The sequence below is a fragment of the Pelecanus crispus genome, chromosome 1 (genome assembly GCF_030463565.1).
Source record: "Pelecanus crispus isolate bPelCri1 chromosome 1, bPelCri1.pri, whole genome shotgun sequence".
Lineage (NCBI taxonomy): Eukaryota > Metazoa > Chordata > Aves > Pelecaniformes > Pelecanidae > Pelecanus > Pelecanus crispus.
This window is the reverse complement of record NC_134643.1, coordinates 25,520,543-25,581,490: the sequence shown is the minus strand read 5'-3', so window position 1 is coordinate 25,581,490 and position 60,948 is coordinate 25,520,543. Positions and strand designations below refer to the sequence as shown.

At 41.8% G+C, this 60,948-nt stretch overlaps 2 protein-coding genes across 2 annotated transcripts; both read left to right on the top strand.

Moving 5' to 3' along the window:
• Positions 1 to 507: 507 nt before the first annotated feature.
• On the top strand, positions 508 to 17,396 carry LOC104025264 (hyaluronidase-1). Its single transcript, XM_075727809.1, has 5 exons — positions 508 to 1,425; positions 8,195 to 8,284; positions 9,414 to 9,833; positions 13,727 to 13,772; positions 17,182 to 17,396. The coding sequence occupies exons 1-5, from the start codon at positions 508 to 510 to the stop codon at positions 17,394 to 17,396; spliced, it is 1,689 nt and encodes a 562-aa protein (XP_075583924.1).
• A 4,139-nt stretch (positions 17,397 to 21,535) lies between these two features.
• Positions 21,536 to 29,994, top strand: LOC104030020 (hyaluronidase-4). The gene is given in 6 exon segments (XM_075727808.1): positions 21,536 to 21,685; positions 25,466 to 25,565; positions 25,568 to 25,841; positions 25,843 to 26,363; positions 28,401 to 28,480; positions 29,605 to 29,994. Coding segments are annotated over 6 exon segments (1,515 nt in total).
• The last annotated feature ends 30,954 nt before the right edge of the window (positions 29,995 to 60,948 follow it).

The following is a 60,948-nucleotide window of genomic DNA, read 5'->3' as shown; positions in this document are numbered from 1 at the left end:
AGATAGTAAAGAAGGCCTTAGCCCCACTGTGATGATGTTCCAGGCAAGTCAGACTGGCCATAGTAGAACATGCTTGGAAGCTGAAATTTCAAATAAGCAGCACATTCTTTTTATACTGTTATTTTAAGTTATTCTTTTATTAACTCATTGTTTGTAGACAACAGGGAGCAAATAAGTGTTAAGGAAAGGTCTGAATCAACTGTGGGAGGTGTCTGGGTGAGAGGGAAAGAAAAAAAAAAGCTGAGCATCAGAACACACTTCCGGACAGCAAAGTCTATCAAAAGGTCTTTCAAAGCATTTGAAATTAGACTTAATTTTTCCAAGATCCCAGTTTTGCACTTTTCTTTGCTTGCCCTGGGTATAATGTTAACAAAAGCAAATCAAACCAAAAGGCATCCCTTTGTCATCCTGTCTGCCTCCAGGGTAGCTACTGCCCTTCTAACATGTCTTTTCTCTTTTTTGTTTTCAAGGACTCATAGTAAAAATTTCCCAGAAAAAAAACATACCATGGATATTTGGGTCAGACGGTTAGCAGTGGCAGTGCTGCTTACTGTGGTTGATGCTCAGCTGCCAAAGCCAGCACGGGCCCCTCTGGTTCTGCACAAGCCCTTCATGGTTGTTTGGAACGCGCCAACCGAGCAGTGCAGGCTGCGGTACAAGGTGGACCTGGATCTCAGTGTTTTTGACATTGCATCCAACACCAATGAGACTTTGAGTGGATCCAATGTGACAATCTTCTATCACACTCATTTGGGATACTATCCCTACTACTCAGATAATGGAGATCCTGTCAACGGAGGGGTGCCCCAGAATGAAAGTCTTATCAAACACCTTAATAAAGCAAAGTCTGACATTGACTATTGCATACCCATGAAGAAATTTCAGGGACTTGCAGTCATTGACTGGGAAAACTGGAGACCCCAGTGGGATAGGAACTGGGGCAATAAAAGCATTTATAGAAATAAATCTCTTGAGATGGTTAGGAGACGGCATCCTCAGTGGTCAGAGGACAAAATTAGGAAAGTGGCTAAAGAAGAATTTGAAAATGCTGGCAAGAGTTTTATGAACAACACTATCCTTCTGGCTGAGCATATGAGACCAAATGGTTTGTGGGGTTACTATCTTTACCCAGACTGCTACAATTATGACTACAAAGAACACCCCCAAACATACACGGGGAAGTGCCCAGCCATAGAGTCTTCCCGCAATGACCTCCTACTTTGGCTGTGGAAGGAAAGCACTGCTCTTTACCCTTCTATATACCTGGATTATATACTGAAGTCAAGTCCAAATGCACTAAAGTTTGTTCACTATCGGGTTAAGGAAGCAATACGTGTTGCTTCAATTGCTAGAAAAGACTACGTTTTGCCTGTTTTTGTTTACTCCAGGCCATTTTATGCCTATACTTTCCATGTTTTAACAGAGGTAAGCAGACAGACTTCTTTAGAAATTTAGAGATTAGAAACAGCCTCTTAGAAAAAGTCCTTTCTAAAAGTTTTCCTTATATAAAAGCATTTATGCATTTGGTTTTTGTATTTAAGAAAGACCCTCTAAAAGGAAGTACTGTAGTCACAGTACAAAACTCTACACTTTTCAGTAGTTACTATTGCAGCGCTTTGGTCTACTTCTGTAGGATAACACTGTATATTTTTAATGAGGGCAATTTAGAAAGAAAATACAAAGAAATTATTTCCTTAGAGAATTAATTCATTCCGCTATTTTAATTCTTCAGGACAGCTTGTGAAATGAACTTGACAAATTTTCCTGATGTTTAAAAACAATTAGTGTAATGGAAAGATAAACTTTCATGAGGAAGGAGCCTCAGGGCTTTTTTGTTTCTTTATCCAAATGTACATTCTCTCAATATAGAAATAAGCCAGTCAAATAAACTAGTCTGGCCTGGAGTTCCTAACTCCTGCATGATGAGCATTGGCCATCTTGCTTTTCAGAGGTACAACACATTCAAATATCTTCATGATCCAACATTTAGTGCTAACACTGTGGAGTCCTTTTAATAAAGAAACCAAGTTTTTGAGTCGTGCAATGTTCCTTCAACCAATGATCAAGTGCAATAAATACATAGTGACCACAACATTGATGGTAAAGACATATGTGTGCAAATCCCAGGCTTTCTGGATATGTAATGATGATCATGGTGCTGACTGTTTATGCACATAATAGAGAGGCACAGATGCTTATTGATTCCTCTAGTAGTTGTCCCAAGTGCCTAAAGTTTTGCTTTGATTGCTATCAATTCCATGAAAGGGGAGAGGGGAGAGAGAAGTAAATCTGCGTTAGCAACCGGGGACTCTTTGGAGCTGTTTTCTCTGTGATGTGGAAACTGCGGGTCCTAACTGACTTAGAAACCATGGGCAAATAGGCAAGGCTGGGTCCCACTGAAGGCAAGAGCCGCTGGGGTCAGTACAGGCAAGATTTCACCTAGAATGCCTTCACTGAAGAACTCGAAACAGGCCATGAAATAAATGAGCATTCTTCAAACACAGGCTGTAATAATACATTTTTATAATATAAATCAGTCCCTTGATTGATATAAAAATACCACACACGCAAATGTCACTGAAAGCTAAGAAAACTAGCACGCTCTTACCAATTAAGCATACGTTCAAAATCTGTGGTGGTACAAAGTTACTGGTTTACCTTAAGCTATTTTCTGAACAGTACAGTGGTAATTTGGACTGATGTACCTCTTAAGTTATACTCTTTAACTCACTGGCCTGTTTTTCAATTGCATGTAGCTATTTACTTTTGGGTGCTTTAAAGATCACTTTAAAACTCTGCAGCCATGGAGGATCCACGCATAGCCAGAGAAACATCTTTGGGTTATGCTCCACTACATATTGTCCAATAAGGACAGTACCCAGTGCTGCAGGCAACCATGGGGACAGGGCTTGGTGTATCTCCAGACTATACACATCGTCTGTGCGAACAGCTTGGGACTGCCAGGAACTTGCAAGGTTACACTTAAGAAAACTCTAAATAGGAATGATCAGGAAAATAATGTTCTTGTTTTCCTTCTTAGCCCTGAAGCCATCAAGATATTCAAAATATGGTTTTGTGTGTTCAGATGTTAGACTAGACTGGAGCTTCTCATTTAACCCATGACATGCCCCTAAGTGATGCTCACAAACCTGCAAACAAGGCATGAAACCTCCGAGCTCCAGCAACAATGTACATGAATAGGACAGGGAAAGGAGACAATGTAGTGCAATGACATCCAGGCTAAATGGCCATAGAAAAATTGGGATAGCAGGCTGATAGATACTTCAGCTCTGACAGGGACTGGGCCAGGAGAACCACTGTCCTCCATCAAGCTGTCTAAGAGCTGTGACATTCTGGTTCAACAGAATTAATTGCTGACACATTCAAGTCTTGTGTGTAAGCCCTTCTGTGCACAGTATGAAAAATACAGTAAATATCACAGTGGAAGAAAATAGAAAGAATGGTTGTGAAACAGAGTCACTGAGGGAGAGACACAAGTCTAGCAGACCTTCAGAAAGGCGAAAGACCCAGGATGCTGTAGCTATGTCTGCTGTGCCTTTCACCCTGACTGCGCCTGGAAATCAGGTGAGTTGTGCATCAAGTATCTGAGAAATTCATGCTGCTTTTTTTCTTGGAAACAGTTTATAAATTCTGAATTGGGATCCCAATCATTATGAAAGGTTTCTGTATTTGCTAGAAATGCATATAAGCAGTTCGCCATCTGTAGGGTATTTAGAAACTATCTGCCTTGACAATTCACTACTAACTGTGTGGGAGAGGGAAGCTGCACAGTAGCATCTGTGCTTCCTGACTAGATGGCTGAAGTCATTAATAAAACAGGATGACAACTAACAAATGATGAATAATGGATAACAACTTCACTCATTCACCTACAGATAGTCTTCTCTGATGACCAGGTGTGCCTGTGTACAGAGACCATTCCCTGCAACCACGCCAGGCTTGTAGTAACATTCCTGAATACAGAAAAAGCATGCCGGAAACTAAGACTGTTCAAAATGTAAAGGAAAGGTTATGGATGTACTTATTTTTCTTTTCTCAGCATGTAACTGAACTGACTGTCCTGTTTTCTCTCAAGCTCCAAACCTGAAACAGCTTAGCTCAACTCCTATTTTTTTTAGTGTTCAATGCAATGACTTTGTTGATCAAAATATGGAGAAGCATTAGTAGGAACTAGAGCATCCTCCTCTCTGCCAAATCAGCTGTCAGCTCGGATATGGCCCAGCATAATCTTGAGGATCTTTGGTTGCTGCACACTGCCCCCAAAAGCTTGAACGAGAATAAGCATCAGAAAGGAAGAGGCTTTGTTGACTTGTTTATCACTTGGAAAAATACCAGATGCCTAAGTGGCAGCTGACCCATAAAGTTGCCTCTTCAGGACGGTCCTCTAACATGGATGGACGAGGATCTGATACAAAGAGTGAAATAGGATTCCCCACCTAGACAAATGCCAAGACGGTTATATTTAAAATGATGACTAAAATTTTTTAAACTTGCATGTTTTTTTCCATCTGAGGTACTACTTACACTCACACGACAGAGCCATTCCAGTGAGCCTCCACTAATGCCAAGCTGTGCTGTGTGAGGAGCAGGGCTAAGTTCATTCCCCAAACCAGGACTGCTGTGTCTGAGGCTGCTGGTGAAGCTCCTGTGCCTCACTCGGGGCTTCAGGGATGCACCTCCCTATCTCTGCTCCTAATTTGCCACTTTCAGCTGTTATGAGTGGCACTTAAGTTTTCTTTTCTCAAAATACCTGAATGGGAGGTGAGTCATTTATTTCGCTAACCCTGTCTGTGGCAGGGGAGGATCATTGGTGGTGCCTCCTTCTTTGTGTGACATCTGGTAGTCAGAGCACCTACCTTTGGCACAGGAGCGCTCAGCTCAGTTGTCTTCCCAGCCTACTCAGGATGAATTCAGCACCCTGTGTTAGACACTAGGAAAGAGTTAGGGAATCACCAGACCAAAAAGAACAAGCATAGGAGAGAGTAAAAATAAAAGAGAAGGTGCAATCTCCTGTTCATACATTATTCAGGGAAGAGCCTTTCTGTACTGATGGCTTTTGAGGTATTGAACATGAGTCAGTCATTCAGTAAAAGATGTAACTATGCCTAGAAATGAGAGTCAGAAACCTTATTTCCTTCCTTGAGGGCAAGTTACCTAATTATTAAGCTGAGGTAATCATAAGCTGTAGTCAGGTTCCCATTTGTTTCTCTTCCTCTCCTTTGAACCTTCATTGAATTGGTGCAAGGTGAAATGGCATCAGAAAGAGAAATGGCACCCCGCTAAACGTTGTCTGTAACCTCGTGGTGAAGATAACCCCTGACGGAGGGTTACCTGGAGGTGATATACCTTTTAAGCATGGGGGAAGAGAGAAAAATTCAGCCTGTGTCTTTCTAATTCTCTTTCCTCCTAGGGAGGGCTCTTAGCACTCGACCTTTGTTTTAAAGAATACAAGAGGAAATGTGAGGTGGAAGGAGAGTGTTTACATGAAATCCCATACAATTTTTTTTCAGTGAGCTGCTGTTTTCTCCAGCATCCAACACCTGTGCAGGTGCTATAAGTGTCCTTTAAACATCCCTTGGGGAATGTATCTTCCAATCAAATGCCAGATTTTGGCCTTAGCCTGAGAAAAGTGTTGAGTTTCTCAGCATTGGCAAGGTGGTGACTCTAGCTGTGCACAGAAGTGGAAGCGTAGGTGCCTCAGGAATTTCAGTTGTGAATTTCTTGCTGCCATTGGACTTCACACCCCCAGAGGACTAGGTGAACTTTAAGGGTCATGCTCTTGGATTTGATTATTTTATATCCATATGAATCAGACATGAAGTGCTGAAATCCCTGTGTGGATCTGAATCTAAATGATTTCTACAAGTAACAGAAGCAAGCTGTAGAATATGAGGGAATAAAAACTGGATTTACTGACTCCTGGTCAAGCACCCTAACTCCTAAAGCATATTACTAACAAAATCTTTATTTTGGGTTTTGCTCAGGTCTTAGTTCATACAGCAATGCTAAATATCTATTGATTATTTATTTTGGCTGTCTGAAAAGGTTTCATTAATTTGTTAATGAGATCTGAACTGTGTTAGTGCTAAATTACTCAACCATCATGTGGTTAATGTAGAATCATAGTCCAGCCTTTGTACCTGGGTAATCTTCATGAAATGCTTTGCAGATGAGGAAAGCCTGGGAACCCTCATTACCATGAGGTCAGGCTGTATTTCATATTCTCTTAACATTTGATATTTTGATCTTTAATTCACATACTTTTTTTTTTTTTTTTTTTTACTGATAAATTAATTCCCATAGGAAAAAAACCTGCACCATTTCCCACATGAAAGTAACACCTGCAGCCCACACCACTATCCTTTTATAAAACTAGCACTGGACTATACACTTTTACGAGTACTTCTAAAAGGCTGCTTTGATCATCAGCAGCAACACAAACTTCAGGCGAGACCAATTATACTTTATATCACTCTGAACCCTACACTAAGAGCCAGTAGGCAAGCTCTACTCTTTCAGACTTCTGCAGGTTTTCCTGCACTGTTTTGTCCAACCTTTTAGTTAAGGGTGAAAGTCACTGCTTACTCTGACTTCTCTGTAATTGTCTTCAACTCTTCAGTGGATTTTCCCTTTCCCAAAGCATTTATTTGTGCCTTCTTTTATACCTCTCAGAGCATAAATGTTTCAGGAATGGGGACTCCTTAACTATGCATTGGTAAATCAACAGGCCCACTTACACAGTGAAATAAATTATTTAGTAGTAATTAACAATAATAACATGGTTCTTCCCCTCTATCATTTTGCATTTCTAAGGTGCCACCACCATACTGTGATAATTTGGCTGGTCTTTTGGATTGCTTTCTTCTAAAACGAGGTGAAAAGACTGTATCAAAGACATCATTAACTTTTTAAAGGAATCTGCTGTTTCTTCATCAAATCGAGAGATATTGTAATATCTTTCATTACAAACACTGATCAGGAAGCACTTTCTAATAATTTATTGTAGATAGAAATGGGTTTAGATGTAATAGATCATGCCTTGAAATTTAGGGGTGGAGGAAGATCCTTCCACCATATTTTCTAAGATTTAATTGCATTTCTCTTGACACAATATTCATGGTCTCAGGGAATGGGTTTAAGACACTTGCAAGGTACATTGCTATGTTGGTAAGGTGTCAGTGACTCCTGTTCTACACACAGTCTGTGCTCTGGTAGAGCTGCGTTACCGCTGATCGTTACAACTCAACTGCTTATTGGTGAAGCTCTAAAAGTGGACATGGTTACATCAGTATGCAAATGTGTGCCTTTTTTTCCCATTTGGCACTATGTAGCACTGGGAGAGGCTGAATTTTCAAAGATATGTTTCCTGGAATAATGGCATTCACACTGGTAGGAACAGCAGCTCTGTAACTGTATTGGCATGGCTAAAGCAGCACAAGTTAGACACCTACCTAAAGCCTATCAACTGCAATCAGACACTGTAAGGGTGATTCAATGATGTGTGATCATACTTACCATCACTTGCCAAAAATGGTGCCTACATAGGTATGGTAATCATTCAAAGACTGGTAGATAAAATAGATCATTCAATTCTTACTCCACCAGTATGGTTGGAGGACCCCTTGTGAATAAATTATAATGATTTTATTATTTAATAGTCCCACTCATGAATGCAACCTATGCAAACCTTTGGAGATAGAAGAGCTTTCTAAACTAAATAGTGAATTTATTGTGAAGAATATACCACAGGAGCGGTCTCCTCTGAGAGGGGAAAAAAAGTGATGCCCATATCCAGAGGATACACACCACGGGGCACCCTGTGGTTTTACCTGCGTGATTATGGAGAGGACATGAGAAAGTGGGATGGAAAACCCACCTCAACCTTAGAGACAACGGGACTCATTTCTGAAACAACCTCATAGACACCTGGGCCAAAGAGCATGGCATTGAGTGGGTGTATCACATCCCTTACCATGCACCAGCCTCTGGGACAGAGGATCCGAGGCCCGCTATACTCCAACTGAGAAAGAGATACTGGCAGCATATGACGGGGTTCGAGCTGCTTCAGAAGTGGTTGGTACTGAAGCACAGCTCCTGCTGGCACCACCTCCTTTTTTACTTTTATTTTTATATCTTTGGTTTTCTGATGTCTGGTTTTAGCTTTCTTTTTCAGACAGATCTGGTCAATACCATTGGTGAAAGTGCAGCCTTGGGAGCAGCTGGAGTTGTTCTCTGGGGCAGTATGCGATACGCCAGCTCAAAGGTAGGTCGTATCGGTTCATTAGTATTTAGGAATCACCTCAATACCTCTTCTCTGCCACCACACCTTCTGTAGCACCTATCTATCTTTATCAATGTCATCAGCCAGTGAATGAGGACAATGGCTCAGTACTACTTTCAGGTCTCATTAGTTCTATACTTTTGTTAAGCTGAGAAGTCCTGTTGCTTTAGAGCACGTTGCTTTGGGCAGGTCATTTGTAGCATTGTGGAATAATCAATCCAGGTTAGCAGAAAGACGTTTGGAAGCAATAACATACAAATATAAGCACAGCTTGTTTTATAGTTCTACTTTCTAGCTATGGCCGTTTGCACAGTTCCACAGAGAAGGAATAGAGTTTGGAGGGGGGATATTTTCTCTGGTCGCTAGTGTTGAAATGACACATGGAAAATAATGTTACCACAAGAAAAGGCCTAATTCCTTCTCCCAGGTTCTTCAGGTTTTCACAAATAATCCTTCTTGAAGTGATGGAGGAGGCGGGAGGCATGGCAGGAGAGCCCCCGCTCCTAAACCTGGGCTGGGCTTTGGTGCCTACTCTGCTTTTCATGCAGTCTGCTCTCCTCCTCCTGAAGTCTCTGGAAAAGCACCACTGACTTGGGCAGAGGAAGAGGGAAAACTGAACTGGAACTTTCTAGCCGCAATTGCAGCCACTTCTGTGCTGTTTTCTGAAAATGATGTGATTCCTTGTAAACTGAAGGAGTTGGAGAGATCAGGACCAAAGTGGTGACTCAATATGCGCTTTAAAATCTATTAGTACCATGCACTGCTCCTTGTCAGCAGCCACCAGAAATCTTTACTTAAGGAACTAGTTAGTCTCAGATTAGCATATAAACTCTCTTTCTGTTTACTAGGACTCCTCCCTAGTCTAATAGTGTATGTTGCTACCAAGCACCCAAACAGACAATATAGTAAAGGTTCATCTTTTGCTAATCTTACCCATGGAAGTAAACTCACTTAAACCAATAGATTACTCCAGTATGTAAGTCCAACAAGATTTATCTCAACAGGTTACTTTAACCAAGAACAGATTTGTACTAGCATCTTCTTAGTTATAAGAAATTTGGACATAATGCTAGCTACTGAGAAATGTGTCATAGTCTTGTATCTTCTACAGGAGAGCTGTTCAACTGTGAAACGGTACATTGATGGACCCTTAGGACATTACGTCATTAATGTGACCTCAGCAGCCAAACTCTGTAGCAAAGTCCTGTGTAAGAAGAATGGAAGATGTATCCGCAAAAACAGCGACTCTTCTGCTTACCTCCATTTGTCACCCACTAATTTTAAGATCCGAGCCCGTCACTCAGAGAGGGGCCCCAGGTTCCAGGTGACCGGTGAACCCAGCTTGGAGAGTATTGAAGCCATGAGGCAGAGATTCATGTGTCAGTGTTACCAGGGCTGGACAGGAATATTTTGTGAATTGCCTGACCAAAGGCTAATGGAGCGCTGGGTTCATGTTGTGTTCAGCGGATCAAGAAAACAGAAGTTTTATGTCTTCCTCTTAGGAGTCATGCAGCTTCTTCTGCATTATACTGCACTCTAAAGTCTTCTGAGGCAGTGCAAGGAAATAAGAAATGGTGCCACTAAGGCTTCTGTTCCTTAGCAAGTTGTTATTACAAAGGGAAAAGGCATGGTTGATTAAATAGTTTTATTCTGTTTTCTTCATCTTCTACTCCTGGAATTGCTTCAGACATAAAACATCTTGAAAGCAGCTCCCTCTTTTTTACCAGCTCCTTTACTCTTAACTCATGTTTTACTCATACCTTCAACAGATAAAGCTCCTGCTGCGACAGTGGAAGCTTTACCTGAGAAAAAAGTTGAATAAACCTGTACAATGATTCATCCATGTAGAAGCTTAAAAAAGACACAGAGCCCCTTTGTTTTGGAGCTGTATGATTTAACATATGGTGATGAAGAGAGTTTTCATGTGGATCAGGGATCACAAACCGTTCACTGCAGCTCTTGCTGAAGTCAAATGGCATTTTGTGTGAGCAGCAGCAGCACCGTGTCCAGATCCACACCCACCACAACTCACTGATCACACTGCTTCTGTGTAGACAATGTAAAGAGTATAGATATACACCAGTGAACACTTTAAAAAAATGTATATTTCAGTATTTCAAGGCCTAATTTGATTCATATTACTTCTAGAGGTATCAGTATTTCCAGTGGTAGTTTTGTGCCATCAGTTTCAAAGGTAATGTTTGACTGAAAATCTCTGCAATTGCCAGTCAGTGGGTCAAATGTTCTTTTTCCCACAGTGCCAGCCAACCAGCAGAATGCACACGTGTTTAGGTGAGGGGCTCCTGAGCTCTGAGAGCTGTGCTGGCACCTGGCACCCCAGGCAGGTGATGGGAGAGTGCTTCTCGTCTTGCTCCAATCCCTTGGGAAGCAGGCAGCCTTGCTGCTTGGCGTCACTGCTGCCTTTGGGGCCGCTGAGGGTGTTTGCTTTCTGCTCTGCTAACTACACAGGTCTGGTGCCTCTGCTTTCCTACTGCTCTTGTGCGGTCACCCAAGCAAGCTGGCTGGTCAGCGACTGGAAACAGGAACAGGCTGACAGACCCCACTGCCGACATGCATCTCCCTCATGCAGGGGAGGAGAAGATGAAGAACTCTACTTGCTGGCAACATTTTGGCTTGCAGCCTCAGCTTCAGATGGGGACATCTTTGGAGGTGTTGCAGCTTAAAGAACCACTGATTACTGGTTAATTTAGCATCCATAACGTGCCATCCTGTCAGGTTGTGGCATGTCTATTTGCAGTAATTCATTGATCCATGTTCATGTGTGAGTGTATATATTTCATCAAAGATGTACCTGTCTTCCACAGAGCCTTTCAATGCAGCAAACAATGAATACCTTCATTGAATTGATGATAAACCCAAGAAACTCCCTACATCTCTGTCTGACTTGGGAAAGATATTAAAATAATTTTCTTTTGAGGCTTTCATATGATGTATTGAACTGAGTATCGTTCCAGAGCATGGACACAGAAATTAGTAAGAAACCCACATGTGGGTCTAAACCATCTTTTTTACCCTGACTAGTGCCTGTATTGATCATTTGTGGCCAGACTTCATTGCTTACATTACACAGTATCCCATGCCTGTAGCAGATCGGTTAAAACCAGCAAAGCTATGTGCAGAGGATAGTCAACTGAGTAAGGAAGTCTGAATCTGGCCTTTAGCCAGGCCCCCTTCTGATACTGCCCTAAATTACTTTAAACATTAACATGTCTCTATGCATTATAATCTGCTGGGGTGTCCTATGTTCTTTGTTATCTCTGAACATCTCTTCATGGTAACCCCACAAAAAAAGCTTTCTTTGGTTTGCCAGGACCAGATTCACAGCTGGTGTGAACCGCAATGCTCAGATTCACTTGAGCCAAAGACCCAGCTCATAACAGACCTGCAGTGGATATGTTAAGGCTGCAATGATCCCTTTAAACCTAGACACTGAAACGGGACTGACTTCAGTTAAACAGAGACTTAGTGCTAGCCATAGTGAGTCACTCTGTAATGACATGTTGTGCTAAGAAGTTACAGGAGAGCTTTGCCACTGACCTTTTGCTTTGTAGTGCGTAATGGCAATGAATGACAGCAAAAGTGAAGGTAAAAAACGTCATTATTTTGGTGTGGGAGAGAAAGGATTAAAATTAAAGTTTAGAAAAACTGACAGTTGTTAGGAACTATGCCTTTAGACTGAAGCTAGGGTGTTTACCTTTTCAAATTTTTTTTATTGATTACATATATTCTGCTTTAGCTCCTTTATTCAGTTCAGAGTTTGCTAAACTTCAAGGGCAACTAACACATCCTTTAGTATATTGAGAGCATAGAACCTATTAGCCCATTTTTGCTAAATACCTGTCACTAGTGCAGGTCCGTATTTAAACTGGATGTTCCTGCTTTGTCTGATGCTGTCCTGTGTTCTGAAACCAGGGGTGCTGTGAAAATGCTGTAATGCCCATGCATTCTGTCAGTGAAATGTGTTTGTAAAATGTTGTGTGTTGCTTTGTAAAGTGTTTCCATTATTTCTTTAGGCTTATAAGAATAAACTGTGTAGAGACTTACATACACAATTTATTTGGATAGCATAAATTCAATTCAAATGACATAAGGTCTTCATCAGCTAAAGTTCTGGTACTTCATGGGAAGTTTATACAATACAAATGCTGTGGGTGAAGTGGCAATATTCCTGATTCAGTCTGTGATGTATATGCTTGTCATGGTTTAGCCCCAGCCAGCAACTAAGCACCACGCAGCCGCTCGCTCACTCCCCCTACCCCGGTGGGATGGGGGAGAGAATTGGAGGAGTAAGAGTGAGAAACACTCCTGGGTTGAGATAAGAACAGTTTAATAATTGAAATAAAGTAAAATAGTAATGATAATAATAACAATATAATAATTATAATAATAACAATATACAAAGCAAGTGATGCACAATACAATTGCTCACCACCCGACGACCGATACCCAGACAGTTCCCGAGCAGCGATCGCTGCTCCCCGGCCAACCCCCCCCAGTTTATATACTGAGCGTGACGTCATATGGTACGGAATAGCCCTTTGGTCAGTTTGGATCAACTGTTCTGGCTGTGCCCCCTCCCAGTTTCTTGTGCGCCTGGCAGAGCATGGAAAGCTGAAAAAGTCCTTGACTAGCATAAGCAGTACTCAGCAACAACTAAAACCATCAGCGTGTTAGCAACATTCTTCTCATGCTAAATCCAAACCACAGCACTATGCCTGCTGCTAGGAAGAAAATTAACTCTATCTCAGCCGAAACTAGTTCAATGCTCTGTTAGGGTACACTGACAGATCCCTGCTAAAGTCCATAGGGCCCTGTCAGTTTATGTCAGGTGTAAATTTGCCCAACGGCTTTTCTTTAGTCTAGGTTACCACTTCACACAGAGGAGTGTATGAGTGCCTGCGGTAGTGCATCTCCCTGGAAACAAAGGTCTTTGAATTTGGCTCATGTATTTCTGTGAAGAACTGCAAGCCCAGTTCTGCATCTTCATCATCAGGTTGTCTTAGGTAGAAGACCAAAATCTTTGGTCTGGGCTTCTTCATAATTATTGATGGCAACAAGCATCTAAGCAAATGTAATTTTACAGATTTTTTTTATATTTCACATAGTTAGAGCCTTTCCTTTTGTAAAGAAAATAAGATTTGCTATTAGACAGTGTCCCTGGAAGTTCTTTACAGCTACAGCTGCCAGTGGTGGGGTTGGAGGCAGGTTGAGGGCAGGCAGAGGTTGCACTGATGCATGTAAGGGCTCCCACATCTTACGTGCTCCCATGTGGGACCACAAACTACGCCGGCCAGTACCAAAGTCAGGATGCATCTGACCCCCTTAGCTCCACAGGTGACTATGCCCTAGGTCACCTATCAGGATAGGGTCACAGTGTGACGCTGCATCAGTGCCCTGGACCAGGGTGGGCACAGGATGGGACCATGCAAGGTTGGCCGGAGCCTGATGCTTGGCAGGACCACAGAGCATGCACCACCCTGCAGGGCCAGCTGGCCAGCTGCCACAAAAGCAAAGGAGGCCAAAGGCTCCTCTGCTCCCTTCCCTTCTTTTGTGGGTGCTTTGCGCTCATCGGGAGACTCAGCATCCTTCCAGCGGAGGGTTTACTGACGTCCTGGTGTGTGCTTTTTCTCTTCCCTGTGGATAAATGTGAAATGCAGTAAAAACCATGGTAACAAGCATTTTTTATCTTCTGTTAGCATTAAATTAGTATTAGTCCTCAAAATAAGTGATGAACTAATTGATTCACTTAATCCAGGTCTGAACACTGAAATCGGATTCAAACAAATAGGCTTTCTTGCAAAGCCCAGCTATGTGGAAGGTAGGGGAGATGTATCTTTTTTTTTTTTTCCTACTTCATTGATCCTTCCAAACAGTATCATATAGTTACAATCTTGACCATTTATTTTTTTCTAAGTGCACTTCTGTCTTTGATGGCACTTTGGATCAAATCAAACTCCAGATGCTATTGTAGTACACATAATAAATAGCAAGTAGAGAAAGCTTTGCAAAGTACATTTTTCATTACCGCTATTTAACATTGTTGTAGGTCTTGCCTGATCATTCTCATACACATAATTTTACAAAGATTTTTTTTCTGTTGTAGTGGTATGGCCCAGTCTTTGGAGAGCCATGATCCAATTTCTATCTGTGTTAGAATTGTTTGGAGGAGGGAGAGTCTGAAGCAGCAGAGAACTGTGCTATAACCTTTATGATGATGTCCTTAGCTAGAACCGGATCTTAAAGCATAGTTGATCCTGGAAAGTGGGCACTGGTTTCTGGAGATAATAGGAACAAGCACTTGCTGTATTTCATCTGAACCACCTCTGCTTCAAGATGATAACAGACTCAGACCCCATATCTTTACTCTTCCCAAATGCTGAGCTGTAGAGTCCTCGAATCCTCTGCTTCTCGTCAGAAGATAAGCAATAGCAACAGAAGCATGACTGACACTCTTCCAGCTTTTCTCAAATTTGCTGATTTAGCATTCCAAAACTTTGAAATTTGGGGAAATGTTGTGTTCATTTCCTTTTTTTCTCTCACCACTGCTGGGTGGTGCACTTAATAAAATGTTGTATGTTATGAGCAACTTGTAAATGTATGGAAAGGCTGGGACTCATTTTGTTCCACTTCAGTCCAACAAGGTAGGTGTGTGGGGCTGCAGTCCCAGTTTGACCATTTTTAGGTGCCACTGGCATCTTCTTCCCACTCCCAACCTTTCCTCTCACTCCCATCCCTGTATCATGGTGTGCTGTCCCCTGCTTGTGCTGGCACGGCACTTTGGGTGCCCTTGTGCTGACCTCAATTGGGAAACCATCCAGCTCAAAAGTTCCCTTGTTAAAAAAAGGTGCCCCCCACAATTCTTTTTTTCTAAAGTCAGATTAATCCCTCAATCTGACTCATATTGCGGTGCTCACACAGCTGAGCCAGGGCTAAGGAAGTGGGCAAAACCCATAAGGAAATGGTAGCAAAGCCATAAGTTGAGTATTGCCTCAACAAAACAATATATCGTTGTCGTGGTTTAGCCCCAGCCAGCAACTCAGCACCACGCAGCCGCTCACTCACTCCCCCTACCCCGATGGGATGGGGGAGAGAATCGGAGGAGTAAGAGTGAGAAACACTCCTGCGTTGAGATAAGAACAGTTTAATAATTGAAATAAAGTAAAATAGTAATGATAATAGTAACAATAAAATAATAATAATAATAATATACAAAGCAAGTGATGCCCAATGCAATTGCTCACCACCTGCCGACCGATACCCACAGTTCCCGAGCAGCGATCGCTGCTCCCTGGCCACCCCCCCCCCAGTTTATATACTGAGCATGACGTCACATGGTATGGAATAGCTCTTTGGGCAGTTTGGATCAACTCTTCTGGCTGTGCCCCCTCCCAGTTTCTTCTGCACCTGGCAGAGCATGGGAAGCTGAAAAGTCCTTGACTAGCATAAGCAGTACTCAGCAACAACTAAAACGTTTGTGTGTTATCTGCATTCTTCTCCTACTAAATCCAAAACACAGCACTGTGCCAGCTACTAGGAAGAAAATTAACCCTATCCCAGCTGAAACCAGGACAATCGTGAGTAAGCAGCCTTGGTATGAAGCTGGCAGCATTGGCTATGGCTCACCCAACCTGTCCCCTGGGGAATGTGTGGCAGGCAAGAGGCAGTGCCCGGAGGTCTTCCCTCTTCTCCATGTCTCCATGGGGGACAGAGGACAGCACATCGGTCCAAGGTGGGGGGGGCGGTGCTGCTGTGCCAGGGTGCCTGCTGGGTTCCCCCAAAGCTGAGAGCTCCTTGGGGTGACCAGCCCAGACCTCGGTGCCTCACCAGATGCCAAAGGCCAGGCAGGTAAAACTTGCCTGGAGTGGCACAACTCAGGATTGTGGATATTTAACATGTTTTCTGAAGTCCCCTTTTGCCACTTATTGTTAAAGGAGAAAAAAGATGAGAAAGGCTCACTGGCTGAATATAATCATGCCAACATTTTTGTATTTCATCAGCTTTTTCCAAATGCCATGTTCTCTGCTAGGGTCAGTGGCTTTGTAAAAATGGGAATGATATTGTTGTAGAAAAAAAGTGCTAACAGCTCTCACAGACAAAACAAACAGAATGAAATCTCAGACCAGTTTGGGTTTGTAACACTGTGCATAAATATGCATGTGTGCATTTTTTTCTGTTAAAAATTTCTCAAATTAAAAAAAAATTGGTTAAATTAAAAGTTGCCTCAGTTTTGCACTGAAAGCATTTGTTGTAGGTAGTGAATTAAAACTGCACATCATGCATAATAAGAAGACATATGAAAGACTTTGCCAAAGAAACTTTGATACACTTAAGATGCTGTGGCAGCCACAACTTCTTTTTTGTTTACATTTCATGAAAAGTAATTTCCTGTCAATCTGGGCCAGACTCAGAGAATGGAAGTATTTGAAAACACAGGTTACTCTAAAAATAATTTGGAAACGATACTTTGCTACACTTCGAAGAACGATAGTGGCTGGGAACAGTACAGCTTCGCAGAGATGAAAGTCCAGTCCTTCAAAAAACCCAAGGAAAAACAATGATGTCACATATTGCTTAATGAGATTAAAGCCCCTAAGTTGTTCTTATTCAGCAATGGCACCACGTGCTTTCCACATACCACAGCATGCAGCAGTGAGGAGCAGTCAGAGGTTGCATTAGAAAAGAGGGGAGAACTCTTTCGGTAGCGTCCCAAAGTAAGCGTGTGCTTGAGATATAACTTTGCTGCGTTTAATAGTTACACACACCAGTTTATCCTTTGTGTAATGTCACCACGGTAATTCCAAGGTAGTATTTTTCTGATTCAATGAAAACCTTGTTTACGCTGTAATAAGAAAACAAGGCGATATGTGTGTTAATATACATACATATGTATATGCGTATTGATGAGCGTTTGAGTGTCTATATTATAATACATGTGTCTATAAGTTTGGCCCAGAAGCAGCAGAACAGTTACGAGGGGTGTGAGGCTTTGTTTTCTGCCTGGTGGGAACAAGCTCGGAGGCAGTTGTGTAACCTTATAGCTTGGCACATATGGCCTCTGCTGCCGTGCGGATGATGTCTATCATGTAACTGCATTTATACAGGAAGCTAACAGCATCTAACAAGCTAAAAATAAGCAGACTTTTATAATTTGAAAGGACAATATTTTAAACGTTGCTCATGTGGCTGTTCCTATTTCAACAATAAATGTGGCCTCTTCAGATATTTTATTTATTTTTTTGCCTAGGATGATATTTTAACACGCTGGCAGCCTGTTTTCTCAGAGAGAGTCAGAGCTCCTTTCTCATTTTTCCATTACAGCAGGAACTCTCCTGGCTTTTATTTAAGGTGCTCTCCAATATCTACGAGAAGCAAAGCAGCCCAGAGTATTGGTCCTGCTTTTTCTCCTCAGACAGTCCAGCAGCCTGACATTTGTGGGCACCTTTTGGAAAAATGATGTTTGTTTCCATGCTAGTGATAACCTTCTCAGCCAATTAGACAGCAGATGATTAAGAGCATTTTTTAAATATTCCTCCTTCAGATGCTGGGTTTCCAGGGCAGAACAAAAAGTAGTTTTTCCCCTTAATGAAGTTGCTCTTTACCTTGGCTTTGTGTCCACTTGCTCTATGGGCAAGTCCCTATGGGATGGACTCCTCACTCCTCGATGGCGTTTTGGGCAGTGGGTCATGCTCACCCAGGGCAGCTGGGTTTTCTTAAGCTGACACTTGCATTCACCTTGTGTTGTTACCACTTGTGCCCGTGTATGGTTGCTCATGCTTCTCCCCATGGGGAGTGGGAGTGAACTTCAATATGAGCATTTTAACACTCAGCACAAGGTTCCCAATGGGGATGTTAAAACAGGCTCGTGCCAGGTATCACCTCCTCTGCGCTGGGCTGCCTTGGCTCCACAGGCACGGGGAGGACCCAAGGCGCTGGTGGGGGCTGTTTGCTATGGGAGTCCCCTACATGTAAGAGCACAGGCCCCGGTGGTGATGCTGATCTTCCTCCTGCTCCTCCTCAACCTCAGCAGGCTGCAGGGCCAGTGCATGACACTTTGCTGCTCTACCAAAGGTGCTTCTTCAAGCTGGGTGAAACTGAGTCATGCACAAAGATCTTGGAAAGTCCTTGAGTACCTACAGTGGTAAGTGACACTGATTGCCTGAGGTTAATTAACACAAACATGAACTGAATCCCTTTGGAAACTTCAGACTGCTCCACAGACAAGTACTCTTTTCTTAAGTCTCAGCATCAGACTTCTTTTTGTGGAATTTGGACTAGTAACAATTTTTCTAAACCTGGAGGCAGCAAAAAATAAGACAAGCTCTCCCTAGGCCTCTGTAGAAATTCAGGTACTGTTGCACCTTGATTTGGAAGGAAAGCACTGTTGTTGCATTCATACCTCAGCAGCAATACTAATCTCTGAGTATACTTGGATAAAAACCCAATAATAAACTGACTTGAGGATAAAAACCCAATAATAAACTGACTTGATTACAATGAAGATGCTAATTTGAGAGGTAGTTACCCTACTTTTGACAGAAAGCACTTGATTTGTGATTTTCCAGAATGCAATTTCTATTTTAATTTTGTCATGATTTCTCTGCTCTTAAAGGGGCACAACCTCATCTGACATAAGATGGTATATCTTTATTGATTTGCAGTAGCTGAAAAACAGGCATGAAATATTCATGTTTGCTTTGTTCACCCTTGGATTTTTCCTTTTAGGCTGGCATTAGTGCATTAGTTCCTAGCACCTACCAGCTGCTGCACCTACGGTCCGCAGCAGTTCCTCAAAATATCCCCTCTGTGCTCCCAGTGAAGCAGCAGGTCGTATGGCAGCTGATGAGAGCTAGATGGAGAGGCTGCGCGGGGGCATGGCCACTGAACGAAGCTCATTAGGTTTGTTCGAAGTCTCCATCCATACATAAGGCTTACCAAGGTTTACATGACTCCGGGCTTAAAATAATTGCAATAATCCCTTAGACTGACAACACTGAATTGTTGTATTTCTTCCAACAATAACATTTAGTTCTAATGTAATACTCAGCTGGTTGGGGAGGGTGGGGGGCAGGGAAATCAAATGCTTTTATTTGTTGTTATGTTACAGCTATTCTGTAGGAGTAGGAAGAAAGGAATGTCACCCGAATCTGCTGGTGCTGGGTACAAGCTGTAATCACTCCAGTGTGCATGTGGGTGCTTGTTCTGCACAGTCTAGGGGCACAATCTTATCCTAGTGCAAATACAAAGTAACTCTGCTGTTAGTGGGAGGAGAGGCAACTCCTTCCTATTGTGCAGGGCTAACCTTTTGTTTAATTTCTGTGAGAAGAACATGCTCAGAACATCAACCATCATTTATTTAGTTTTCAGTTAGGAATTACTATACAATTGAATCAGGAAAGTGAACAGAGGGGAAAGCTACTTCTTAAAAGAATCAGTTCAACACCATTTAAAATGCTATAAGGAATAAGTCAGCACTAATCTGTTGGCATTTGATCTTTTCCCTCAGTAACCTCAGAAATGTAGGAAAAATAGGATAGTAATTACTCGCCATGAAGCCTGTATCTGGTCCATGCTGCATGGACACACATATCCATGGAGCTCAGGAGCTCCCTGGAGAGGGAGAGCCCAAGCAGTTCTGATGCCTTAAAATGGGCTCCCACTTTTTTCTAACGCAGCGTGAAGTCCGGTGGCTGGCTACACTGTGTTGTGGTCCTCTAAGCACATCTCCCAAATGTGCAGTGGGTGTTTTGAACTGCAGATAAACAAGCAACGTGGCAGGAAACCTGGGCATCCTGGGAGTCTGTTTAAGCCAGCTCCTGAACACAGTCTTCACATCCTGAGGCTGACGTACTCTCAAAGAATGTGAATCTCCCTGCTTTGCACATGGTGTAATACATATAACTTTTTAATATGTTATCACATGAAGACAATGTAATAGCAATGCAGACTACTCAGGTTATTCCAGGATTGAGGCCATTATGCTGATTCTATAGTATTATAGCATCCAAAATATAGCCCCTAGTGCAAAGGATACCCTCTTTGGAAAAGGGGGGTACTGGAAAACATTTAGGCTTAAAACAGGGGGAAAATTGTGCTATGGAGCACTGAGAACCTTGCCAGGTTGGACATAGGCCGAAGATGCTTTGTGATTATTTCAGCATATGCCAGAAAATGACCCAGTCACTGGCATCAAGAGCATCACAGAAGTACAAGCTAAGCATAAAGACTGATTTTATGGATGCTCCAGTGGGACTTTAAATCAATCCATCAAACCATCTGCCTTTGTGCTAGGACTAAGCATGAGTCTAATCTCCCAGGCTGGACAACTGTCAGGTGTAATTGTCTACAGATGAGAGACTTCTATGCACCATAAAGTGGAGAAGTAAATTGCATAAGGGCACTTGATCAGTTTTCTTCATTTTCCATATTCAGGACTCCAGCAATGTAGTAGGCCACCAGAATGCAAGTGGTCTCATGTACATAATAAGAAAAGTCCACTATGGTGGCAAAAGGAACTGAGGAACTGACGGAGGCCGGACAACTGTCCAGATGAGCCCCACACAGACTCGTAGCTTGTCTGCTAAAATCTGCTCTTCTCTGTCCAATAGTCCTAATCTTTCATCTTAATAATTTAAAATTTACCACAAAATTGCTATCAGTACCTGCCTTCCAACCTACCATACATGTGTTAAAATGCTGAATTATAGCTTTTGATGCTTTATTCAGCTTATTCCTTACAGTTGCCATGGGAAATAGCTCTGCTGCAACAGATTCATACTTTAATTTGTAACATTTTGAGGGTGCCCTGCCCTAAATTTGAAACACTACAAAATGTCCCTTGGCAGTTCATGCTGCTCAGGATTCCTAGCACCTTCATCGGGATCAGTGAAGTACTGTACTAAAGGGGCTTGAATCTCAGCTATAATAAGCCACCAATGTCACCGGGAGAGTCAGACAATTATGAGGTGAGGTCCTGCTCCATTTTTATTATTCATTATGCTGCATATTCAGTACTCTGCATTTACTAACATAAAGAGGTGCTTTGCAAAATGTCAGCAAGGCAAATTGCTAAAGGATGCCCTGGTCTTATAAGCCCCCATCCATATGAGGGAAGGTGGAGGACAGCAGGAATGCATCCTCACATACTGTCCTCCCTGAGGCTGCTGCAAGCTCTGCAGCTCTCAGGGTCATCTCCTCTGTCACCAGCCTCCGAGCATGTTGCCGCCAAATCCAGATCCGGCACAGAGAGCAAGATTCATTGCTGACAGCATGACTTCAACTGGACAAAACTTGTTCCAGCTCATCAGACTTCTGAGTGTATCAGCTTTAGCTGTGCTGATAGAAAGTCAACAAAAGGATTATTCTGTAAAACTCCAGGGGCTTTACTGGATCTCTGTGGGTGTGGAAATTCTTGTTTCAAAAACCATGCACATCTTTGATAAGGGCATTTGGCGATCAGCTTGCTTGTTGAGACTGCCTGTTTTAAGCCCATCAAGGTTGTGCTGCATCAATGTCATATTGTTGTAACAATGTTAACCAGAAAGAAGAAAAGATCATTGTCTTTATTAATTATTTGTAATTTTTCTAATCCCTTGATATGAATAGTGTAACGTCACTGGAGGAAGATTTTTGTTACAAGATAAATGCCAAAGCTTGAAAATACATTCCTCAGCTCTAGATTAAATGGGGGAGAGGGATACAGGTTTTATATCAACTGATGAATGCTTAGTCTTTTTCTTATCATTTAGCCAGCTATTTTGTGATCTAGTTCAAGTACTCTCTATTTCTATTCAATTCAGAACTGCCTGTTTTAAGCTGATTTTGTTTACTCTTAGCTAGAGCTGTTTTCTGTCTAATAAAGATATACAGTTTCTACTTTCTCTCTGTTGGGAATAGCTGCCCACTGTGCATTTTCACTGTCAGCTGGGCACCAAGATGGGCTGTCTCCGTGTTGCCTTGGTTTACAGGAAAAATATAATCAGCAGAAGGGGTATAACTGCATACATTAATTCTGGTTTTTGTCAGCTGTGACAGACACAAATGAAAGAAATACCTAGCAAAAAGAGGCAGAGAATTTTTTAGCATGATGCAAACCTGCACAACTGGAAGCAAATTTGAAAAGCCTGGGTAAAGGGAAAAATACTGAGCAGAGCTTGGGCGCAGGAAATCCTTCCTGCATGCTGCAAACAAGTGACTTCAGAGCCTGCTCCCAGCTGGAGCACGTGTGTGCTTGCGTGATGGCTAGATGCATCAAATGGAATAAAGTCAGAAGTCAGTAAACCTCAGTGATTTTCCCTCACAGAGAATATAAAATGGTAACTGTTTCCTCCTTAATAATAGAGTGACTACAAATATCTTTCTGTGTTAAGTCCCCCATGACAGCTTTTTCTCAGAGGGGCAGGGTGGTCTGCCACTTCCCTGCAGTCTGCAATAACCTATAGTAGTAATATTATTATTACTGTTATCATCATTGCCATCATCATTATTCATTATTCATTATTATTTTCAGCTTGCTGAGACTGTCTTTCCCGTGTGTCAGCTCAGAGAGCCTTGGGGCAGCAAATCAGTATATCCAGCACAGGGTAAAGCGTAGGGCTAATTATACCCCAGCCCTGCCTGAGGGGAGATGTGCAGACCCACGGTGCGGAGCAGTGCTGAGCCTCCCCGCTTCCCACCAGTGGGCAGACCCCAGGAAGAGCAGCCCCCGGCAAGCCCCATGGGTTTTGGTGCAGCCTGGCTGGGCAGTGCTGGGCCTGCCTGCCCCAGGGTCTGTGGTGCACTGGGCAATGCCACGAGGTGCCCCAGGGCACGGGTGGCCGCTGCACATGCTGCTGGTGCATTGTGCCAAATGACACAAGTCCTGCATGGGAAGTGCTCCCTGAAACCTGGAGTAAAATACCGGAGGGATGTGCCCAGCCCACCTCCCCATCCAGACTGTGACAGGTGCAGAAGCAGAGGGGCAGGATGGTGGTACAGCTGTCACAGGGGGAACTCAACATGCTGCAATTTAGAATCACAAGCTGCAATTTTTAAAAAAAAAGTAATTGTAGGGATTTGCTGCCCTCTGGCAGGATTTTCTTACAGCTCTGATTCTTTCTGAACTGCGAGAACAGCGCTCAGCGATCATGCACCAGCACAGCAAGGTCCCTGCATTTCACAGCTGGTTGTAGGCAAAGCAGAACAAACTGCTGGGCACCACTGCTGCAGGCTCCCCGCATCCCTCCTGGAAAGCCAGAGGCACATGCTAATCCCAGGCATGGCTGGAGTAAGGGGCAGAACTGCTGGGCTGGCAAGACCCCCCATTCCTTCTTTCCATCCCTCTGGGGGAGATGGGGGCAGCGAGCCTGACTCTAAAGCTGGTCCTTTGGTCGTTGGTTTGGCTGTCTCCTCACAAGAGCCAGTCCACCATCTTCCAGCTTCAGCTGTACAGCCTTCTAGTGACAAAATTCTGTTTGGCCTGTAATGCTGACAAGCCCTGAGTGGCTTTGCTGAGTTCGATTTCTTGGCATGGTATACGCTTTCTGAGAGGTACTCAGCAAATCAGGCTAATTTTCATTAACACCATTTTCCAAAAGGTCCATTAATGCTGATGTGGCACTTGTGGATATGTGGATAGTGGTTTTGAAAACCTGGGCCTCCTCTTCACTAAACGTAAAGTATTGTGAGTCTTATGGGGTAAGACTTCTCTGATGAAACATTGAGTTCTGCAGCGTCTACACTGTACTGCATTGTCCTGTGGATGGCCTGCCTGGTCAGCAGGAGGAAGAGGCACATCTTGGGCACTTCAGAGCGCTCTGATGTCTCAAACTGTCAGATGACTGTATCCTAAAAGCATCCATGGCTTATTAAAAGTTCCTAGGTTGGCTACCTTGGATGTTGATATTTTTGCTGCAGGTACCTGAAATTAAGTCATGCTAGTGCTACCCTAAAATAGCAAAGAAATGGGGGAGTGGGGATGTTCAGAAAAGTACCCCAGGTACAAAGCTATGCCTGATTGTTTTTCTGTTTTGAGACAAAGGAAGAATAACATACATGCACTATTCCCCTTAGTATATGTAACAATCTGGCTGCCCATATGAAACCCAGGATCCTCACCTCCAGCAGGTCACAATCCCAGGACAGATAAACCGGCAAGGACTGAGGAAGAAGAACTTCAAGTAGGACTCAAATACAAATCCATGATCATCCCTGCTGGCTGATTATACAGCTGCACGGGTTTTCCCCAGGGTTTTGAAAGCAGGGGGAGCCTGGAGTTGAAGGACAGATAAGACTCTCTCTCTCTTACATATAATATAAGTATGCAGGTTTTGCTGTATATCCGATTTCTTTTCTGCTTAATACACACATAGTGGGCAGGGACCTTGTGACTAATGATTCTGCTCGTAGCAGTGGCCACAGGCCTTAGCATCGAAGTTCACATTGCAAAATGAAGTGCCGCTCAGAGCTACCAGAGCTGGTCTGGAAGGCACTAGCTCCATGTGATAGTGCAGCCAGGCTAATAAATAGCTCAGAGCAAGCTTTCATGGATCTGCTTTATTGCTGTCAGGGGTTTGAACTTGTATCCCTTTATCGTACTGCAGAATGACAATGAAATATGTGTGCTTATTTAGAGCTATTTGGAGTATCTCTGGCTGGCACTGTACTAGACAGGTCAGGGATGTTCATGAAGCTGTGAAGATGGTGATAAAAGCCAAGGTTTGATTTTATAGTTACCTTTGTTATTATGGAGAAAGCTTGAAGAATAAGAAAACCATTTCTTCATCAATATTTCCAACTGCAGTGGCCACAGCCACTAAGACACCCTGGGGCTCACTGAAGTGATGACAACATCCTCTGTGATTTCAGTAAGACCTGGATTGATGAGACAAGCAACTGTGGTTACGCTGACTTCCACCGACTTACACTGTTTTACTTCAGCTGGGATTCTGCCCTCTTTCTTTGGGTTAGAGTGTGCCCACTTTGTTTTTTCAGTGTTAGCATGGTAGATACCTTAGAAGTAGCTGATAACAATTCATATAGCTATATATGGAGTAAGTACTAATGCCTCTTCTACAGACAAACTGGGAGATCTGCCTAATGTTGTCTCTTAAGTCATGAAAACACTGCCTGAAAACGGGACGATGTAATGCATCATTCACCTTTCAGCCCGTGGCATGGCTGCGCATAACACTCATCTGGACTTCCCTTGCTATGAAACCAGCCTGACCACTGGACTGGGAGAGGAAGCCTTTCACAGCCACCTGGAATGACCAACAGACCTGTGCTCCCTGAGGTATGACAACGTACTGAACCTGGAAATATTCCATATAATTGGAATCCCATTAGCTAAAGCAAAAGGGCAGAATGTGACCGTATTTTATTTTAATAGGCTTGGCTGTTATCCTTGGTACACATCACAGGAAGTCCCTGTTCATGGTGACCTACCCCAGAACTTCAGCTTGCAAACTCATCTGGAAAAAGCCAGCCGTGACATTAACTATTACACCCCAGCTAAGGACTTCAGCGGATTAGCTGTCATAGATGGAGTACTGAAGGCCTCAGTGGGCCTGCAACTGGGATGCAAAAAATGTCTACAGAAGAAAGTCCAAGAAACTCCTAACCAAAATGGAAGGGAATATTTCAGTAAATGATGTTGAACATTTAGCCAGACTTTCCTTTGAAGAAAGTGCAAAAGCTTTTATGAAGGAAACAATTGCATTAGGAATGAAAAGCAGACCAAAGGGCCTGTGGGGATACTGTTTATACCCTGACTGTCACAATTACAATTTCCATGATCAGAACTACACTGGTTCCTGCCCAAAGAGTGAAGTTTTGAGGAACAATGAACTTTCCTGGCTCTGGGATAGCAGTGCAGCCCTGTATCCTTCCATTGGCATTAAGAAATCCCTTGGAAACAGTCAAAATATTTTGCACTTTTCTCAGTTTAGGGAGAATGAATCTATAAGGATTTCCTCCATGAGATCCCAAGATTATGCTTTGCCTGTATTTGTGTATACTCGACTAGGTTATAGAGATGAACTTTTATTATTTCTGTCTATGGTAAGCTTTTGCTGGAACAATGTGGGCTGCATTTATGCTTTAACCATTCTTACATATGGTGCATCAGGATGGAAAACCTCCAACTTGGGCCAGCTCTGCTGGTTCATGTTAATTGTCCACACACTTTAAAGAGCTCAGTGTTCTGAAGAAAAAATGCAGTCTCAAATACCATTTTTTTTTCTTTAGTTCATCACTATGCTATACTCAAACATGCATTTGAGTGGATTAGAAGGATTTCAGCAATTTGATGTAGTACGTAAGAGGTGGTTAATACATTAATCCTCCCTGATGTACTTCCTTCTGCTCAGGTATGCAATCACTAACTAATCCCCAGATAGCTGCCCCTTTTATAGAAGGCAAACTGAGGCAGAGATGTTAGTAACTTGCTCAGTATTATGTCAGAATGGGAAATTGAAGCCAGCAGTCTTTCTGCATGCCTCCATCTCAAAAACATTTAATTTAGTCCCATACCTACCTTGGAGCAGGCAAACAGTGCACCAGAACCAAGGGGTACTGCTCACATGAGCTGAACACACATACACACACACAAGCGCGCGTGCGCGTGCATATTTTCAAGACAAGTGTCCTACCCTAGTCCTTCTTTATGTGATTCTGGACATCCTCCCAGAAATTGGATGAAGACAATAGGTTTCCTGTGAAAAGGCAGCATAACATGTCTGTCACGGCCCCAGCTTAGCTCTCCCCTGTAGACAGTGACTGTACTACCAGCAGGTCTCAAATTCTGTGTTTCAGAGTTTAGCAAATGAGCTGTATTCACTTTTTAAAGGCTATATTCAGTCTTTCAGCCCACGTACAGAGTCTGAAGCTGGCATCTTCTCTGGGAAGGAGCATTAGCTCCCTCTCCTATGAGGTCCCACTACTTTCCTAGCACTGCCATCACCCACTACCCTTCCCAGTAAGGGGCTGCGCTTCTCTCCAGCTTGAAGGCAAATGCCTGTTCTTAGGGATTAAAGGAGGTGTAGGTACCTGCTTTGGTGCTTTTATCCAGCTTGCCCTTCCTTATCTTTGCAAGAAGAGGATAGATGGATATCAATAACTCCTGCAGGCTGGTGTGCATCCCCTTTGCCATTTTATACCCAGTTTCCACCTTTTTTCCCCCTGAGGCAACTAATTCCTGTGAAGTTTCTCTACTTTGATTCTTGATGTGCTGTGGCCCTCGATCTCCCTTAAATAGATGATGATGGCTAGGGAGTCACTTGATGGTCTTTCATCTTCAGTGCTTGTGGCATAGTAATTCACTTGTTGCTGATCCTTAATTCAAATTAAGGATAAACATCCAAGCACCAGATACCCTCCCCTTAAAGCCTGCGATGTGAGGAAAAGGTACAGTGAAAGACATCTCTCTGAAACAAACATAGTAAGAGGACAAAAACTGAAACTGAAATTCTTAAGATTTGCAAAGTGCTGCATTTTACCTTTTCATTTAAGGTTGCACAATGCCAGCATTCTCCCTCCTATAGTGTGTGCCTATTTACAGTCACTTTTTCTAAGGTTTTTATAAGAAGCTGAGTGAGCTTCTAGGGAAAGCAGCAAGAACAATGAATGTCTTTGGAATCACAGCTTTCAAATTGGAGAGGGATGGGGAAAACAGCTGATTGACATTGCAGAATGGTGCTCTTCTTCCCCTTATCAGCAAAAACAGAACTGAGGGAATGCTTTGGGGAATTCTCATGTTAAAAATCACACTTTAATGAAAAGATTTAAGTTGCTTCTAGTAATCAATGAGATATCAAATAATTACAATTAAATTTTGCATCAAAGTAAATTGTAACCCAGTGTTTGCTCACTTGCTTTACCAACATCTCAGGCAGTACCTAAGTTTGCAACTTATGTTTAATAATCTTTGTACTCTAGACAGCAGATCTTTAGCCACAATAAAATATAGTTCATGGGGACCAGAATGAAAAGAAAACGTAGTCCAAGAGACAGCCACATAACAAACCATTGGATTACTTTAGAAAGGCTGTGAAATGCTGAATTAGCCTGACGGTGATGTCTTCACTCTTTTCACTGTACTAAGATCTTATTAACACTATCTGAGAGAGTGCCCGGGGAGCTGTGGGCATTATTTGGCAAGATATGAATTTAACTTCTTCAGAGGTAAGCCTGTGCCTGATTTAAATGCAATGTGTAAGATCCTCATTTTATCCTATTAATAGACACTGTCTGACTGCACCAGTTCCAAGTACTTGGTACCAGCAGAGCTGACTGCTTAGCCAGACTTTGCTGTCCCCCAGTCAGGATGACCATGGAACATGGTCAATTCTTCCTGGCTCAGCAAGGTCTTGTGAGGCTCACAGGCAACCAGTGGTAAGGAAGGAAGCCAATGGCTAATACCAGGCATTCTGGAAGACAGTTCCTCAATATTATCCATTCCAGCTGGATAAAACACCAGGAAGTCAGCTAGAGCCTGATTAGCACATCAGTCAGACCCGATTAGGCATGCCAGTGGTGCCCAGCAATTTGTCTGGTTACGGGAACTCTTATTTGTGCCTGTGTGTGGGCAAGCGAAATGAAGCAGGCTGTTGAGATCAGATGGAGAGGCTTTGAAATACATGATATCAGACCTAGCCACATTAAAATCAGAGATTGATTTCTGAGGCTTCATCATGTCCTGGAGCTTTCAGACAGCCACACATCAAACTTTGTCATGAGAAAAGACTTTGTCCTTAAAGCTGTGTGAAATGGGTGTTCTGGGCTGCTTTTATCCTGGCAGATAGCATAGAAAACCCAGCCAGCATGAGAATGAATGGCTGAAAATAAGTGTTCAGTTGTCCTCAGTAAATTCAATTACTTCAGCCAATTTTTGTAAATATTCAGCTGTGGTTTCTGTCAGAGTGAATGTGAATACGAGGGTGAACTTCGTTCCAACTGGGTCAAGTGACAAAGGCAAAGCCCTGGAGCATCAGCTCCGGAACCCCACACTCTTGCCACACAGCCATGCTGTCATCACCTGCATTTCTAGCATACATCATGGCTTCTTTGTAGATCTACAAGCTGTGGTGTTTTCTGGGGAGTGCAAGTTGCTAAAGCCCTTTGCATCTCCACTGGGTCATATTTTCTGTATAAAATTTCCTAATAATCCTTTAAATTTGTCAAATTTAAGTTATGCTGAATGAGTTAATTAATGCTACTTACATATTGCATATTTTTCAGAAAGAGAAAGAAAAAAAATAGAGTGGTTAGTTTGACATTAGATAAAATTTCTTTTCTACTATTTCCAGAGTAACTGCACAAAAGTGCAAAAATGGGCTGACTGGGAATTAGGGCCCTACATTATCAATGTCACAGCAGCGGCTGAGGTGCACAGCAGGCATCTGTGTCAGGACAATGGACAATGTGTGCAAAGAACCTGGAGAGCCTCAACAGACCTGCATTTAAATCCTAAGAGCTTCTGGATAGATGCCTTGGAGGACCAAGGATTTACTGTGAGATGAGAGGCACCAAATGAAGATCTGGAAATAACGGCAGAGACATTTGTCTGCCACTGTTAGCAGGGTTATGAAGGAACTGACTGTGTGGAAGTTAAAGTTGTTGATGACCATCCAGGAAGCTCTGCAGACTCTGCCCCATCCAGAAGATTTGCAGTGATCTGCCTCTTCCTTTGCCTTTGACAGGTCTTTTCTAACTGCTGCTTAGTCAAAGGGCTGGTTTCAGTCAGTCGAGAGGGATGGTAGAGTGGATCCAACAAAAAGTCTCGCATGCTCTGCAGCTGGGGACTGGACATGTCATGGTCCCAGAGGTAACTCAAACCCTGCAGCTGTGCCCGGAGGCATAATGCCCACAAGGCACAGAGAGAGTGGGGCACCTTGAAGGCTGAGTCAAGACACAGAGGTCATAGGAATAAGACTTGATCCCATCTTCCGAGATCAGGCTGTTTAGGAGGCTAGAGGCCAGGTTTTTGCCTGGCTGACAGCCACAACAAGGATAGCAGAAGCCTGCTACTACTGGAAAAAAATAGTGTGAAGTTCACTTTTTCCCTTTGTAAAAAGGGGAAGAGTCTACCCATATCTACCTCTTACTGGATGGCATACTGGATAGAGCATCATCCCAGAAAATGGAAGACAGGGGGGAGGTTTCTAGTTTCCTTTCCATTTGAGTGAATTCAAGTCCATGTTTTCCTCTCTCATGTCCTGCATGATGGAGGTGTTCACACTTTGAGTCCTCCACTAGGTAGAAAGAAATGAAAGAAAGAGAAAGGAGATCAGGGAAAAAAAGGACAAGCTGCACTCTGTTGATTAGTGTGTTTACTGGGAAAGGAATGCATATATTCTAATCCAACAACAAAGTGTCTCCCTGTGGTTTTTTTATGCCATGTCTTTTTAAAATAAAATTAATAAGTAGTGCTAGGAACAGTAACTCCATCTCTTCCATCCTGAATCTATGACAATACTCCAATGACTTTTAAATTTAAAGCTAATGAAAGCATCCCATGGCTATTATAGAGATGCAATCAACAAGGATCAGGCAAGTTTATCGTCTTCAACAAGAAACTTATTTATGTCCCAACTGCCACTGTAAGATCCATCCTCTGGAGGGGTTGGAAATGCTCCCAGGGCTCTCCTTCCAGGCAGCAGGGAGAAGAATGCTCTTCTAGAGGTGACCATGAGCAGAAAGCATACCTGGCATATCTCCAGGGCACTCTGTCAACCTCCAGCTTCTCAGCTTCCCAGCTTCCCAGGGGTTAAGTATTCTTGAAAGAGAATTAACTTGAATGAAACAATTACAAACCATTTGGTTATTAATAATATACATATAAATATGCACACATATAATATATATGTGAAATAATTGTGTCTTTATATTAGAATCTCTGTAGTTAGAAAAAGAATAGACAAATAGCCATAAGACAAATAAGGGACCTATGAGACCTGTGCTGAGTTCCCCGCTTTTTTCTATTTGACCCAGGGAACCATGAAACATACCATCCAACTCCCACTGGCCTCCATTATTCCTTCTGTCCCAGAAACATCCCATCAGGCTTAGACCTTTGTGATTTTGCACCTCTTAGCAGCTTTTCGTTCTTCAAACATATGCTATTATCCTCATATCTAACCTCAGTGAGTTATTGCTGTAATAACTGTGTTAAACAAATGCTTGTAAGGTGAACAAACACTATGTTAATAGCTGAACACAAGTGAGAAGAACTTTCATTAATTTTTTGGACAGAACTCCTTTGTAGAAAGAAATATTTTAAATTCCATTTAAGTTAGGAAAAACTGACTAAACAGCAGCAAATCAATAAGAAATAAATTGAGTCTAGAATGATCCTTCTTTAAAAGAAAAAAAATTAAATTCAGGCTATTTCTTTCAAAAAATAAATTAAGGAGATCCACTAAAAATTTTCTAAAGCTTTTTTTTATAGTGAAGAAAACTAGAGATATTCTGGTTGAATTTTTTTTGATTGAACAACTTTCTCAGAAAAATATACTTTGTTAAAATCAAAGTGCTGATTGTGATGGATATTTCAAAGGAAAGATGTAAAAATTATTCATTTGACATTCTGCTTGTGCTGTAGGACTGAATTACATGCTAACAGAAAAACAGCATGTCTCAATGTTTTCTGAGTGACATTGGATTAGATGTTAGTTTTGACTCTTCTTGCTGTCTTCGTTAAGATTGTATCTTACAACTCGTAGTAAATGAACAATGGGAAAGAGAACCAGTGTTTTCTAAAATCAAATTTCAAACTATTCTGAGAATGTCTTAAATTAGCAACTGTCTGTAATACATTAATGCATCTTATATAAATGTTGTGATATTCCTTGGTATCCAAACATGGATCCAGGTGCACAGGCCCAGATTTTTCCCACCCAATATATCCACTGAAGTGGAGCAACTAAATTAGAAGCTAACCCACTGGAGGAGGGGGAAGGCACCTCCTGAGGACCACTTTAGGTACAGTGGGGTTTAGCTGTTTTTGACATAAAGAGAACTTGGGCAGATGCTGTTGGAGATAGCAGTTTTGGTCAGAGCACCCTGTGTCCCACTTCAGTGTCAAGCCAGGCATGTAAGATCTTGTTTGGATCTGGGCTGTGTTTCCTCTTTAGGCAGAGGTACAATAGCTTTTTATCAAAGCACAAACCAGCTCTGTCATATTGCTTCTTTCTGTTGAGAGAAAGTGTGTGTGTGTGGGGGGGTATGTGTGTGTGTGTGTGCCCCAAAGTCTCAAACAATTTTTCAAGTGCTGTCCTGCTATTCTGCATTCAAAGGAAGACCTCAAAATCCTGGTTACACTGAGAATTGTAATTCTTAATTATTACAGCCCAGAGAAGCAAACAACAAAGCACAGGCCAGTACAATGAAACTGGGCTTTCAGATATTCAAGAAGTATCTATCAAATTTCAGTATCTCTCTCTCTCAACAGTATTGGCAGGCCAAATGATTTTGTGCGGATAAAGTAGCCGAGATCTTCAGTGTGCCAGTGACCACCTGCAGTGATGACTTCCCAAACCACGGCAGGTTACCCCCTACAGGAGGGTACCCCACATGCAGAGCCTGTTCTTATGGGGAAAGCTGAACCAGGTGCTCTTTCTGACTTCTGAGTTCTCTGCTAGCATCCCTCTCCTTGTGAAGCCAGAGACTCAGGCTATGTGAGATCTGGTGTTGATTCCTATCAGCTGCACCTCTAAGATCAAATCACCTCTTTTCTGTTCTCCTGAGGAGCATTTCAGATTTCCAATTTTATAACTTTTTGGATTTCTGTTTTCTTCTCTTTGTGTTTTCTGTTGGCTACGTTTCACGATCCTCAACTGATGAGCTGATATTTGCAAATATATTTCCCAGGATCTCACTGTCATAGAGCATCCTATAAAGAAAGACTGCTTAAACTTCAGCCTGTGGGTTCCACTCTGGTGTCCAAACCCTTAAGATTTAGGCATGCCAAAACTGAGCATTATGGTGACTAAATTATTTTCATGGATTTCAGTAGGAGTTAGGCACCTAAACAGGCCTGAGAACCTGCACCTTGGCAGCTGCATGGTTAAAACTGTCGCACATGGTATGTAGAACATAATGCAGCATGCCATAATAAAACTGATGGTGGAAAAAGTTATTCTAGCTGTAGGCTTTTTCCATGCAGAGGATTAGAGATCATTTTTTGTTATTATACCTACTAAACGGCAGTGATAAAATTAACTAATCTCTGTAAATTCATGAGAATGGATGCTGTTAATTATAATAAATGTATTTTCTCTTATTATAGTACAGATTGTGATTCTTCCTTTCATGCTGTGAGAAGCTAAACATTTCTTAGTAATATCATGTGAAAATAATAATATATGAAACTAAAGATCAGAGGAAAGCTGATAAGCACAGAAATATTTTAGTTAGTGCTTTTGATGGTCTGACCTAAAGCCACGTGAAGGTCAACAGTATGCTTCCCTTGGTTTCAATAGGCCTTGCATCAAGCTGGGGTGCCTCCCAGGGAATTACACCACAAGGGTCTTGAGACCTTGATGGGTGCCTCTTCCATGGTAGCACATTCTTAAAATAGATCAGAAGGCATGCATTACAAGCAAAAACAAGTCTTGAAGAAGCTTGTGTAGGCACTTAAACACAAAAGTTATCTAAAAAAACATCTAAAAGAGCTTATTATCTAAGTTGTTAAAGGGTTTGATAAGCTACTAAGCATTTAGATAACCAATAAATATCCTATGTGATTTGATATTTAACAATATTTATTAGTATAAGGTATGAGAATAACCTTAAATGTTCTTTCACCTCGCCAAAAGCTCAACAAACAGTCAGCTAAAAATCTGCATGTACCTCACTAATAATTGAAACCTTGTACAATTTTCAGTACATCTAGTCTTTTAGCAGAGGCAAGCAAGGTTATTGAAATGGTTTTGTAGTTGTGAATGAGAACAGGACACAAGGAATACTGCTCTAACATTATTGCCTACTGATCGCCCTCCTAGGCTCTTCCATGAGTCACTCTGAAATGGGAAATCAGACACTAATTATGAATTTCAGGTAATTTGGAACCTCCATTTGTAGTATTCTCTGGTATTAACATGCTGTACCACCACTCCCACTGGCTTTACGTTGGTAAAGATATTTTCTCTTTTTGCTTCTGTTTACTGTCATCCTAGCAAAGGACAGATGTTTGAAACTGACACCTGGTTGCAGTCATACCATGAAGTGGCTGTAAAATTCATGGCATTGTTCCTTCATCTAGATTCAGTCAGGCAAGCCCCATCTGCATGTGTAGCCCGTTAGGAGGTACAGATCCAAGTGACAGCAAGTTTAAGTTAGTGTTTCAAATTAAATCAGAAATTCTGATCTGGTGCGGGCAGCCCTTGTCTCAATCATTCTAACCTATCCAGTACTAAACTATTTTCTACCCGTTAGCCTCGAGGCAGCCGAAGGGTAACGCTGCACCTTCTTGCCCATTTCTGCTGCTTGATCTTACAGACAGGAATTTATCACTCAACCAGTTCCAGATGTCTGGATGTTGATCTTAATCCCAGGCTGGGGCTTTGCTGCAAATCAGTTTGACAGCCAAGTGCAAAATAGATTTGCCTCGGCATAATTCAGGTGCTTAAACCCCCTGAAATTATGGTTAAACTCATAGCAATAACACTATTAAATACAGCATTTTAAACACTGTACAGATTGCACTGCACATTCATTTTTAATTGTATTCTCTATTGAAATTGATGGGAATAGGGCTCCTAAGTACACTTAATGAGTCAGATTAATAGTTAGGAGTTTGTTTCTATTATTATTATGTAGAGGGGATTAAAGAGTAACTACCTATCTGTGCCCTAATACTCTCAGTTATGACAGATTATTTTATGCTTATATTGAATAGTTTAATCACCACTGTCATTGTATTGAGAATAGTGGAACAAATTACAGATCTCTTCTATCTTTTTACATATACTTCCACATTGTGCTCCACTGGTGGAAGTCTGAGGTGTGTAATCTTCTGAAAATTACAGAATTACATTTAAATCTTAATTTATCTTGAACCCTAACCTGCTAATTAGTACCTGAATTTTCTACTGGGCTCTCGCTTTAATGCAGGATTTTCTGAACAGGCCCATCTTTTTTTAAAAAAAAAGATTCAAAGCAGATTCAGAGGTATTGTAGCTTTCATCTGCTATGTGAACTTAGTCAATGGGATTGCTTACTCAGATCACTTTTCACAGACTGGTATACCCTATGAACTCCCTACAGAAAATGAGGTCTCAGCTACACATGACTTCCTCAGTATTCAGAAGTGAGATATTATCTGTTTTTATAGACTTCTGTTCTTCTGATTCTTTGGGAATTTGTGTATTTGTTTTGCCTACAAACATGTTTTGAGAGAGTGGGAAAGAAGCAATACAGTATGAGCTAGAACAGCTGATAATCACCTATTAACACGTGGGAGGACATTTGGATTCAAGTTCTTTCCTTGTTTGAACAGAACACCACCATCCTATCCAAAAAAGATGTTTCAGATCCTTATTCAGAACAAGACGTGTAGTTCAGCCCACGCTTCTGTATAACGTAAAGGTAAGCCTCCTGAACAGAAAGTCAACACTCTGCTATTCCAAGGATAGTAAAACCATATGCCTTAATGATGGCAATGAATCTATTTTCTGCTAGGATTCTGTGTAAACAGTAATTCTTGAAAACAGGAGCTTATTAGCTCTTTCTGAAATCCATGTTTCTGTAAGGATTCTCTGTCAGCAGATAAGCAAGGTTATGTTGAAATCTGCCGGGACTGGCTGCAGTTACACCTTAGATATGACTGTGGAACACATGGCTTTTTCTTTAACCTGGATGTGGTTGGTGAAGGCTTAAGCATTGATTCTCTGAAGATTTGTTTAGAGTTGGAGCAGCTCTGCAGTTTCCTGTTACATGGGGAATTTGCTCTTCAGCAAAGAAAAGCCCAGCCTTTTTCCAACTCTTCAAGCACAGGTCATTGAAACGATCACTGTACTGAAGGTGAAGGCTTTCCTAGTCATTATGGCATCTATTAGAGCCATTGATGTTAAGTGGGACACTGGCTTGTTTCTCCCAGAGAGTGGGAGGAGATACGGCAGCTGCACATTCAGGGGAAAGCCCTTTGTTTAAAAGGCTGGATCTCTGAAATAAAGACTACTACACGCCTCTGCTACCAAGAAAATCACTTTATTAGAAAGCAACACAGACTTAACTGGCATTCAATTAAGGCAACATGAATATGAAAGATTTACTTGTAACTCCTGGGAGGGAAGAAGTGGGTGTTTCTATAGGTGGTAAACCCCTTTTCTCCACTTCCTGAGTATACTGCTTTTATTTTAATTATACACGTTTTCTTACACTTTTTTATATTCTGCATTGTGATTTATTGTATTCTAAATATAAAAAAGGATCTGATTCTATTAAAATCAGAAAAGGCTTTGGTTATGTTTTCAATGAATACAGGATAAAAGAAAATGTGTAATTTACAGCCCAGCCTTGCCTTTATCTAAATTATTATTAGAATTTCTTGCCAGTAGAATGAAATATCACCACTCTACATCACATATATCATGGTCTTATCTTGATACAATACAGACTTCAGTAGCAGTGACTTGCTTTCACGACAACATGGAGCAGATGGAGAAAATTTAGTATGACTGTACTTATGTCTAGAAATAAGATGTATACACTGAAGAGCAGCAGCCTCAAACCAGTTCTGCTTCGTTAGGCCACTGAAGAAAAGATAGGAAAAATTGCAGTCAGAATTACCAGGTTTACCAAAGTTCCCTAAAATATATAGATGTTAGAGGCAGGCCTGACATTAGATTTCCCAGAAGTTATGAAAAAAGTCCAGGCAATGTTTGTTTCTCTCCTAAGGCAAAGCCTTTGCCTGTTACCAGAGAAAACACAGGTTCTGGAGATTCCCTTGCCTTCCTTCACCACCCTAATTCTCCCAAGGCCATTCAGCTCCCAGGCCTTGTTTCATTAGAACATTTGTCTGGGACAGCAATGTATTGAATGTTTCAAGAAGCAGTCCTGAAAAGAGAAAGAGAACAAAAATGCAACAACTGTGCTATGCACGTAGGCTACATCCACACCTGCTGGGGAATTGGGCTTCACAGGGGATGCAGTCCACTCCCACAGAAAGCTAGCAAAATCATTCCAGTCACTTTGACAGGAGTGTCAAACTTCCATCCAAGAGAAGCGCAGAACTCCTAAAACTGAATTTTGATTCATTATGATAACTAACACACATCTGTAAAGGATAGCAAAGGCTCAAAATGTAAAATTTGGTTCCATATTTTGACTCTTATTCCTAAAACTTGTGTTGATCAGGTCCATGGTTTTTTGGGTTTGTTGGTTTTGGGGTTTTTTTAAACCTTCAGAATGTTCTCTCTAGCACTTGTATTGATTATATCTGGTCCATAAGGAATACTTAACGTCAAAGAGCATTACAGAAAATGTGCCATCTTTCTGAATTTTAGCCAGCTGTTTGATGTATAACATTGGCAGTTTAAAGCTCCTGCTGAATTTTTAAACCATTTGGAAAATAAATCAGAGACTTCAGTCGGACTTCTCTGATTTACACCAGCTGGGAATTTGACCCTGAGTGTTTTAGAACAGGCTAATTGCCAATCAATAGGAAAAACTTTCAGTCGGTATGTGAAAAATAGCATTCAACTGCCAGTTCAGTCCCTGGCTTTTCTGGTGGAATTTTTGCAACGAAAATTGTCTCCACAGTTTCAGCGGCTGCAGAGGTAGCAGTTACAAGGTCCTGCTCAAAGCAGCTGCTATGGCCTCACATGCTTTTGGGGCAGGGGGGGAAGGAGCCAGGGAGTATGTGAAAGGGGGAGAAATGGGAATACAGCCATATGGGACTTCTGTGCTGGGATCATTTCTCTCAGCAGATGGGTAGGGAAAGGCAAAGGATTGACTGTCAACATGGAACCAAAGGAAGGAGGCCGGCTGACTGTGTCAAACTGCTATCCCACCCACGTCATCCTGGGAGCTGCTATGAGTCAAAACAGGCCTTACTTAGCATAACAGACGGCCTAAAATTAGCACCAGCTTTCTGATGCTAACCACATTCCTAAATAGGCACAGGAAGGATAGCGCTAGTGAAGGATGATCTGTGTAAGATGTAGAGGTACTGTGATGCTCAGTGTGTGGACCAAGTATACAGCAATAGATAGCAAAAGTCAAATACCCAACCTGAACAGGTTGGCACAAGTCTGGCCAACATCTGCCCCCACTGAGGGTCCACAGCATCACTCAAGTATGGTCTCCTATAAGAGGTCTGACAACCATCTCTTGAGTAACAGCCTCAAAAGCATTTATAGCATTTGCTATAAATGGTTACAGCATTTGCCCAGGGGCTGGGGCCAATATCAGCAGCAAGCTGTAGAATTTAGCTTTCTTCTTGCTCCTGCTGTCTGTAGTCCTAACATTTTATCTTGCTGACTTGATAGATTAGGCCTATGATTGCATAATATTTTGGGTAGAGCAGAATGTTCAAGGCCAAACAGAAGACCTAAAATAATCTTAGGCCTGGTTTTCTACTTTTCCCCAGAGCTTGCATATATGAGGCTGCTGGTGAGCTGCTCTCATCAGACACCCCAAAACTGATATAGTAACGTAGTAATATTGTTCATTTCATCTGTTCTTGTTAATAATTTTTTAGTCATATGGAGGATGGATGGAAAAGACTGTTTGAAAGATGGCACATTGGCATCTCCCCATCTTGGATTCCTACCTCTTGGCAGCTTGGCTTGTGCAGCAGGTCTTCTGTTCTTGGCTGGGTCTGGAGCAGCAGGCACAGAAATGGCCCAGGTGGAATTACCTATTTTTAAACTGATTCCTGCATCAGCAGAAATTGGAAGCTGATCTATAACTCCAAAAGAGCATCAAATCTCTCTCATACCCACTCCCACACCAAGCTCACGTCCCATTACTCTGACGTTAAAGCTTTACTCAGAGAAATCAGCTCCAGGTGGATGAATTTCCTAGAATGTGCATTCATTAGTTACTGCTGGCACAGCACAGTGAAGGTGGAGAATGTTATACAAGCAAGTAATATTGCTACTAATATGTGCTATTATTAAGGCTATTAAAATACCAACAGGCATTACAGAAAATTTGGTGTCATTAAATACATATTAGGGCTTTATAATGAACTATCAGTGTGACCGGTCCTGTGCAATCTTGGCAGACGGGGTTTTAGAGGAAGACATTCACTTCGCAGCTTTGTAGCGCTGGGACTGTACTCTGTGGTGGGATTTGAAGGCAGAGCAGCAAGGGCAGTGGCGAGCATTGCCATGGAGCCAGGCACCGGCTGCAGCGCTGCAAGCAGGCTGTGCTCTCTAGGGCTGCCTGCACCCTGGTCTGCCTGCACCCTGGTCCATGACACTGTCACCCTCCACGTGCCAGTGAGCCCCTGGGCAGGGAAAGGAATGGCTGTGACGCGCACCCGAGCTGTGTCTGGAAGGAGTGTTTGAACAGTGCAAAGCTTTGGAGGAAAGGGGAAGGTGAGATGTGACTGCTGGGCTCTGTGGCCCCATCTGCTCTGCAGTGGGGTGAAGCACTGGTAGGTGAGTTGCTGGGCTGCTTGGTAGAAGCCATCAGGTAACTCCTTGGCTGGTGTATTGGCATCCAGCTTTGCTAACTCTTGCACATTTACCATTGTTTTTCGATACCTGGAGGATTTCCTCCAGTGCTGGCTGGCAAAATACAGAGTACAGAAGAAACAGTAGCTTTCATTTATGAAGGTGAGCATTTGGCTGGGGTTAGCTTACAGAGAGGCTTCTCCAAGCATGCTTTCTTTTTCTGGCTGAAAATTTTGTCTGGGATTTCTATTCATGTTCATGGCTACAGATGAGATCAGATAAGTGACATTTGAGCATTGAATCTGACCCTTTCAAGAAACAGCACACATTTCATGCATACTGCAGATCCAACGTATCTAACACAGCAGATGTTCTCTGCAGATCAGCTATAAAACTTCTGCCCCAGAAGGCCAACACTTCCCCGAGGTGCTGGACCACTGCCCAGGCAACACTAGGTTTAACCTATGTGGTGTGGAGAAAAGACTGAAAACTCGTAAAGCCAAATGTCAGTAAGAGCTTAATGCCTACTGTTTTTAATATTTGGTGGCTTTTAAGTCACTTGCATAATGATTCCTATAAATACCTGCTCTTTTATAGTACGTCCCACCTGTGAATCTTGAAATGCTTTACAAAGGCCATAAACAACCATTTTACAGAGAGTCAAACTGTAGTCCCAATTATCTTGGCTAATCTTGCATCTGGCTGGTAGCTGAGCCAAGAACAGGACAAGAGCCCCTGGACCCCAAATTAATGTGCTACCCACAAAGCCAAATGATGAACAGGATCCCTCCTTATCACAAACTATTGCAACTGTACATCCTGCAAAAGAGATATCCCCGAGCACAGCACAGGGAGTGCCCAAGGGACAAATGGTCCTTTCTTTGCCTCAGAAATCTATAATAATCCCTCTGGGGCCTTCCTCATGCTTTTTTCAGTGCTTGCAGTTAAAAGCGTTGGCATAGTTCTTGCCAAGTCAGTGCAGTTATGGCAGCGTACATCTGTTGAACTCCTGATCCTATCTGTTCTCACCAAAAGCAGCTAAATGCGAGGAAAGGTACTAGAAATGACCTATGGTCTGTCTGTTCCGGGTGCTTTCATTCATTTAATAAAAAAAAAAAACCAAACCCTCATGTACAGACTTGCATAAAAAGAACTAAAACTATGAATTGCAATCAGCAGGGTGTTTCAGAATTTGCCAAGTGAAGCTGTGAGCAGTTTATCTCTCTTAACTGGTTTAGCTAAACTACATCGTATCCTTTCTTGAATGCTTTTTAACTGGTAAAAGTAGCTTTAATTCACCCTGTCTCCCTTTACTTGTAGAGTGACTTAAATCAACTTGTGCAAAGGCCCTTTACTTTTGACTAAAAGCGCCACACAAGGGTTTTAATATAGTCAGTCTCACTTTAAATGCACACCTTTAGCAAGCCCACAGCAGCGTTCCCAGCTCACCCCATCCATCTGCTCCCAGTTCCAGCTGCTGAATAGAGAAGTCCTAAATTAGCGACTCCTGAGCCTGTGGAAGCAAGCCTCAAAACATGGTCCTCAGGCTCAAGATCTAGAAAGCAAGGAGGCACTTGACTGAAAAGCATCTCTCAAATCTCTGCCAAGTGAATGGCTTTGGTGGCCTGCCTTGCTGTCACAGGCTGTTCACAGGGACCGGCGCTGCTCTTGAACATCCTGGTCTGCAGTGGTGGGGTCAAAGTCTCCCTGGGCACACACCTTTGGGGGTATGGCACCACTGGGAGAAGAGCTGTGAATCTCCCATGTGGTCCCTTGTCAATGTTTATTTAGTTCACAGTGTTAAAACCTGAGTTATAGACAAATAAGCACTGTGAGAACTGTCTCGTCTACTTGCTGAAAATGTTACTGGGTATGCAGAAATCAACAGAAAGAACTATGGTCTATGAAAAAGTATTCTTTATGGTGCTAAACCTATGAAATAGAAATCTCCTTTAGCTGTAGCAGATTATCTTCCTGAGCATAACCCAGTACCCAAATTTTACATTAAAATCTTTAAGATTTTGTGTTATGCCCCTTTTCAGGATAAGTTAATGAATAATACCTTGAATAATACCCACAATTTTGTCGTGTTTTCTGAGTTACTTTATTTTTCTGACCAGATCAATCAAAATCTTTCAATCAAGCTTCAAGGCAAGTGTTAATGGGAAAAACATGAAATTTACTTTTTAGAAATTTTCTCTCCTTTCAAATAAAATTCACTGTTTCCTCAAGAGGTTCGTCAAAGAAAACTTGCTCATTAAAATATTAATTGGAGACAGCCAGAAAAGGGTCATGAACAGAGTCATGTATCTATTGAAATCTGCCTAGAGGAATGTGATTACCTAGTTTCTCAAATAGACTTTGTAGCACTGATCAATTCATTGCATTGAAAAACATGGAAAGATAACCTTTGTAATCTTCTCTTCCCTCAGCAAAAGATTCGATGGTGTAGAAATGAACAAATATAGCGAGAGTTATGACTTTTTCATATTATTTCCTGGGAAAAGACCACTTCCAAACTAAGGCAAACTTTTCTGGTGATTGAAAATAGAAGAGTGACATCGCCTTTCCTTGTTCCAGACTTTGCTATGGAGTATATATATTTTTACACAATGCAACAATGCAATCCAAATCTTTTTTTCAGGATGACTCAAGTGATAGGAAAAAGAAACTGTTTTCTGACTGTGCTTGCCGTGGTAACTGCGTCCCATTGCTGGTTTCCAGGGCTCTGCTTTCTGAATGGCGCCGAGTCCCTTCCTGCGCTGCAGCGCTGCGGGCAGGAGCCCAGGCACCTGGTGAAGCAGCTCAGCAAGAGGGTCAGCAAACCAAATTCCTCCGTGCCATTAGGCTGGCCGTGCAGGGAGGGGGAATCAGAAGCGTGGCCCATTTATGCTGGTAGAGGCGGGCACCCATTTGCTTCGCTCTTGCTCATGAAGAGCAGGATTTGTACAGCTCCTTGGCAGCTCTGCCCTGCTTCTGCTGGACAGGGTTTCAGAGTTACGAGAAAAGAACATTTCTGGGTCTGCAGCAGCGTACTGGCATATGGGCGGAGCTTTCATAAATGTGCTAGGGCTGCCCAAGCATCCCCATAGCCTGCTGTTACGTGGCATTGCTTGCCCGTCAGTCATGTCTAGCTTGACTAAGGAGGCCTGGTGCACTACTTCAAGAGGGGTCCAGTAAAAAGTACAAACACACTCACTTCAAGCCTCCGTCTGTCCATCACACTTCTGACTTGTGCCGATGTTTCAGAAACTTGCAGATTTTCCAATGGCTGGTTTTCATTCTCTTTACATCTCTGATCAGGGACTTCAGTTTTTTCAAAGCACCGAGTTGCTTCCATTTGCATACCAAGAGCCCTCACCCCTCCTGATTTCAAACGCTGGGAGGAGGTTGGGATCGCTTTGTTTACCCTGCCAAAGAGTACGTGCTGTAACAAGTGAATGTGGGCATAAGTGGTGTGCCACAAACTTCACTCCGTGCCACTCAGGGAAGGACTGGAAGAACTGGATTTCTGCCAGCCAGTATAAAGGTAAGGTAGCCTGGGAACAGGCAGTTCTGGTAGCTCTCTCCTGCAGAGCCTTGCAAGCAGCAGATCTCATCAGAACCAGGTAAAAAACTATGCATGAATTTGCTTATTTTGGTTTAAGCCTGCTACTGTTTGAGCTGGGTCATTCCTAAGGTAAGGGTGGGAGTCAGGTATATCCCACCTGGCCTCCACCTGCTGTCCCAGGGGGACATGGGACTCCTGTGCATCCTGTGTCAATACCTGCCAACCCCATGGAGATACCTGGGATAGAACAGGATAGTTATAATGTACTGTATATAGACAAGTAAATCATCACCAAGTGTTTTTACAACTGTTTGCACTGAGGTTTTGGGGTTTTAGTCTGCATAAATTTGCATTTAGAAAAGAAATGGCTGTGTCCTAAGGCATGGGGACATTCACAAAAATGGTTTGTTTTGCTGTGCTTGCTAACAGATGTGGACTGGTAGCAACCACGATGAGCCAAGATGCTCACACCTAACATGTAACTGTTACTAAAACCCTAAAAACCCCTCTGCTCAGGTATTTCCTAGCGCTCTAGACTGCTACATTCCTTCAGCACATCAGGCTTTCCTAGTAATGTTTCATCACCACCTGACCCCTCTTGCCGCCTGGCTACTTGGAGACCCATTTCACATTTATGATTTGGTGGGATTCTCTGGAAGTCTCATCTATCTGACCAGCAGAGAGTTATTTGGTAAGTCCTTAGAGCGTACCTCCTGGATATGTGAGGGAGAGCCAGCTGATAATGATACATCCCAACTCTATCTCATTTTATTCAAATGAGCCTAGTGTTGCAGGAAATGCTTTTGAAAGACCTGTTTGCTGATCTTGCTTGGGAGCAGAGACTTAAACCCAGGCCTCCTGCACTTCTAACTAAGCTTGGTCAATCTTTAGATAGTGATGCAAAAAATAAGAAGTACTTTTGCTGAAACATTACAGTGGAAAAAATAGGGAGCTTTTGTTCTTTGTACATATAATATGATTATTTTCTCAGAACAGAAAACCAAAGACAAGGGTGTTGGGGCTGTGAGGGCTGGCTGCTCCAGGAAGGATGGGCAGTTGAGGGTGACCTCAGCATGGGCCATGCCCTCACCAAAAGGCACAGTCCCATGGGGGCTGGACACAACAGACAGAGCCAAGTGTTGGTAATGGGGCCCATTGACAGCCCCAGATGAGGCAAGTGATGAGCCAGGTCCCGGGGCTGCCCAGAGACCCCAGTCAGGAGCAGCAGGAGATGGGGCCGGAGATGGGGCGACAGCGTGGGTCCAAGGCATCCACCCAGGAGACAGGACCAGAGACAGAGCTGGAGATGGGCACCCCTGCAATGTCTCTGGGGCAATGACCGACAGCCCCAGGTGGAGCTAAAATGGGTCTCCAGGGCCATGGGCTGGGGCGAAGGGAGGTCCCAGGGGAGGCTGGGCAGGGACAGAAAGGCCATCAGTGCCTTCAGGGCTGCAGCAGAGAAGGTGTTTGAACCCCTTTTGTCAAACAGTCACCAAGACGTGGAATATAAGGGCTCCAGGCATGAGATGAGCCATATCCATGAGAAGCTCTGGATGCTGTGACATATGTACGTCTTCTAACATCTTGGTGCAGCAGGAAGAAGGCTCAGGTTCCCTAAACTCCCAGCAACGTGCCCTAGCTGGGTGTTTATTTTGAAAAAGGGAGGGCAAGAGAGTTTTTTGAAGCCTACAAGTAATACATTTAAAAACAGATCCCTTCCTGTAAGGCGAGGGCTCTGCAGGCCATGGATGTAGTGCTGGATTAAGACCTCTTGGAACTGCTCTGGCTTCTGTCCTTAACATATTTTGTGGCCATAGAAAAGTCTGTGGTTGTTTTTCACCTTGAAGAAGTTTCTTAATTCATCATGTTCATGAGATCTGATGTGGAAATACTAGCACCAACTACTCCTAATACAGTTTCTTTTTCTGACTGGAGTTTACGTATTTATTAAAGCATTGTCTGCCTCATTTAACCTTAGGATTGAATAGACAGAGGTCAGGAATGTAGAGAAATAGAAATACAAGGAAAAGGAAAACAGATCTGAGGGAACCTCCTTTAGTAACAAGCTAAATTAAGCAAAAGAGTAGCTCTACCTTGTCTCTGCTGACAAGCTTGGAAACCCCTCCAAATCACTGAGCATCTAAAATGCACAGTCGCCTCATTTTTAGCACATTTTAGCACAAAGCTTCTAATACCCTAACTAGCCAAAAAAAAAAACAAACCCCAAAACCCAAAATCAAGAGCTTTATGCACAGAAATAGCAAGTAACTTAAAATACACATTGCTTCCTCTGGGAAAAAAATAGCTGAACTCTGAGAAGTATCTACTAAAAGCTGTTTTTGGAGGATACTGAGCACCATTTCATAAATATATTGTTCAGTCTGTCAAATTTATTTACAGGCACGCAGACAGGCCTGCTATAAACATTACAGCATCAGTTACTGCTCTTAACAGCGTTAGTGTTGATAACAAGTCTGTATGTTTGAGTTTTATTGTGTGCATTAATTCCCACTGGTCTGGCATTGTGTAACAGATATAAATTGGGGATACAATATCACAAATAACTCTCAGAATTGACACATGCTCAAGATGTCATCTTCCTACTAAATTGATGACAATGGTAATGGTAGCGAGATTTCAAATGTCACGTTCTTCTCTTAGAGACACACAGTTAGGGAAGGAATGTGATGCTGGCAGGTAGACAAACTCTGTCGCTACAAAATGGTAGAGCCTGTTAATCTTTGCCAGCTCATTGTGTTTGCACATGCTAATGGCAATAAAGAAAGTGCTGTCACTTGGAAGTATTTATATCAAGGTACTACAATCATCTTTTATGTAGTTGAGCAACATATGAAATAGAATCATTTTTTGGCTCTTATTACACCACCTGTTTTTGATGTAAGATCACATGCCTTACAGCCTGAGCAGGGCCTGCTGTATCCCTGTTTATCTGCACATTGGGGGGCCATACGTTACAGTAAATCTGGTTTTACCACTAGTTCAACTAGTAAGGAGCATAAAGCAACCCATAAGACAAATCAATGAAGCAAGATTTTAGAAGTGAGAATGCAAAAGGGTTTTTTTATTAAATCATAAATAAAGTTTCACCTGTCAAAATATAGATATATTTTGATATATATAGATATATATCTCCTTTTCCTAAAGAGATGAGTAGCAAAAAGAGAAAAGTGCAACAGGTAGGGTAGAAATGCAGGCAATGGGTTGGGAATTCAGTCGCTTTTCCCCCAGATTAGAGCCCTGAAGGGAAAGGCTCCAGCCATGGCGCGAGTGACCCCAGCTCAGAGCACCCACCAGCTGCCGAGGAGCAACCCAGCGGAGGAGCTAATCCTGCTCCTGCTGAGGGTGAGCTGGCAGTGCCCTGGGCCAGGTTTGACCTTCACAGCCAGGGCGCCGCCAAGGCGTCCGATGGAAACCCGCAGGCGAAAGGCAAGGCTTGGGGAAAAAAAGGAAAGATTTGGAACAACTCTGAGAGATCTTTATTTTCAACTGCATTTTCCAGCAGTTATGTTCTCTTATTTTCAAGGGATTCAGATAATCCAACCCAGATGCTTCTCTGGCTATCACTTTAAAGACTCCAAAGGTTTTTTTCAGTCAGGAAATGAAAAAATCCTTTTATAGCTGTTTCATTTCAAAAAATGATTTTGCCTCCAGCTTTTTAACTTCTAACTAAATACAAAATCAAAATGAAAATGAAAAGTCATTTCAAATGACAAACTTTTTCCCCAGAATGTTTTGATGCTGTTGCAACTTTCTTTCCACTTTTCACTGATATTGTATGTTGGAGAAAAAGTAAACAATTTCATACATCTCAGAAATATGCTTAATTAAAAGTCGTGCCCTTTTTTAATGCAAAACAGCATTTCTAGCAGCTCTACCTCCTGCATTTTAAATACTAAAGTCAAACTACTCTTTAAAACATTTGCTTGATCCATTCTGCAGAATGCTAGGTATCATTTGCTCATTTCCACCCATGCAGAGGGTGTTTAACATCTCAAAGCCTGAGAAATTTAGAATGCAAATAAACAGGCAATGGGGATATTTGTTCTAATATTTACACTGCGGACTCTATGATCCATGTTGAAGAATGTATTTTGCCAACCCGCTCCAACCGATTTAAATAGAATTCAGGCTTCAAAATGCTGCTTTAAATACTTAAGTGGCTCTGTGGGCCTAGACCTTACTCCCTCCAGTCTAATGTATATTGATAATGGTAATTCAGGGATTACAGCCCTGAATAATAGGAACAAGAAATACCACCCAAACTCGAGTAAGAACTGGGACTAGAGAAGAAGGTTCAGTAACAGTAACCTGCACCTTGCAGTGATCCTTGGCCAAAGCCTAAAGAAAACTAAGCTTGAATTCTCAGAAAAAAAAGGAGAGAGTTTTGTTTCAGCCTGTCACAGTCCATGCTCCTTGCAATAATTTCATTTTTTTAAACTGGAAATAGAAATAGCAAAAAATGCCACAAGATATCCTACTCTGACGATCCTACCAAAATCAAGAACAGAGAAATTACTGGAAATTACATTAGAAAACCTCACCTAGGAAACTTGCCTCGCTCAGGAAACTCATCTGAGTTTCAGTTACAGCTGGATAGCTTTTTGCAAGCTGAGCAAAGCTTCTGAATATTCAGGTCTGAATTTCCTCTTATTTATGAAAACTGTTTTTAATATTTATACTTATACATATAAAATCAGTTTTTATAGTTTAACCAACAGTTTAGGCAACACAGAAAGTTTAGCATATAAAAAGGTCACAAAACCAGACACTGAGTTTACTAGCTTTGGGCAGAATTGAAGGTTCTTCCCTTTGGGGCTTGAATGCTGTCAGTTTTCTGCACTGCAAAGAGAAAATACCTCAAAAAACTTTTCCTCTAAGGGTCACAGGCCAGCTGTTCCTTTCTACCACATATAAGCTGCAAAACTCAACAAAACATTGATATCTCCTGCTACTGCTGCATTTGCTCTTGCCTCAGCAAAACTATTCTTCCCCCTCCATTTTCTGCTTTACTTCTGCAAGAATTCTCTATATCCCCTTCAGGAGGTTATATCCAGCCGAGTTCAATGGTAGACATTCACCCATCAGCAAACACAGCTGCTTCTGAAACTCTACTTGGCTGAAATATATCCCTGTAAGGTGAGCAGGATAATAAGGTTTTCTTTCTTGTAGCAAAACCTTTGTGGGAGTCTGTTCCACATCATCCTGCAGGACTAAGCTATTAAGAATACAGACAACAGCCACAATAGCTAATGAGCTTGTAAGCTGATTTGCATAATGAAAAATCTATATTAACATTAACTAATTAACTTGGAAAAATGGCATGTGAAAGAAAACATATTCTTCCCTTTGGAATATAGTAAAATATGTGGAAAGTTCATGTGGTCACTTTATTGCCAAAAAGGCTGAGTATCAGGCTAAAGGTGGAGGAAAAATTAATATTATCGTACTATAAAATATGGTGATCCAAAGGAAAAATGTAGGTCAAATGTTAGGAAAATTTTACAACGGATCCAGTAATATTGTGAATTCTTTGTGCAGAAATCTTTAAACTGTTATTTTCCATACAGACATGTCAGAGACATGGTTATCAACTGTGCAGGGAATTCAGTTTACCCAGAACCGCAGGCTGGTACAGCCAGATTTCTAAAGACGGAGATAGCACAGAGTGAGTACTGGGGACAGGACAACTAGATTAATCCTTTGCACCAGGTCACGTGCCAGCCACTCAGTGCATATATTTGAGGGATTTTACACACCAATGCCCCACCACTTCTTTCCATAAATGTAAATCACACACTGTTCACCAATGGATTAATAGTTGCTATTACTCTTGCAATTGTTCACAAGGACAAAGATGGAATAATGACAAGATTAGAGGAGGAGTGGAACCAGAAACGAGGAGTTCAAGCAGGTTTGGAGTGATTCCCTTCAAAATATCTTACACTTTGGACCCTGAAGGGGCAGAAAAGAGCAGGGATTTTGTCTGCAGCCCTTTTGTATGTGAAAATGTGAGGAGGTGTGGGTTTACCCACTCTGCCTGCCAGTTCCTCTGAAGGGACACAAAGGAATGCAATTACAGGTTGGGTTGCACTGTATACCCTGGCTACCTGATCTGAGCATCTGGGCCACTAAAACATGGCAGCCAAAAAAGAGACTGAGGGGCTCTTTGCCTCCTGCCTGCATTAGTTGTCTCTGAAATTGGTACTCATGGGTCCTGGGTAGCCTCCTCGTCGTGGTAAAGAAACTTCAAAGAGCATCCTGCCTCCCCACCCAGGGGCAGCTGGCCAGCACGGACTGTGAAAGTCGCTTGAATGTTTGTGGCTTTAGGCATTTTGCTGCCTGACACATCTCATCTTTTACTGACCTATATTCACATTTTTTGCAGTTGCTTCAGGGCATTCAAAGAAGGCTGACTCCCCTTTGAAGATGGAAATGTTATAAATGTCAACCCCCCCTGTGATTATTTACATCCAAATTTACATTGTATCAGTCATTTACATTATAGCAATCAAAACCGTAAGGTCAGAATTAAGCAAAAGGTCAAAAGTCAGCATTTTCTGCCTGAAAATAATGTGCCACTGAAAAATATTTGACCAACTCTAAGCTGAGCTCAGGTAGAAAAGATAGATATGAAACAGATATCACACATCCTCTCCTCAGATATCAGACACGAAGCTTTCAAAACTACAATGAAGTTGTTACACACTGCCTTCCTGTGGCTCCTGAAAATATTTTCACTCCAAGTTTCACCATAAAAATGTATCACTGCAGAGCAGTTGTTCCTGTGATCCATTTACAAAGTAATCCCCTCCCTTAGCTCATGGCAATTTAACAGCCCTATTTCCCTAAATTCTTTACATTCCAAATCTTTAGGTATCTCTAAGCCTGGTCCTACTCATAGTCAATGAAAAAAAAAAAGTATGTTAATTTTGATGGCACAGGATTAGGTCCTTAGGCAAGGCATTTTATCAGCTTTTAGAACTGGTAATGAATGCAGTAAATAAATGTATTTACTTGACCTCCTCAGTAGCTATACATTTATTCTCTTTTCTTTGTTCCTTTCTATTAGCAACCTATAATTTTTTAGCATTTGGTTGCCTTTTTTACCCTCCCATCCTATTTCTGAATTGCTCCTTAACTCTCCCATGTAAGGCCAAGTTCTCTTCCTTTCTCCCCTTCATTAAGAAAATTTGTGGTATAAGAGGATGCTGAATCTTTTTCCAGTGTTTTAGTTTTACCTTGCATGAACACACTCAGAGTTCCTCACAAATAAAAGCAAGAAAAGATCTATCTCTGCTTGATTTTCCAGTGTTTTAGTTTTACCTTGCATGAACAAACTCAGAGTTACTCACAAATAAAAGTGAGAAAAGATCTATCTCTGCTTGATTTTCCCTCCAAGACAAGAAGAGCCACTGAATAAGTAAATTGTATTCGCTGGGAACCAGACTACATTTTCTGAGTTAGTAGCAGATCGCAGGGAATTAGTTGTAGTAAATTGCTAAAGTTTCACAGGCCAGCGGGCATAGGGGAAACTTAGCGGTAGCAATCAGAGGATAAAAAATCTTTCTCCCTTGAGGAAAGAAAGATAGTTGGAGAAAAATAATATAAAGCATTTTCTCAGTGAAAAAGTTGTATCTATGAAAAGAAATGCTAAAAGAGAATAACAAATACCAGTGGCTGACTAACTAGTGGCTTCATCTAACTGGGTGGGGGGCAGGGGGGGGAATCAAATTTTATGTAGCGGCGTGACGTCATGAAGCAGTATCCCTGCATTTGCAATATTGCACACTGATCTGAGCAGGACCCTACCTCAAAAATATGGTAAGCATTATAAGCAATTTAGGGAAGAAGAACATGAACAGGCATTGAAGAGACCACCATACACATAAAAAAAAGATAAAAACCACTGATTACACAATGAATTGTGGTAAAAGAGGACAAAAACATAGGCTATAATAAAAATTGCTGTAGATACAAGGAAAGGGAGAATTTATCTTGTGTGATGTCAGAGGTTATAAATAAAAACAATGGACTAAACCTAGGAAAGGAGGGAAAGTCTGGTGAGTATTAGGGTAAAATGAAAGTTGTGAGATTATTTTGTTCTATGGGAAGTATTAGAAAAGAGTATGTGAATTGTTAAAGAACACACTAGGTGACCTATTAAACTTTCTCTCACTTGTAAGATTCTGACAGCTATATTAGGAGAATGAAATGTCATTAACCTCAATATCCTTGATACTTTCAGTAAAAGAAGTTAATCTGGCGCCTTGCTCCTGTGCAAGAAAAATAGCAAATATTTTATTTAATACACAAGTTATCATTGTCTGAATTATTTTAGACAAGAACTAAAAGAACTGAAGCATTTTAGGCCATCACAACTCATTCTGCACTTTTTAATCCCTGCAGTGTGATGCAGAGACATTCACTTGCAACCACAGTGCTATGATCTGCAAAAAGATGCCAGGTGCTTTCATATCATCCATCTGAATTCTCCCATCCTCCCTTTGCAGAACTGATGGAGAGAATGATGCTTGTTGTCAAACACACTTCCATGTGCTGGGCTGAAGTTAATTACACAGGACTTAGGCTGGCTTAGACCTGCTTAGGATCCAGCCCATGACAATGCCCACTATGTTGGGAAATGAATGATAAGCACTACCCTACTAATGCTTGATGTAACCATTAACTCAAGGGCAGTCACAGAGAAAGCTATAAAAGAGGTAAAATCAGTAGAGCACAGATACTATTTGCTAAGTGCCAGCTGTTAATCCAGGGTAGTGAGTTAATTTTTAAAGGAAGAATTTGTCATAAGAGAGTTGTGTGCGCTCCCACAGCTCCCAGATGGATTGCACCTTGCTGGGATATGGAACCCAGTCTGGGAGCAATGGCAAGGATGGTGCAAACAATTCTTCTTGAGCTTGTCTGTTGTCATTACCTATTTTGTTACATTTTATGACTCCTGCTTCCAGATGGCAATTTATAGCTTAGCTGAATTTAAAAAAAGGGTCATTTTTTCTCCCTGTTTTGCAGATGTATATCACAGCAAATGTATATTGTATTTTCAAGTGCTGCTGAAAAGGCATGGGCATACACTAGGGTGATTTTTCCCAGGCACATTTTTACCTGTGGTGCAGAGAACAGACTGAAGAAATGCTGGCTCCTTTCTTCCTCCTCCTGCTTTATAACTGGCTGATAGAACATGCATTCATTCACATGCCACAGCCACAATCATATGGAAGGGCAGCCACCCCATATAGAATCATAGAATGGTTTGGGTTGGAAGGCACCTTAAAGATCATCTAGTACCAACCCCCCCTGCCATGGGTAGGGACACCTTCCACTGGACCAGGCTGCTCAAAGCCCCATCCAACCTGGCTTTGAACACTTCCAGGGAGGGGGCATCCACAACTTCTCTGGGCAACCTGTTCCAGTGCCTCACCACCCTCACAGTGAAGATTTTCTTCCTTATCTCTAATCTACATCTACCCTCTTTCTCCCTTTAAAGCCATTACCCCTTGCCCTATTGCTACACACCCTTGTAAAAAGCCCTTCTCCAGCTCTCTTGCAGGCCCCCTTCAGGTGCTGGAAGGCTGCTGTAAGGTCTCCTCGCAGCCTTCTCTTCTCCAGGCTGAACAACCCCAACTCTCTCAGCCTGTCTTCATAGGAGAGGTGCTCCAGACCTCTGATCATCTTCGTGGCCCTCCTCTGGACCCGCTCCAGCAGGTCCATGTCCTTCTTGTGCTGAGGGCCCCAGAGCTGGACGCAGTGCTCCAGCTGAGGTCTCACCAGAGCAGAGCAGAGGGGCAGAATCACCTCCCTCGACCTGCTGGCCACGCTGCTTTTGATGCAGCCCAGGATACGGCTGGCTTTCTGGGCTGCAAGCACACATTGCTGGGTCATGTTGAGCTTCTCATCAACCAACACCCCTAAGTTCTCCTCAGGGGTGCTCTCAATTCATTCTCTGCCCAGCCTGTATTGGTGCTTGGGATTGCCCCGACCCATGTGCAGGAACTTCATGAGGTTTGCATGGACCCACCTCTCAAGATCAGTGTGGTATCTGCTGCTGCATTTCTATTGGGCATTTCCTTTACTTTGGTTTGGTTTAGCATCTGTTTCTGAAAGTAAATTAATTTAAGAGGGTGGTTCCTTTGCTTGCAAAGTATTTTAGGCCTATCTTTGGGTAGCCAATCTGTTACACAAACCAATTTTGAGCTGTTTCCTTTAGTTTATGTTATGGGGAGATGAACAAGTGCTTGGAGATGGTGCTCATAAAGCACTCAGGATTTGTTAGCATTCCTGATTTTCTAAAACTAGATTTCTAGCCCCACTAATGTAACTAACAAAACCAAAGTGTTTGTACATGTGCATGCTTGTAATGGTGTCTGCATTTGTTTTTTCTGAGTGACTCATTATTGAATCTGGCCCAGTTGCTGCTCAGGCCCTCTTGATGACCATGCTGATGTCCTATATTTGTTCTTTATAAAAACAACTTATATAGTGTATTACTGCAGCAATTTGATAATAATTTTTTATATAGTGGGCATCTTTAGAACTGACTTGGTACAGGCAATGCTTTGATTAAACTGTCTAATGCCGTATGCTCTTTGGAAAAGTTATCGATATTCAGGTTTCCATTTTACTTTTTGTATTTTTTTTTTCTTTTAAATAGGTAATTATTAGACTTTATATCATTTTATTGAAAATTAGGCTAAACATCAAGTATTCAGTTATGCAGTATCTTGGAGAAAATGTAGATGAGCCTCTAAACCAGACAGTTGCTGCCCCAGTGGGTCCCTAGCATGCCTTCAGACTGTGCACTGACTCTCAAATTGAGTAATTTTGTATGATGATATTCACATTGTCCTTTATCACATCCTGAGTAGTGCAATATAGTGCAGAAAGTGCTTCCATCTCCTAGGGAGAGAAATTACTTTTCATTTTCTGTGTCAATAACTGACTATTTAGGTGTTGAATTCATCTACATACCTTACCTTTCATGTGCTAATTAGAGGCCTGCTCTTGTTAGGTACCATCTGCAGGCAATGGAGAGAGACAGGCACTTCTGCAGGGTGATTCCTCCCCCCTTACCCACCATTCAGGATTTGAGATGAACTTGAGAGGTTCCTGCAGGGCGAGTCTATGATGACTGCATTCCTAAATTAGGCACCTCAGTGAAATGCCTGAAGTTATCTGGGTAAACTGCACTGTAGCATTCAGTTCTTACCATTTTAACCATTTATGTGTTAGGACTGTGGACCCAGCTATGTATCCATGATTTACTCAGTCATTAGAGGGAGAAGGTATCTCCTGACAAGGATAAATCTACTAGACAGATGTTGTACATAGATGGGATGAGTCATGCTCTAGGGGTTTCTGTCTTTTTCTGTCAATGATAAAGAGTGTCTGGAATAACTACCTTGGAGCAGAGACCTAACTTTTAGATGGCTGAGAGAAATTCCATCCTAAGTGATAAAGGAAAGTATGAATTTGGCAGCTCAATAGTCATCTTCTAGCTTATCCAGTAGACTAAAATAGGCAGCAGGATGCCAACTTCCCTGTAATGTTCTGTGAGCGTCATTGATTTGCCTAAAGAGTGGGAAAATAGCTCAGTCTTCATTGCCATTAACTCAATTACTTTCAGCTGTACTGCAAACTTTATGACAGAGAGCTGAACAGTCACTATACCAATTTTATGTCATGCAGCAGGTAGCTAAGATACTAACTGGATAGACTGGAACTGAACTTTCAACTTAGTTGTGGTGCTGTGATAGAGGGGAAAAAAATAGATTTAACTGTAGATACTTTGAATCCATTTAGAGAAGGGATGGAGAAAAGACCAGTGTTGTTTAAGTATGAGATAAAGATTATAAGTTTCAGGAAGATTTTAATGTTCTCAAGTCTTGATCATCTAGTTTTGCTAACAATGCCTGCAATGAATTCTTAGTGGTTTTTACATCTTATGTTTATAGCATTTAAAATACTTTAAGAGTCCTAATAATTCTGTAACCATATTGCATGCAAGCATGAGCAACTAGCTGTTACACTCTAAAACTCCTCACAAGGCTACACAGACCGGCCTTGGACAAATTGCTTAGTATTGGCCTGTGCGGTCTTGGATGAATTCTGCAGTGCAGAAGCAAGATCAAGTGTGAGTTTAAAGTTTAGCTCATTCTAGTGTTTGTTACCGGCTGCAGTGTGCAGAAATTCAAAGTTTGGTTTTGCTCAAGGAGGAAATAAATGACCCTAAACCTGATGTCTTCATCTGGGCAACTGAAAAAAACATATGGGCCTATATTTTTAAACATAGTCATTAATTCTGGGTGGTGCGATGTCTAAGTACCTATTTTGAGACTCTACTAGTTAAAATTTCTGAATTAGCCTTACACTGGCTAAGGCAGTGTAAGGAGCTTTAAATGCTTTTGGCAAAAAACATGTGGCACCAGAAACTGGGAGGAGCTTTTGAAATGGGGACTTTGGTTCTCATATTTCTACACTGGTTTGCAATGAAAATGTGAGCAGCCTTTAAAGGCTTTATCTAGCAAACAATCCTGCAATGCGTCTCATCTCTTGAATTATAATGTTGTCTGACATATCTGCAGCCAAGAGGTATTATGTATCAACCAAACTAAAGAAAAGAGAATTCTAAGTCAAAGAGATGTTTAAATGCTGCAGAATTCAGAGTACAGTCCCGAAAGGGCCCTCTGGAGATCATCTGACTATCCCTTGCTTTCCAAAGTTAGGATTAATTATACTTATAACTTCCTTGAAAGATTTCCCAACTCTCCTAGACAAGGTACTCTACTGTTTATCTGCTCTTACTGCTGCAAAGTTTTGTAATATTCAATTTAAGTCTTTGTTAATGTGATTGAGATCCATTAGTCCTCATCTAACCCCTAGTGCATGTGGAGAATATGAATGTTCCTTCATCCCTTCTTAATCCTTTCCCCCTGCCTATTAAAACTATCACTGTGTTTCCTAATAATCTCCTCTAAAGACTAACTTCCTTTAGTCTTACCATGCCGTATTTCCTAGACCTCTATTGATTTCGCTGTTCTGCTGCATCTTTGGTGTTCTACTTGGTTGATTTCTTCTACCAAGTATAAATTTTTGCATATGTCTCTACTGAGTTGAATCTAACATTTTTCCTGCTCATTCCTTCCATTTGAGAGTTGTTTTTTTGTTTTTGCATCCTAGGCCAGACCTCTGGCAGACCTGTAGGCCATCCATGTTCTAGGCCATGCTAAGCAAAAAAGAAACACTTGTCTGAAGATACAGGTTGGCCTCTAGTAGGATTTTGAAGAGGCTGTGCATGCTGAGCTGGCAAGTCATTTTAGTGCACATCAATATACACATATGTGAATATATAAACCATTCTGCAATTTTACCTGTGATGCATATGTGTACATGTCACGCTAACTAGAGTCCTATTGCTGCATGCCCCTAACAAACAACAGCTACCAATTGGGCAATCTGGCATGCCCATCTGGGGGCTTTTTTACATCTTTCTGATGCCAGCGTATTTTCTTGACCATTTCTCTGTATTTTCTTGGCAACAAATTACTTCAGCATAATCTTTCTGCTCATACCTAACCAGTATGGAAATATTTACAAGCAAGAAGCAACTGGTTTAGGCCAAAAGAAAGCTTTAAATTAATAATCTCATAATTCAAATGAGTGGCATGTTTTGGATTCACAATTTCTCTGGCCCAGAGAAGCCAACACAGACTGAGTTTACAGAAAGTGAATCAGTAGCTCTGGACAAGTCCTAATACAAGGTCCACAAGGCAAGGCTCAGCTTTCTCTCTCTGCTATGGATAGGTGCTGCATGCTTTAGCATTAATCATGTAAACACTTGCCCCATGCAAAGCTGCAGCGGGTATTTAAGGCAGGATCAGAGCAAGGTGTATATTAATTGACTCTAAATCTATCCCTGAGATATCAAGCATTGGGTTATAGAAAATTATGTGTTATAAAACTGTTAGTAGCAAAGAAAAGGTGATCTACTAAATATGGTAGCAAAATGGTTGTGTATCCTGCAGAAATTGGAAGTGATTGACTTTGAAAATTTTTTTTGAAAATGAATTATTATTTCCCTAATCTTTCCTTGAAAAATTAGTATGATAAAATCCCTGTTTAAGAAGTAAGAGACTAACTATTGTCTAATTCATTATTAAGTTCTTTTATCTGGGAGCACGTGAATTCAGAAGTAATATGACAGGAGAGAAAGAGATGCTTCTTAACATTTTTTGTGTTGCTGATATAATAGTCAGAGTTCCTACATTTGTAGGATTTCTCCAGCTTGGAAAGTCTTTACCCTTTTTCAGTAAATTGATCATTTCCTTTATGTTCAGAGAAACATCTGTCCTAGATGATTTACTCTAAGTTTGCTCAACATAGAAGCAAGAGAATAAAAACCCCACCTTTTAGAACAAGCCTTCATAAAACTTTTGAACTTTTTAATCTCTATCTTGCTCTCACATTCTGTTTGTTTTCTAATGATCTAATTACAGGTGGTTTTGTTAGCAAGATCAAATAACTGTAATTGGGATCTGAAAGACAGAATTGGAAATAAATGATTCACTCTGTTTTATACAGGCGTTCCAGAAGTTCATATATCATCTTTATATAGACAGTTTCCACATAGAGTCAAGCATGGAAAAAACTGTAATGGTTCTCAAATGACTAGTTGAAGAGTATAAAAAATACCCTCCAGAAATTCTATTTCTATATTGCAAAGAATTAAACTATTGAAAATCAAATGTAGTCTAGACATGAAATTCTCATGGAAATTGCCATTTCCCAAAGCTATTCCTTTAGGGCCTAAAAATATTGGGCAATACCATGTTGAAGTGTAGTGTAATTTTTATGATGTACAACAACATTTTAAGACTATGTAAGATAAATAACCCATGAACACTAACACTGCTGCCCAGAATCACCATTTCACTTGCCATGGGTCTTCCTGAATTTGTTTTGGCACTGGTCTTTATGACTCCAAGTAGTTCTTTTTATGTCTTTAATATGTAGATTGCTAGCCTGGGAAGACACTTACCTTTTCTATACTGCTTTGCAATCCAAATGAACTGCCACCTCTGCAGCTTTCAGATGTCATTTAAATTCGTTTCGCAAGCAGGTGAAGCAGTTCAGAGGCAGTTTATAATGCAGATTTTCTTTAAGGCCACATTCCAGCTGTGTTAGGTATGGAAACTTACTGGGCTTATGAGCTAGCTGGTACGCAACCTTCTGTCCCAGTCCCTGTGAAAAGCCTTGACTTTTTTGGTTTTGATTCAAATTCAGGTAGTCATCTTCACACAGAACATTTTTGACCTACTTTCATTGCTACTTTTCTCAGCAGGCTTAGTAAATTGGACTCTTATTTTTTTGAAGGTAGCAGACAGGTGGATCTGTTTCTTCAAGCATTCTAATAAAATGAGATTCCTATTTATTTAAATAATTAATTATTCAAAGTTATTTTGCAAGTACATAAAGACTTTGTCAGACTGGATTTACAATTACTTGTATTATTGTTCTTAATATGGAAATTACAAGGAAAATTCCTTGGGTCTGACTTCTCTATTGTTCTGGCAGAAATAAAAAAAGTAATACCCTCTGGTAGTTTGTGCAATATGGACAGACCATGTCTAGCTAGATCTAGTTAGAAATGGGTACTAATCTATTTCTGATTTCTGCAGAAGTGATATGTCAGCCAGCGACAGGTAAATAAAACAAAAAAATGAGACAGAGGCTTCTGGAGCCCTTGAACTTCTTGTAAAACAGGGCAAAGATTGATCATAACCTTTTAGTACCTACACTTGAGTGCTTCCTTCCAGTGCACGAATAGTTACAGAAAAGCTGCAATGAGTTTTTACCCTCCTTGACTTCACAAGCAGGGTGAGGCGGGGAGGAAGACTCAGCAGGGAAGTTTTGAATACTCAGGAAAAAAGAGCTAATTTAACTGCAAGAAGGCCTTAGAAGAAAATCCTTGAGATCAAAGTCCAAGTTCAATACATGCAAAGGTGAAGAGAACAAAAACTTATCAATCAAACACACTGTAAAGTACTGCTGGATGGGAACTGTTTGATGATTTTTTTTTTTTTGACAGAAAATGCCAAGAAAAAAAAAAGAAAAGGCAGAGGACCAAACAAGCTAATAGGGAATATAGGCTTCTCAAAGAAATTCATGCAAGTCCACACTGACTAGTCAAATACTGTTTCTCATGGTTGGAACTGTGTAGTCACAGCACAAGAGGCACTGGCGTGCCTGCTCCTGGCTGCTGCAGTCCAGGGCCTGCTGTGTTCAGGTAAGAGACCACTGAAGATGATTTTGGCTATGGCATGCTGCCTACATCCATGTTATCTGTCTCTGCTGCACAGTAGAGAGCTTCCAGCCTAGAGACTGGAGGGCAGCAGGGGACCGTAACACCTTCAGTTGTCCCAGCCAGAGCTGTGAGCTTACTTCCAGGCACTCTCCTTCCTCCTCTCCTGCTCTCGTCTGCCTCCTTTTACACATGTACACAACCTGCTGCAAAGCAATAGCCAGGAAACAAGTCCTCCTCCCCTCATGAGCCTTGCATGTGTCTTTGCTTGGGGCAGTGATAACGTTTCTGTATTTGGGGTGAAAGTCAATATTATTTACTAAAGATAGTTTATTCCTGCTCAGAATCACATATGATATTTTCTACCCCATATTGTTCTCTGTAACTATGGTATGGTTAAGAGAAACATTAGTATTTTAGAAAAATGTGGGTGGAGAACATTAACATGGATTTTGCATGTCTTCCACACAAATGACTTCCAGGTGGGTTATATTTCCATAATAGGAAAAAGGTTCTGGCCCATAAGAAACATTCTGGCATAAAATAAAAGTAAATTCTGGCAGCTAAGAGCAAGAAGCAGGATTTCCTGGGATCTGGTGGTCCTGGTATCCTAAATAGCAAGAATTTAGGAGTACGGAGAAGACTGGTGAGTGCTCCTTGTACTCTCAAATGACAAGTATGCAGAGTGGTTTAACTCCTTTTCTGTGCTGTTGTGGTGAGGATGTGTGCTTCTATCTCTTCTCCCCACATGCGCTTTGAACCTGTCCATGTGGAAAGAATCACTTTCTAGCCATCCGCATCAGTGCACATGAATAGGCTGTTTGGCTTACTCTTGCTAAAGGCACCATCCCCAGTGTCCACTATATTAATGAATGTGGGCTCATTGGTATAAATTCGCATAGAAGCATCAGAGCTACCTGCACTGCATGGATTTTCATCGGTGAGAATTTGGGACTAGCTACGCTTCAAAAGCATCCTGTGTTATTGCCGTTGGTTTAAGCTGGAGTTTAGTTTCCCAAACCTTTTTGCACTTGGGCTGGGTGAGAGAAGGGTGCCTCTTTCTTTACTCCTTTATTAAAGCTGCTGCTTTCAATATGCACACATGACACACAGGAGTATATCTTTCTTGACATAAAACCAT

What these genes read in the sequence shown, in the direction of transcription:
- LOC104025264 (XM_075727809.1), top strand. Translation starts at nt 508, where the DNA reads ATGGATATTTGGGTCAGACGGTTAGCAGTGGCAGTGCTGCTTACTGTG. An exon ending in TGCGATACGCCAGCTCAAAG is followed by an intron (nt 8,285 to 9,413) that starts GTAGGTCGTATC and finishes TATCTTCTACAG; the next exon opens with GAGAGCTGTTCAACTGTGAA. An exon ending in GGTTGGCCGGAGCCTGATGC is followed by an intron (nt 13,773 to 17,181) that starts TTGGCAGGACCA and finishes AAGAAAACAAGG; the next exon opens with CGATATGTGTGTTAATATAC.